Source organism: Pelodiscus sinensis, chromosome 19 (genome assembly GCF_049634645.1).
Source record: "Pelodiscus sinensis isolate JC-2024 chromosome 19, ASM4963464v1, whole genome shotgun sequence".
NCBI lineage: Eukaryota > Metazoa > Chordata > Testudines > Trionychidae > Pelodiscus > Pelodiscus sinensis.
Window position 1 is genome coordinate 25,005,306 of NC_134729.1, and position 60,948 is coordinate 25,066,253.

The following is a 60,948-nucleotide window of genomic DNA, read 5'->3' on the forward strand; positions in this document are numbered from 1 at the left end:
TACAGTCTGCTGAACTAATCTGCAGATGAGGGCTCATGCAGAGCTTTTGAAAGCTTTCCGTTGCGGGAAAAAGAAAGCTTTCATTTCTCCCCATGTATGACAGTCCCACCCAAGAGATGTAGTTTAGCAGAGCTGTTGCTTGCTCTAGACCGCGCGGAAGGCTTTTCACACATTTCAGAGGCAATACCAAAAACATCGAGAGAAAGCTTCTGGTAAGCAGCACTGATCTAGCGGACTGGTGTATCCAGCTGGTCACAGTGTTCGAATGGCCAGAGTGCAAACATCTCAGCTACAGCTAGAAATCAATTCAAATCAACTTCTTAGAAGTGCTATAGGGGAATGTTGAATGAAGTGTTTCTAACTAGCCACAGTTTCTTAAGTCACATATAGGCAAACTCCGTACAATTTTCTAAACTTATCTCTGAACGAGGGCTTATGCAGCGTATTTACAAGCTTTCCGTTGCGAGAAAACGAAAGCTTTCATTTTTCCCAATGTATGAGAGTCCTACCAAGAAGCTGTTGTTGAACAGAGTTGATGCTATTTCTAGAACGTGCGAAAGGCTTTTCACACATTTCAGAGGCAATACCAGAATCCTCGAGCTAAGGTGTCTGGAAAGCAGAACTTATCCAGCTGCATGTAGTATCCAGCTGGTCACAGTGTTCGAATGGCGCAGGGTGCAAACATCTCAGCTACAACTAAAAATCAATTCAAACCAACTTCTTAGAAGTGCTATAGGGGAATGTTGAATGAAATGTTTCTAGCTAACCCTAGTTTGTTAAGACCCATATAGGCAAACTCCCTACAGTTTTCTGAACTTATCTATGGATGAGGGCTCAAGCAGAGCTTTTGAAAGTTTTCCGTTGCGGGAAAATGAAAGCTTTCATTTCTCCCCATGTATGACAGCCCCACTCAAGAGTTGTAGTTGAGAAGAGTTGTTGGTTTCTCTAGACCGTGCAGAAAGCTTTTCACAAATTTCTGGGACAATCACAGAAACCTCTATATAAACGTCTGTTAAGCAGAACTTATCTAGCGGAATGTAGTATGCAGATCATCACAGTGTTCGAATGGCCCAGGTGTCAAACATCTCAGCTACAACTATAAATCAATTGAAACCAACTTCTTAGAAGTGCTATAGAGGAATGTTGGATGAAGTGTTTCTAGCTAGCCACAGTTTCTTAAGTCCCATATAGGCAAACTCCGTACAGTCTGTTGAACTTGTCTCCAGATGAGGGCTCAGGTAGAGCTTTTGAAAGCTTTCCGTTGCGGGAAAATGAAATCTTTCATTTCTCCCCATGTATGACAGTCCCAGCCAAGAGATGTAGTTGAACAGAGTAGGTGGTTTCTCTAGACCGTGTGAAAGGCTTTTCACACATTTCAGAGGCAATACCAGAATCCTCGAGCTAAGGGGTCTGGAAAGCAGAATATATCCAGCTGAATGTAGTATCCAGCTGGTCACAGTGTTCGAATGGCGCAGTGTGCAAACATCTCAGCTACAACTAAAAATCAGTTCAAACCAACTTCTTAGAAGTGCTACAGGGGAATTTTGAATGAAATGTTTCTAGCTAACCCTAGTTTGTTAAGTCCCATATAGGTGAACTCCCTACAGTTTGCTGAACTAATCTCCAGATGAGGGCTCATGCAGAGCTCTTGAAACCGTTCAGTTGCGGGAAAATGAAAGCTTTCATTTCTCCCCATGTATGACAGTTCCACCCAAAAGATGTAGTTGAACAGAGTTGTTGGTTGCTCTAGACCGCGCGGAAGGCTTTTCACACATTTCAGAGGCAATACCAAAAACATCGAGAGAAAGCGTCTGGTAAGCAGCACTAATCTAGCGCAATGTTGTATCCAGCTGGTCAGAGTGTTCGAATGGCCACAGTGCAAACATCTCAGCTACAACTAAAAATCCATTCAAACCACATTCTTAGAAGTGCTATAGGGGAATGTTGAATGAAGTGTTTCTACCTAACCCTAGTTTGTTAAGTCCCATATAGGCGAACTCCCTACAGTTTTCTGAACTAATCTCCAGATGAGGGCTCATGCAGAGCTCTTGAAACCTTTCCGTTGCGGGAAAATGAAAGCTTTCATTTCTCCCCATGTATGACAGTCCTACCCAAAAGATGTAGTTAAGCAGAGCTGTTGGTTTCGCTAGACCGTGCAGAAAGCTTTTCACAAATTTCTGGGACAATCACAGAAACCTCTATATAAACGTCTGTTAAGCAGAACTTATCTAGCGGAATGTAGTATGCAGATCATCACAGTGTTCGAATGGCCAGAGTGCAAACATCTCAGCTACAACTAAAAATCCATTCAAACCACATTCTTAGAAGTGCTATAGGGGAATGTTGAATGAAGTGTTTCTAGCTAGCCACAGTTTCTTAAGTCCCATATAGGTGAACTCCCTACAGTTTGCTCAACTAATGAGGGCCATATAAGCAAACTCCGTACAGTCTGTTGAACTTGTCTCCAGATGAGGGCTCTTGCAGAGCTTTTGAAAGCTTTCCGTTGCGGGAAAAAGAAAGCTTTCATTTCTCCCCATGTATGACAGTCCCACCCAAGACATGTAGTTGACCAGAGTTGTTGGTTTCTCTAGAGCGCGCGGAAGGCTTTTCACACATTTCGGAGGCAATACCAGAAACATCGAGAGAAAGCGTCTGGTAAGCAGCACTGATCTAGCGCAATGTTGTATCCAACTGGTCACAGTGTTCGAAAGGCCAGGGTGGAAACATCGCAGCTACAACTAAAAATCAATTCAAATCAACTTCTTAGAAGTGCTATAGGGGAATGTTGAATGAAGTGTTTCTAGCTAACCCTAGTTTGTTAAGTCCCATATAGGCGAACTACCTACAGTTTGCTGAACTAATCTGCAGATGAGGGCTCATGCAGAGCTTTTGAAAGCTTTCCGTTGCGGGAAAAAGAAAGCTTTCATTTCTCCCCATGTATGACAGTCCCACCCAAGACGTAGTTGACCAGAGTTGTTGGTTTCTCTAGAGCGCGCGGAAGGCTTTTCACACATTTCGGAGGCAATACCAGAAACATCGAGAGAAAGCGTCTGGTAAGCAGCACTGATCTAGCGCAATGTTGTATCCAGCTGGTCACAGTGTTCTAAAGGCCCAGGGTGCAAACATCTCAGCTACAGTTAAAAATCAATTCAAATCAACTTTTTAGAAGTCCTATAGGGGAATGTTGAATGAAGTGTTTCTAGCTAACCCTAGTTTGTTAAGTCCCATATAGGCGAACTACCTACAGTCTGCTGAACTAATCTGCAGATGAGGGCTCATGCAGAGCTTTTGAAAGCTTTCCGTTGCGGGAAAATGAAAGCTTTCATTTCTCCCCATGTATGACAGTCCCACCCAAGAGATGTAGTTGAACAGAGTTGTTGCTTGCTCTAGACCGCGCGGAAGGCTTTTCACACATTTCAGAGGCAATACCAAAAACATCGAGAGAAAGCTTCTGGTAAGCAGCACTGATCTAGCGGACTGGTGTATCCAGCTGGTCACAGTGTTCGAATGGCCAGAGTGCAAACATCTCAGCTACAGCTAGAAATCAATTCAAATCAACTTCTTAGAAGTGCTATAGGGGAATGTTGAATGAAGTGTTTCTAACTAGCCACAGTTTCTTAAGTCACATATAGGCAAACTCCGTATAATTTTCTAAACTTATCTCCGAACGAGGGCTTATGCAGAGCATTTACAAGCTTTCCGTTGCGAGAAAACGAAAGCTTTCATTTTTCCCAATGTATGAGAGTCCTACCAAGAAGCTGTTGTTGAACAGAGTTGATGCTTTTTCTAGAACGTGCGAAAGGCTTTTCACACATTTCAGAGGCAATACCAGAATCCTCGAGCTAAGGTGTCTGGAAAGCAGAACTTATCCAGCTGCATGTAGTATCCAGCTGGTCAGAGTGTTCGAATGGCCACAGTGCAAACATCTCAGCTACAACTAAAAATCCATTCAAAGCACATTCTTAGAAGTGCTATAGGGGAATGTTGAATGAAGTGTTTCTACCTAACCCTAGTTTGTTAAGTCCCATATAGGCGAACTCCCTACAGTTTTCTGAACTAATCTCCAGATGAGGGCTCATGCAGAGCTCTTGAAACCTTTCCGTTGCGGGAAAATGAAAGCTTTCATTTCTCCCCATGTATGACAGTCCTACCCAAAAGATGTAGTTAAGCAGAGCTGTTGGTTTTGCTAGACCGTGCAGAAAGCTTTTCACAAATTTCTGGGACAATCACAGAAACCTCTATATAAACGTCTGTTAAGCAGAACTTATCTAGCGGAATGTAGTATGCAGATCATCACAGTGTTCGAATGGCCAGAGTGCAAACATCTCAGCTACAACTAAAAATCCATTCAAACCACATTCTTAGAAGTGCTATAGGGGAATGTTGAATGAAGTGTTTCTAGCTAGCCACAGTTTCTTAAGTCCCATATAGGTGAACTCCCTACAGTTTGCTGAACTAATGAGGGCCATATAAGCAAACTCCGTACAGTCTGTTGAACTTGTCTCCAGATGAGGGCTCATGGAGAGCTCTTGAAACCTTTCCGTTGCGGGAAAATGAAAGCTTTCATTTCTCCCCATGTATGACAGTTCCACCCAAAAGATGTAGTTGAACAGAGTTGTTGGTTGCTCTAGACCGCGCGGAAGGCTTTTCACACATTTCAGAGGCAATACCCGAAGCATCGAGAGAAAGCGTCTGGTAAGCAGCACTGACCTATCGGAATGTTGTATCCAGCTGGTCAGAGTGTTCGAATGGCCAGGGTGCAAACATCTCAGCTACAGTTAAAACTCAATTCAAATCAACTTCTTAGAAGTGCTATAGGGGAATGTTGACTAGTGTTTCTATCTAACCCTAGTTTGTTAAGTCCCATATAGGCGAACTCCTTACAGTTTGCTGAACTAATCTCCAGATGAGGGCTCATGCATAGCCTTTGAAAGTTTTCGGTTGCGGGAAAATGAAAGCTTTCATTTCTCCCCATGTATGACAGTCCCAGCCAAGAGTTGTAGTTGAACAGAGTAGTTGTTTTCTCTAGTCCGCGCGGAAGGCTTTTCACACATTTCAGAGGCAATACCAGAATCCTCGAGCTAAGGGGTCTGGAAAGCAGAACTTATCCAGCTGAATGTAGTATCCAGCTGGTCACAGTGTTCGAATGGCGCAGGGTGCAAACATCTCAGCTACAACCAGAAAGCGTCCGGTAAGCACTGATCTAGCGCAATGTTGTATCCAGCTGGTCACAGTGTTCGAATGGCCAGGGTGGAAACATCTCAGCTACAGCTAAAAATCAATTCAAATCAACTTCTTAGAAGTCCTATAGGGGAATGTTGAATAAAGTGTTTCTAGCTAACCCTAGTTTGTTAAGTCCCATATAGGCGAACTACCTACAGTTTCCTGAATTAATCTGCAGATGAGGGCTCATGCAGAGCTTTTGAAAGCTTTCCGTTGCGGGAAAAAGAAAGCTTTCATTTCTCCCCATGTATGACAGTCCCACCCAAGACATGTAGTTGACCAGAGTTGTTGGTTTCTCTAGAGCGCGCGGAAGGCTTTTCACACATTTCAGAGGCAATACCAAAAACATCGAGAGAAAGCTTCTGGTAAGCAGCACTGATCTAGCGGAATGGTGTATCCAGCTGGTCACAGTGTTCGAATGGCCAGGTTGCAAACATCTCAGCTACAGCAAGAAATCAATTCAAATCAACTTCTTAGAAGTGCTATAGGGGAATGTTGAATGAAGTGTTTCTAACTAGCCACAGTTTCTTAAGTCACATATAGGCAAACTCCGTACAGTCTGTTGAACTTTTCTCCAGATGAGGGCTCTTGCAGAGCTTTTGAAAGCTTTCCATTGCGGGAAAAAGAAAGCTTTCATTTCTCCCCATGTATGACAGTCCCACCCAAGACATGTAGTTGACCAGAGTTGTTGGTTTCTCTAGAGCGCGCGGAAGGCTTTTCACACATTTCGGAGGCAATACCAGAAACATCGAGAGAAAGCGTCTGGTAAGCAGCACTGATCTAGCGCAATGTTGTATCCAGCTGGTCACAGTGTTCGAAAGGCCAGGGTGGAAACATTGCAGCTACAACTAAAAATCAATTCAAATCAACTTCTTAGAAGTGCTATAGGGGAATGTTGAATGAAGTGTTTCTAGCTAACCCTAGTTTGTTAAGTCCCATATAGGCGAACTACCTACAGTTTGCTGAACTAATCTGCAGATGAGGGCTCATGCAGAGCTTTTGAAAGCTTTCCGTTGCGGGAAAAAGAAAGCTTTCATTTCTCCCCATGTATGACAGTCCCACCCAAGACATGTAGTTGACCAGAGTTGTTGGTTTCTCTAGACTGCGCGGAAGGCTTTTCACACATTTCAGAGGCAATACCAAAAACATCGAGAGAAAGCTTCTGGTAAGCAGCACTGATCTAGCGGAATGGTGTATCCAGCTGGTCACAGTGTTCGAATGGCCAGGTTGCAAACATCTCAGCTACAGCAAGAAATCAATTCAAATCAACTTCTTAGAAGTGCTATAGGGGAATGTTGAATGAAGTGTTTCTAACTAGCCACAGTTTCTTAAGTCACATATAGGCAAACTTCGTACAATTTTCTAAACTTATCTCCGAACGAGGGCTTATGCAGAGCATTTAAAAGCTATCCGTTGCGAGAAAATAAAAGCTGTCATTTTTTTTCCCCATGTCTGCCCGTCCTACCAAGAAGCTGTTGTTGAACAGAGTTGTTGCTTTCTCTAGAACGTGCGAAAGGCTTTTCACACATTTCAGAGGCAATACCAGAAACCACGAGATAAGGTGTCTGGAAAGCAGAACTTATCTAGCGGAATGTAGTATCCAGCTGGTCACAGTGTTCTAAAGGCCCAGGGTGCAAACATCTGAGCTACAGTTAAAAATCAATTCAAATCAACTTCTTAGAAGTGCAATAGGGAAATGTTGAATGAAGTGTTTCCAGCTAGCCACAGTTTCTTAAGTCCCATATAGGCGAACTCCCTACAGTTTTCTGAACTAATCTCCAGATGAGGGCTCATGCAGAGCTCTTGAAACCTTTCCGTTGCGGGAAAATGAAAGCTTTCATTTCTCCCCATGTATGACAGTCCTACCCAAAAGATGTAGTTGAGCAGAGCTGTTGGTTTCGCTAGACCGTGCAGAAAGCTTTTCACAAATTACTGGGACAATCACAGAAACCTCTATATAAACGTCTGTTAAGCAGAACTTATCTAGCGGAATGTAGTATGCAGATCATCACAGTGTTCGAATGGCCAGAGTGCAAACATCTCAGCTACAACTAAAAATCCATTCAAACCAACTTCTTAGAACTGCTATAGGGGAATGTTGAATGAAGTGTTTCTAGCTAGCCACAGTGTCTTAAGTCCCATATAAGCAAACTCCGTACAGTCTGTTGAACTTGTCTCCAGATGAGGGATCAGGCAGAGCTTTTGAAAGCTTTCTCTTGCGGGACAATGAAAATTTTCATTTCTCCCCAAGTATGACGGTCCCACCCAAGAGATGTAGTTGAACAGAGTTGTTGGTTTCTCTAGAGCGCGCGGAAGGCTTTTCACACATTACAGAGGCAATACCAGAAACATCGAGAGAAAGCGTCTGGTAAGCAGCAATATTCTAGCGCAATGTTGTATCCAGCTGGTCACAGTGTTCGAATGGCCAGGGTGGAAACATCTCAGCTACAGCTAAAAATCAATTCAAATCAACTTCTTAGAAGTGCTATAGGGGAATGTTGAACGAAGTGTTTCTATCTAACCCTAGTTTGTTAAGTCCCATATAGGTGAACTCCCTACAGTTTGCTGAACTAATGAGGGCCATATAAGCAAACTCCGTACAGTCTGTTCAACTTGTCTCCAGCTGAGAGCTCATGCAGAGCTCTTGAAACCTTTCCGTTGCGGGAAAATGAAAGCTTACATTTCTCCCCATATATGACAGTTCCACCCAAAAGATGTAGTTGAACAGAGTTGTTGGTTGCTCTAGACCGCGCAAAAGGCTTTTCACACATTTCAGAGGCAATACCCGGAGCATCGAGAGAAAGCGTCTGGTAAGCAGCACTGATCTAGCGGAATGTTGTATCCAGCTGGTTAGAGTGTTCGAATGGCCAGGGTGCAAACATCTCAGCTACAGTTAAAAATCAATTCAAATCAACTTCTTAGAAGTGCTATAGGGGAATGTTGACTAGTGTTTCTATCTAACCCTAGTTTGTTAAGTCCCATATAGGCGAACTCCTTACAGTTTGCTGAACTAATCTCCAGATGAGGACTCATGCATAGCTTTTGAAAGTTTTCCGTTGCGGGAAAATGAAAGCTTTCATTTCTCCCCATGTATGACAGTCCCAGCCAAGAGTTGTAGTTGAACAGAGTAGTTGTTTTCTCTAGTCCGCGCGGAAGGCTTTTCACACATTTCAGAGGCAATACCAGAATCCTCGAGCTAAGGGGTCTGGAAAGCAGAACTTATCCAGCTGAATGTAGTATCCAGCTGGTCACAGTGTTCGAATGGCGCAGGGTGCAAACATCTCAGCTACAACCAGAAAGCGTCTGGTAAGCACTGATCTAGCGCAATGTTGTATCCAGCTGGTCACAGTGTTCGAATGTCCAGGGTAGAAACAGCTCAGCTACAGCTAAAAATCAATTCAAATCAACTTCTTAGAAGTCCTATAGGGGAATGTTGAATAAAGTGTTTCTAGCTAACCCTAGTTTGTTAAGTCCCATATAGGCGAACTACCTACAGTTTCCTGAATTAATCTGCAGATGAGGGCTCATGCAGAGCTTTTGAAAGCTTTCCGTTGCGGGAAAAAGAAAGCTTTCATTTCTCCCCATGTATGACAGTCCCACCCAAGACATGTAGTTGACCAGAGTTGTTGGTTTCTCTAGAGCGCGCGGAAGGCTTTTCACACATTTCGGAGGCAATACCAGAAATATCGAGAGAAAGCGTCTGGTAAGCAGCACTGATCTAGCGCAATGTTGTATCCAGCTGGTCACAGTGTTCGAATGGCCAGGTTGCAAACATCTCAGCTACAGCAAGAAATCAATTCAAATCAACTTCTTAGACGTGCTATAGGGGAATGTTGAATGACGTGTTGTTTCTAACTAGCCACAGTTTCTTAAGTCACATATAGGCAAACTCCGTACAATTTTCTAAACTTATCTCTGAACGAGGGCTCATGCAGAGCATTTAAAAGCTATCCGTTGCGAGAAAATAAAAGCTTTCATTTTTTTCCCCATGTTTGACCGTCCTACCAAGAAGCTGTTGTTGAACAGAGTTGTTGCTTTCTCTAGAACGTGCGAAAGGCTTTTCACACATTTCAGAGGCAATACCAGAAACCACGAGATAAGGTGTCTGGAAAGCAGAACTTATCTAGCGGAATGTAGTATCCAGCTGGTCACAGTGTTCTAAAGGCCCAGGGTGCAAACATCTCAGCTACAGTTAAAAATCAATTCAAATCAACTACTTAGAAGTGCTATAGGGGAATGTTGACTAGTGTTTCTATCTAACGCTAGTTTGTTAAGTCCCATATAGGCGAACTCCGTACAGTTTGCTGAACTAATCTCCAGATGAGGGCTCATGCAGAGCTTTTGAAAGTTTTCCGTTGCGGGAAAACGAAAGCTTTCATTTCTCCCCATGTATGATATTCCCACCCACAAGATGTAGTTGAACAGAGTTGCTGGTGTCTCTAGACCGCGTGGAAGGTTTTTCACACATTTCAGAGGCAATACCAGAAACCACTAGATAAGGTGTCTGGAAAGCAGAACTTATATAGCGGAATGTAGTATCCAGCTGGTCACAGTGTTCTAAAGGCCCAGGGTGCAAACATCATAGCTACAACTAAAAATCCATTCAAACCAACTTCTTAGAACTGCTATAGGGGAATGTTGAATGAAGTGTTTCTAGCTAGCCACAATTTCTTAAGTCCCATATAGGCAAACTCCGTACAGTCTGTTGAACTTGTCTCCGGATGAGGGGTCAGGCAGAGCTTTTGAAAGCTTTCTGTTGCGGGAAAATGAAAATTTTCATTTCTCCCCATGTATGACAGTCCCACCCAAGAGATGTAGTTGAACAGAGTTGTTGGTTTCTCTAGAGCGCGCGGAAGGCTTTTCACACATTTCAGAGGCAATACCAGAAACATCGAGAGAAAGCGTCTGGTAAGCAGCACTGATCTAGCGCAATGTTGTATCCAGCTGGTCACTGTGTTCGAAAGGCCAGGGTGGAAACATCGCAGCTACAACTAAAAATCAATTCAAATCAACTTCTTAGAAGTGCTATAGGGGAATGTTGAATGAAGTGTTTCTAGCTAACCCTAGTTTGTTAAGTTCCATATAGGCGAACTACCTACAGTTTGCTGAACTATTCTGCAAATGAGGGCTCATGCAGAGCGTTTGAAAGCTTTCCGTTGCGGGAAAAAGAAAGCTTTCATTTCTCCCCATGTATGACAGTCCCACCCAAGACATGTAGTTGAACAGAGTTGTTGGTTTCTCTAGACTGCGCGGAAGGCTTTTCACACATTTCAGAGGCAATACCAAAAACATCGAGAGAAAGCTTCTGGTATGCAGCACTGATCTAGCGGAATGGTGTATCCAGCTGGTCACAGTGTTCGAATGGCCAGGTTGCAAACATCTCAGCTACAGCAAGAAATCAATTCAAATCAACTTCTTAGAAGTGCTATAGGGGAATGTTGAAGTGCTTCTTAGAATGTTGAATGAAGTGTTTCTAACTAGCCACAGTTTCTTAAGTCACATATAGGCAAACTCCGTACAATTTTCTAAACTTATCTCCGAACGAGGGTTTATGCAGAGCATTTAAAAGCTATCCGTTGCGAGAAAATAAAAGCTTTCATTTTTCCCCATGTCTGACCGTCCTACCAAGAAGCTGTTGTTGAACAGAGTTGTTGCTTTCTCTAGAACGTGCGAAAGGCTTTTCACACATTTCAGAGGCAATACCAGAAACCACGAGATAAGGTGTCTGGAAAGCAGAACTTATCTAGCGGAATGTAGTATCCAGCTGGTCACAGTGTTCTAAAGGCCCAGGGTGCAAACATCTCAGCTACAGTTAAAAAATCAATTCAAATCAACTTCTTAGAAGTGCTATAGGGGAATGTTGACTAGTGTTTCTATCTAACCCTAGTTTGTTAAGTCCCATATAGGCAAACTCCGTACAGTTTGCTGAACTAATCTCCAGATGAGGGCTCATGCAGAGCTTTTGAAAGTTTTCCGTTGCGGGAAAATGAAAGCTTTCATTTCTCCCCATGTATGATATTCCCACCCACGAGATGTAGTTGAACAGAGTAGCTGGTGTCTCTAGTCCGCGCGGAAGGCTTTTCACAAATTTCAGAGGCAATACCATAAACATAGAGAGAAAGTGTCTGGTAAGCAGCACTGATCTAGCGCAATGTTTTATCCAGCTGGTCACAGTGTTCGAATGGCCAGGTTGCAAACATCTCAGCTACAGCTAAAAATCAATTCAAATCAACTTCTTAGGAGTGCTATAGGGGAATGTTGAATGAAGTGTTTCTAGCTAACAATAGTTTCTTAAGTCCCATATAGGCAAACTCCGTACAGTCTGTTGAACTTGTCTCCAGATGAGGGCTCAGGCAGAGCTTTTGAAAGCTTTCCGTTGCGGGAAAATGAACCCTTTCATTTCTCCCCATGTATGACAATCCCACCCAAGAGATGTAGTTGAACAGAGTAGTTGGTTTCTCTAGACCGTGCGGAAGGCTTTTCACACATTTCAGCAGCAATACCAGAAACATCGAGAGAAAGCGTCTGGTAAGCAGCACTGATCTAGCGCAATGTTGTATCCAGCTGGTCTCAGTGTTCGATTGATTTTCCGATCCGCATATTGCAGTCTAGACGCTCTTTTTTGAAAGACGCTTTTTCGAAAGCTTCTTTTGAAAAAGCATCTTTCGAAAGAGCCGCGCAGTCTAGCTGTATCCCAGGAGAAATTGTCCTCCTTGGCCTCTAAAGATAGGACAAGAAACAATGGGCTTAAACTTCAGTAAAGGAAGTTTAGATTGGACATTACGAAAAACTTCCTGTTGGGGTGGTTAAATACTGAAATAAGTTGCCTAGGGAGGTTGTGGAATCTCCATCTCTGGAGATATTTAAGAGCAGATTAGATAGTTATCTATCAGAGATAGTCAGGGCTACTCAACTTTGGAAGCCCAGAGGGCCACAATGATACTAACAGCACATGTGGAGGGCCGCAACTTAAGTGTGATTGCATATACAGGCAGTCCCGGGTTTACATGGATCTGACTTACATCAGATCCCTACTTACAAACGGGGTGAGGCAACCCCGCACTAGCTGCTTCCCCCCAGCAGACCAGGGAGACGCGGAGCAGCTTTTCTCAGCAGACACCTCAGCTTGAGAATAAAGGACTGAGGGAAGTGAGGTGTGGGAGAATAAAACTGAGCTCTGGAGAAATGTTTGGCTAGAGTTTCCCCTACAATATGTACCAGTTCCGACTTACATACAAATTCAACTTAAGAATAAACCTACAGTCCCTATCTTGTACGTAACCCGGGGACTGCTTGTACAAGCAAATATATATGCCAATATATGCAAATAGCTTCTTTCACACTGAAGGGCATGTATACAAAGATTAAGGCAAGACTATAAAACACACAGGCCTGATTTAAGTCAGTTCTGCTGATATGACTAAAATGCAATATTTACTCGATTTCCACCCATATGATAGTACTTTTAATGACCAACGACAGTCCAGGAATTTAACTACTAAGACGCATTTCAACAGGAGACCATTATATATTGACTACTTTTTGTTTTGGCTCCCCACCGCGGGTCATGTGTTCAGCTCCATGTAAACCCAAACCGCAACGCGGGCCACAAACAAACGGGCTGCAGGCTGCTTGCGGCCCGTGGGCCACGTGTTGAGTAGCCCTGGTCTAGATGGTACTGGGTACGGCCCTGAGGGTAGGGGATTGGACTCAATAACCTCTCGAGGTCCCTTCCAGTTCTAGTGTTCTATGATTCTATGACCTCAGGATTTGGCCTCATTTCAATATTTTACTGTGGCCAACTTAACATTATTGGAAAACCACCTATACCAGCTTCTGACTACTGAATTTAGCAGAGAAAGAGGTACACGGTGGGGGGGAGGGAGGTACTATAAACCTGTACAAATAAAAAGGTTTGCTTACAAGTGGCATAATATGGTTCCAAATTAGGACCAACATGGTTCAATTCTTTCAGAGCAATATACTTACTACATTCCAGCAGCAGGCATCTTCCTATATTTGTATATGAAAGCATCTGCTTTTCCAAGGCTCACCTCGTAGATTATATTGCTGCCAAGACCCAAAGCATGTAATTTTACTTTTGCAGTCTTTGGTCTCTACCCCTTTTATTGAAGAGGAAATATTTCTTGGAATCCCATTTTTCTCTTTGGAATTGTAGGAAATAATCTCCGGACACACTGGGTGTTGGTGGAAACAAGCAGAGGATTTATTGGTTCACACAGCGCTGGTGGAGTGCAGACCAGGTGTTAGCCCAGAGCACACTAACTTAACCAAAACATACATTAGATTATATAGGTTGCAGATGGACGGAGGAGAAGTGATTTGATAGGTCTAGCAGCGGAAGTGAGCTATGCACATAAGCCAATGGTCTGAGACAGTTACACAGCATCTCCGCCCATTGTGAATTAAACATATTATCACTAATACAGGTAATTATTCCTAACAAGCTAAATGTGCCAACATAAACAGGATGGCAGACCCCAGAATGAATATATTGGTGTAAGCTTGTTAGCAGAACTTGTGATGTCTAGGAGGGACAGACGACTCCATCCCCATTCTGACACAGTCCTTGAGATTCAAGCTCATTAATCTGAAAGCACAAGAGACAATGAAACCAGTGCCACTGATACCAGCCAGGCCTTATCAGAGTGAGAGAGGCCCCTTTGGAATGCAGTTGCCATGGGAATCAGGGTCACAGCAACTATTGAACTGTTTTACTTCCCAAGCTTGGCCTGATACTTTCAGGTTTGAGTTTGCAAGATACAATTAAAATTGTACCCTTTGGTATATATGGTTGTGCCAATTTTCTTCCACTACTTGATCTGAGGAAGTGGGTCTGGCCCACGAAAGCTCATCATCTAATAAACCATCTTGTTAGTCTTTAAAGTGCTGCACAGGCCTGTCTTTTGCTTCCGCTGCACCAGACTAACACGGCTGCATTTCTATCACTGTCTTTCAAAACTGTGATCGTGAATGGATGGGGGGGGGGTTTCAAACGCTGCCCCGCCCTCAGTACAATCCCATTCGCCGGTGGGGGACCCCTGGGCCCAGTCTTGTGGGGGAGGGGGCGGAGCAGAGGCTCGCGGGTGAGGGGCTGTGCGGTTTGGAGGACAGGACACACGAACGCGCGCGCACTAGTCACTGGAGTGTGACGTGATTGGCGGCGGGCGCGCATGCGCGCTGGGCTCCGGGATGGCGGCGGAGGGCGGAGTGGGCGTCGCGCCGCTCGCGGAGGAAGCGGGCTCGGGGTCTCTGTGCGCGGCCCCTTTGCGTTTGGCGCGGCTGCCCTTGGCCCGGGTGAAGGCGCTAGTCAAGGCCGACCCCGACGTGAGCCTGGCCAGCCAGGAGGCTGTGTTCGTCCTGGCCCGCGCCGCGGTGAGGGGCGTCGGGTGCGGGGAACCTGGGGGGGCGTCTGGCTGTGCGTCTGCCGGGGGGGGCTGTGTGTCTGCCGGGGGGGGCTGTGTGTCTGCCGGGGGGGGCTGTGTGTCTGCCGGGGGGGGGGGCGTCTGGCTGTGTGTCTGCCGGGGGGGGCTGTGTCTGCCGGGGGGGGGGCGTCTGGCTGTGTGTCTGCCGGGGGGGGGGCTGTGTGTCTGCCGGGGGGGGCTGTGTCTGCCGGGGGGGGGCGTCTGGCTGTGCGTCTGCCGGGGGGGGCTGTGTGTCTGCCGGGGGGGGCTGTGTCTGCCGGGGGGGGGGGCGTCTGGCTGTGTGTCTGCCGGGGGGGGGGCGTCTGGCTGTGTGTCTGCCGGGGGGGGGGCTGTGTGTCTGCCGGGGGGGGGGCTGTGTGTCTGCCGGGGGGGGGGCTGTGTGTCTGCCGGGGGGGGGGCTGTGTGTCTGCCGGGGGGGGGGCTGTGTGTCTGCCGGGGGGGGGGGCGTCTGGCTGTGTGTCTGCCGGGGGGGGGCTGTGTGTCTGCCGGGGGGGGAGGCGTCTGGCTGTGTGTGTGCCGGGGGGGGCTGTGTGTCTGTCGGGGGGGGCGTCTGGCTGTGTGTCTGCCGGGGGGGGCTGTGTGTCTGCCGGGGGGGGCTGTGTGTCTGCCGGGGGGGAGGCGTCTGGCTGTGTGTCTGCCGGGGGGGGCTGTGTGTCTGCCGGGGGGGCGTCTGGCTGTGTGTCTCCCGGGGGGGCTGTGTGTCTGCCGGGGGGGGGCTGTGTGTCTGCTGGGGGGGGTTGTCTGGCTGTCCGCGAGGACTGAGCGTCGGAACTTTGCTTTTCCTCCTGCATCCCGCTCTATCTGCCCCTTTTCTTCTGCGCCACTTCGCTCCCCTTTCCCAGCTGCCTGGCCCAGCAGCTTTTCCTTCTCAATGCGGCTCTGCCTCCCGGGTTAGTTGCAGCAGGCACAGGCCACTCCTCATGTAGGAAGCACCTGTGATGACCGATGAACTTTGTGCTTCAAACAGAATTCAGAATCACAGAAAGCTGGAGATCAAGTTCAGTCTAGTGGGCTGAGACAGGATCGAGTAACCCTAGACGGTCCCTGACAAGTGTCCACCCTGTTAAAAATCTCCAGTGAAGGGGGATTCCACAGTTTCTCTTCAAAGCCCATTCCACTTAACTCTCCTTATAGTAAGAAAGTTTTTCATAATGGCTGCCTAAAATCTTCCTTGCTGCAGATTAAGCCCATTACTACTTCTATCTTCTGTGGCCATGGATAGCAATGATCACAGGTCTTCTTTATAACAGCCCACGCCTGTATGCGGAGGGGTGTGTGTGAAGGGTGCAAAAGCACCCCCGCATGATCTTCCATGGTCCCCCATGGAGCTGATTCTGGCCAGATGGTGGAAGGCAGGAGGGTGCATTGCTTCAGCCTCCCTCCCTTGTGCTCCAGCTGGCCGGGGGAAGTCTCGGGGTGATTTCCTTTCTCCCCCTCCCCCCATGGACCGAGGCTAGGGGTGGGGCTGGGCCTCGCTCCTGAGGAAGGAGGGTCTGTCTACATTACCCCGCTAGTTCGAACTAGCGGGGTAATGTAGGCATACCGCACTTGCAAATGAAGCCCGGGATTTGAATTTCCCGGGCTTCATTTGCATAAGCCGGCCGGCGCCATTTTTAAATGCCGGCTTGTTCGAACCCCGTGCCGCGCGGCTACACGCGGCACGGGCTAGATAGTGCGGAATGGCTTGCTAGTTCGAACTATCTGTACGCCTCGTTTGGCTTGCTAGTTCGAACTATCTAGCCCGTGCCGCGTGTAGCCACGCGGCACGGGGTTCGAACAAGCCGGCATTTAAAAATGGCGCCGGCCGGCTTATGCAAATGAAGCCCGGGAAATTCAAATCCCGGGCTTCATTTGCAAGTGCGGTATGTCTACATTACCCTCCTAGTTCGAACTAGGGTGGTAGTGTAGACATACCCGGAGGTAGAAAATCAGCCATAGCTTTCACTCCACCCACCAGAGCACAGGGGAGGGAGGCTGGGGCAATGTGCTGCCCCTGCCTTCCCCTAGCTAGCCAGAGCACACTTACTTACACCCTTGCAGTCCATATTTACAAAAAAAGCACAGAAATTCCTGCGCACGGGGCTGCAGCCATTGTATTTGTAGACTATTTATCAAGTCCCACCTTAGCCCATTACTAATCTTTCCTCATAGGAAAAGTTTGCTAAACTTCTTATCACTTTTGTAGCTCTCCTCTGGATTCTCTCCAATTTGTTCACGTCTTCCCTAATGTGTGGTGCCCAAAATTGGATGAGGTACTCTGGCTGAGGCCTCACCAGTACAATTACCTCCTGTGTCTTCCATATGACACTTCTGTTAGGGAACTCCAGAGTGGTGTTTGCCTTTTTCACAACTACATCCGGACATTGGCTCAAAAAGTGTGATCCCCTATAAACCTCTGACCCTTGTCTATTTCAGATTGTTTCTTTGCATAGACAAACTACAAAGAGCCAGACTATTATCTCCTTAAGGGGATAGGCATGTTTTGTTACAATTTGCTGTGATGTAGTATTGCTGAGACTTGGGAGCCAAGACTGGAGTTTACAGAAGTTAAGTACATCACCAGTGAGGCCCCTGGATGATTGAGATGCTAACGGAGCAAATTGATAAACTTAACAGTAACAGGTCACCGGGACCAGATGGCATTCACCCGAGAGTTCTGAAAGAACTCAGATGTGAAACTGTTGAACTATTAACTGCGGTTTGTAACCTAAATCATCTTTTGTACCTAATGACTGGAAGATAGCTAATGTGATGTCAATATTTAAAAAGGGCTCTAGAGGTGATCCCTGGCACTTATGGATTGGTAACACTAGTGTCAACATTAGGCAAATTAGTTAAAACTATAGTAAAGAATAGAATTATCAGACTCATAGATTAACATAATTTGTTGGGGAAAAGTCAACATGGTTTCTGTAAATGGAAATCTTGCCTTAAGATCTTTTTGAGGTGGTCAACAAGCATGTGGACAAGGGGGATCCAGTGGATTTCCAGAAAGCCTTTTACAAGGTCCCTCACCAAAAGCTCTTAAGTAAAGTAAGTTGTCATGGGATAAGAGGAAAGGTCCTTTCATGTATTGATAACTGTATAAAAGACTGGAAACAAGGGTAGGAATAAATTGTCAGTTTTCAGAAAGGTGAGAGGTAATTAGTGGTGTCCCCCAAGGCTCCGTACTGGGACCAGTCCTATCCAATATATTTATAATGATCTGAAGACTGGAATAAACAGAGGTGGCAAAAGTTACAGATGGATACTAAATTGTTCAAGATAGTTAAGAACAAAGCAGATTGTGAAGAGCTACGAAAGGATCTCACAAAACTATATGATTGGGCGACAAAATGGCAATTTAATTTTAATGTTGATAAATGCAAAGTAATGCACATTGGAAAAAATAACCCCAACTATACATTCAAAATGGTGGAGACTAACTTAGCTATAACCACTCAGGAGAGAGATCTTGGAGTCATGGATAGATCTCTGAAAACATCCACTCAATGTGCAGCAGCAGTCAAAAAAGAAATCAGAATGTTAGGAATAATTTTAAAAAGGACAGAGAATAAGACAAAGAATATCTTATTGCTGCTCTATAAATCAATGGTACAGCCACATCTTGAATACTGCATACAGATGTGGTCACCCCATCTAAAAAAATATAGATTGGCATTGGCAAAGGTTTAGAAAAGGGCAACAAAAATGTTTAGGGGTTTGGAACGGGTCCCATATGAAGAAAGATTAAAAAGACTTGGACTTTTCATCTTAGAAAAGAGGAGACTAAGGAGGGATATGATAGAGGTCTATAAAATCATGACTGGTGTGGAAAAAGTGAATTAGGAAAAGTTATTTACTTATTCCCACAATATAAGAACTAGGGGGTCACCAAATGAAATTAATAGGCTACAGGTTTAAAACAAACAAAAGGAAGTTTTTCTTCACTCAGCGCACAGTCAGCCTGTGGAATTCCTTGACAGAGGATGTTCTGAAGTCGAGGATTTTAACAGGGTTAAAAAAAGAACTACAGTAAACTTCCGATAATCTGGCACCTTTAGGACCCAGGGGGTGCCGGATTATCAGATATCCCGGACTATCGGAAGGGGGGGCTATGAGGGGTCTGACCCCAGATCCCTCATAGCCTCCCCCCCCCTTCCGATAGTCCAGCTCTGCCCCAGGCATCCCTGATTCAGCCGATGCTGGTCAGTTTCAACAGAGGCTGAATCGGGGACGCCTGCAGCAGAGAAGCTGGAGTGCTGCCAGGTTTGTCCAGTAGTGCCGACCCTTGGCACGGCGAGACAAACCTGGCAGCACCCCAGCTGCTCTTGGGGACGCCTGGGGCAGAGCAACTGGGGTGCTGCCGGGTTGGTCCGGCAGTGCCGCTCCTCGGTGCTACTGGACCAACCCGGCAGCAACCCAGCTTCTCTGCCCCAGGTGTCCCCAAGTCAGCTGCTGCTGAAACTGATCAGCGGCTGACTCCAGGAAGCCCGAGGCAGAGCTGCTCTGCCCCGGGCTTCCTGGAGTCAGCTGCTGGTCAGTTTTAGCAGCGGCTGAATCGGGGAAGCTGGGGGCAGAGCAGCTGGGGCGCTGTGGGACCAACCCGGCAGCACCCCAGCTGCTCTGTCCCAAGTGTACCCAAGCCAGCTGCTGCTGAAACTGACCAGCAGCTCTACCTCGGGCTTCCTTGAGTCAGCTGCTGATCAGTTTCAGCAGCGGCTGAATCTGGAACACCTAGGGTGCTGCCGGGTTGGTCTCTCAGTGCCGAGGGGCAGCGCTACGGGACTTAGCAGCAGCACTCCAGCTGCTCTGCCCCCAGCTTCCCCGATTCAGCCGCTGGTCAGTTTTAGCAGCGGCTGAATCGGGGAAGCTGGGGGCAGAGCAGCTCCAATGGTACGGCTACTCGGAGCACTTCCGGGTTCCTGATGGTGCCGGATCATCAGATGCCGGACCATCGGAGTTTTACTATAGATACATTCATGGAGGTTGTGTCCACCAGTGGCTGTTAGCCATTTATGGGTAGGAATGGTGTCCCTGGCCTCTGTCAAAGGCTGGAAATGGATGACATGAGAGGGATCACTTGATGATTACCTGCTCCCTCTGGGGCATCTGGTATTGGCCATTGTTGGAAGATGGGATACTGGCTAGATGGACCTTTGGTCTCACCCAGTATGACCCTTCTTATGTTCTAAAGACATTTCTTTGCAAGTTGCAGTTCTTGGGGTAGAACTCTTAACCATAGGCCTCAGTAGCCCATGAGAGTGGATAACTGGTTCAGAGAATCAGAAAAGTATGTTTCATGTCTGATATATTCATAGAGAAGAAAAACAGAACTCATGCTCCCTTCCCTCACCTCCAGACATACGCAGCAGTTACACATGGGCAGCAGTTGGCTCCTGGGAACTGGTGCATGCAAAAGGCCAGTTTTTAAGCCATCTCCCTGCACGTACCAGGAGCCTGTGTGTATCTGTGAACATTGACTGATGAGGCCAGGCTCATCTGTTAATCGTGTATATCGTTATGCTTTCACATCCCTGGTGGTCATTGCTTGTTTTAAAGATTTAATTAAAATCCTTTTTACAGCTGATCAGAGGAACTAGAGCATCTAGACTCTAGGGAGGGAGGGTGTAATTTCTTCCTTAAATCCTTCAGCGCTCGGCATTCCTGTTGTAACAACAGATTGCAGTTACGCCTTTCCCTTTTTGTAACACTCTGTGTCTTTCATCCTGTAGGAGTTGTTTGTTGAAACCATAGCCAAAGATGCTTATGTGTATGCTCAGCAAGGAAAACGGAAAACTCTGCAAAGGAAGGACTTGGGTAGGGAAGCTGTTTTTGTTACGCTAATCTTTAACTATAATGCTAGTAGATTAAAAGATATTTCCAGCTGATTCCATGTAGCTTGTGATTTTTGAATGTGTAGATGTGAAACAGTACCATCTTGTTCCCAGGGATGAAAAGAAAAAAATTACCTTCTGTGAAATATTTCACTGTAAAACATTTCTGCTACAGACTCCAAAATGAATAAGCCTCTTTTTAAAAAAGGTTATTGTTGAAGTTAAATGTTGATGTGTTTAAAATATTTCTGCATTTGTATTTGCTTATATATTCCAATTATTTTCAATTCACTTTGTTTTACAGATAATGCCATTGAAGCTATTGATGAGTTTGCTTTTCTGGAAGGTGAGTTTCTGGTTGGTTTAACTTGCTTACTTTTTGCGTACAGTATCTCCATATTGGCAAAGGGAGATCATTAACACCGATCATTTACAGATTTTTCTCTTTTGACTAAATGGGCTAATGGCTCAACTAAAAATGTTTCATTTGTCTTAGTAGCATTTGAAATTCAGCATTCAAATCACTGAAAAGTGAAGTGGAACATCAGTAATGAAATTCCTTTGAGGGAGATTTGTTCCTAGTATTTTGTGATCTGGTTAAGCTTTGATAAGTTACAGCATCTTCCCATGGCTGCTTGCAAACTAACTTCCACTGTTTGTTCACGTGCACCTATGGTGTCTGCCTTTGCCCCTTAGTGATTTTCCTTTTGAATTTCTAGGTACTTTGGACTGATCTGACCAGGAAGGGCGTTACCTGAAGAAAGGGTCTGCAGAGTAGGGTGTCCCTTGGAAGACATATGGCATGAGATTTTCACATTAATCTACATGAATTTTAGTGGATGGTGTCTCTGTTCCCTAGACTGCTTTGGGAATCTCAGCCAAAATGTATTGTAAAAAGTTCAAGTTGTGATAGTTCTTTATTTAAAATACATATATTTCATACATTTTGTATGTAATATGACCTCCACCTCACATTTCAGAGCCAATCCCAGACTTCCACTGTGTGACACAGCAATAGCTTGGAATAGCAATGCTGTACTAGCATCTCTCTTAGAATTCTGTGGTAATAAAAAAGCATTGAGGTTGGGGTAATCCTGCTTCAGAAGCCTGGTGGTAGGGTTTTTTTTTTAATGGAGATGTATTTCTTCATGTATATGTCACTCTCTTGCCAAATAGAATTAAATGGTTCTTGACTACTGGGTATAATAGTTTTGCTTCTCTGTGTATGTATTAAGAAGGGGGAGGGTGGGGTGCATGCACACATTCATGCATACGTTATAGGAAATATTGGCCTCATAATGGGATGCATAATGTAACTTGGCATCTCATTGAACTAGGCAGTGTTGTGGAGGGGACCAGTTGCAGATTCATGGTTGAGGTTGAGTTGAATTTTGCACCTTTAAGGGCTTTAGCCTCTTTGTATAGAAAATAGAGCATTAACCTTCCTAAAATTACAGCAGTCTTTAAGCAAAGCAGTAAATCCATTGATTAATTTGGGAATTAAAATTAATTTAAAAATGGGTCTTTTAGTTAAAGCTCACTAATCTTGTCTGTAGGTAGTGTATGAAGAATTTTCACATAGAATTAATAGTAATTTTTCTCTGTCACTCCTCAAAATCAAAGGTTTCCTCTGCAGCTGAGGCTGAAGAATACTTACGACAGAGAATTTGGAGTAGAACTGCAATTTCAAAATGGCTGCCGCCACTTGTTAGGGAGACAGAGGCCACAAAAACCCTTGAGCAAACATGGCGGCTCCTAAGAGATTTTCCCTTAGCCTGCTGAAGCATATGTGGCCAACGTCTTTCCTGAAGGCATCTTGGCTTCTTCACGCTTTCTGGGAACAACTGGAAGCACTGCACATTTTGAAAAGGATTCTGAGGGTAGCCCATGACCTCAGTCCCACTGAGAACAATAGGAGACCATTACCATTTGGAAAAAAGGATAAATCTTTGGGAGTTGCCATTAAGGAGAAGATTTTAGGTACTGGCCTCATCTGACAGATAAAGTACAGATTATGAAAAATGATGGCAAAATAACACAATTATTTAAAAAATAGTTACTTTTCAAAGCAACTGATTATCTGCTAAACAGGGAGAAGATGGAGGGGGAATTTGCATGACAAGAGTGGACATGGCAGGGCCGCAACAGAGCACTGCCAAGGCTTGATGCTGCTCCAGCACTGTAGTAGGGGTGACTGGTGCTGCTCCAGTCCCATGCACCTGACCTTCTGGCAGCTGGGGACTACTGCTTCAGTGGCCCTGGGACTGTAAATTCTGTGACTGATCCATAGCCTTACATATCAGTAACTTAGGGTAAAATACATCACTAAGATGTTGTAAATATTCCCATTCTAAACCTGTTAAACCCAGGACATTTACAATTAACATATTTGGACTTGTTTTATCCTTAATCTTACAAGACAGAAATGCAGAGTTAGGGTACCCAAACTACTTTAACTCTGTTTTGTAGTCACACCATTGCAGTGTTTAAATATCAGTTTAATCTAATCTGGGACCACAACCTCTAACACATTAGCAACATGCAATAGCCACATCACTAGAATAATTCCCTTCAGTGCAATTACAGATAGTAATTTTGGCTTCTTGTGTCCCAACCTCTCACTGAATTTCCTTCTACCTAAAGCTAAAATAAGCGAAGAGAAGTATAGTAGCTTGCTGCACTCCCTTCGCACCCTTAGACTTAGACTGAGCTAAAGTCCATATTGAATAAATGGTGAGAGTTGTCTAGGGACTACAAATTGGCCATAAAGCAAATGAAAGTAACAGAGTTGTGTAACTTGCAATGATTTACCATTCAAGGGGTGTTCAAAATGTGTGTAACTTACATGTGTTTGGTATTGTGTGGGGACCAATTCAGACCTATCATAACCAAGTACAAAGAAGCCATTCAATGCCGAGGGTGGTCTGAGTGTAAGATGAAGTCTGGTATGTGTGCTGCTTTAAAATGCATCTTAAATCTTCCTGTCAGTTACTTTTCCTGCTTCATCTTCCCCCGAGGGCCTGACCTCTATGCCATTGAAACCCATTTCTGCCCTCAGGAACATGGGTGTGAACAGGGCCGGCTTTAGGAAGTGCGGGGCCCAATTAGAACAATTTCGACAGGGCCCCACAGCAATTTTGGTTGAGCATGAAAAAAAAAACCCAGCAGAAAAAATGCCCCACCAACACCCCCCCCCGTGGCACCCTCCTGCACTAAACTCACACCTCCTGTGGCACAGGCAGCTGACGCACTCCTCGGGCTGGCAGGGGCGGCAGATTTGTATAATTTTTTTGTGATGCCCCATGAGCCACACCCCCTGAACTCCATTAACTATGCCCCAACTCCCATTAGCCACACCCCCTGACCCGAGTTAATCAGGCCTCTGGAGGTAACACGCTCAGGGCAAGATGGACACATGACCAGAAGTAAAAGGTGTCATGTCACCCCTCTCGAAGAACTTTTCCCACCATCCTCCTACCAACAGGGATTAGTTTGGCCCCCACCAGCTCCCCCTTATGCAACTATCCTGCACTTGGATTAACCCAATGCGTGTGACATTAACTCGGGGGCAGGGAGGCTGGGGAAGTGTTCCCTCTAAGGCTATGTCTACACTCGCGGCTTCTTGAGCAAGTACAGCCGTTCTTGCGCAAGAACCCACAGAGGAGCCACACTGCCTGCTTGCTCTTGCGCAAAGAAATTTACAGTATGGCGTGGTAAGAGCGGGTACGCTCTTTTCTAACAGGTGTAAGCTCTCTTGTGCAAGAGGGCAGTGTGGATACTCAGCAGCGTTTTCTTGTGCAAGAAACCCCTATGGCTAAAATGGCCAGTGGAGCGTTCCTGCTCAAGAGAGCGTCCACACTGCCACGGATGCTCTTGCGCAAAAGCACAGCTCGCACATGGCAGTATGGACGTGTTCGTGGGCAAGACTTCCTTCCACCAGCCCTTCTCTCCCCCTTGTGCCCACTCCTCCAGTAGTCCCACTCTGATCATGTGAGCTACCCCCCTCCTCATCCCTTCTTCTAACACCTCCCTCTACACATCTGCCCTGCCTCTCTCCTCTGGTGCTGGTTCCTCCTCTCCAGGTGTCTGCCCTTCTGCTTCACCCCCAGAATCCCCTGGCACCAGCACCTTCCCTTACCCCTGCACCCTCCTGGTGCCTCCCCTTTCCCTCACTGCCCCTACCACCTTTGCCCTCTTTTTCCCTGATGCCCACTCATAGACTCATAGACTTTAAGGCCAGAAGGGACCATTATGATCATCTAGTCTGACCCCCTGCACAGTGCAGGCCACAGAATCTCGCCCACCCCTCTTAGAATAATCCCCTCACCTATGTCTCAGATATTGAAGCCTTCAAATACTTTGAAGGCCCCAACATGCAGAGAGTCCTTCAGCTGTGATCTGTGCCCCATGCTACAGAGGAAGGCGAAAAACCTCCAGGGCCTCTGCCAATCTACCCTGGAAGAAAATTCCTTCCTGACCCCAAATATGGCGATCAGCTAAACCCTGAGCATGTGGGCAAGGCTCACCAGCCAGACACCCAGAAAGTTCCCTATAGCAACTCCTATCATCACCCCCACACCACCTTCTGCCCCCGTTTCCTCTCATGCTCCTGTGCCCTCACATATGCTAGCCTTCCTCATCCTCACCCCTTCTTTCACGCTTTCTCCTAGCACCTCCTCCTCCAGCCCCCAATGCCCTTCCCCTCTCCTCTCCCAGCGTCCCCCTCCCACTGACACCTCCCCTCCTGCCCTTTTCCTCATTGTCTGCACTTGGCCCCCTGGCATTTTTCTCTCCTGTACCCTGTCCCTTTGGAGCCTTACCCTTTCTTCCCCCTCTCCCCTCCTCCTCTGTACAAGCCCCTTCCTCTCCCAGCCCTTCCCCTAGTTTTCTTCCTCCCCCTCTACCTCCGCACAAACCCCTTCCTCTTTCACTCCTTCCCCTTTCTTCCCCCTCCGCATAAGCCCCTTCCTCTCCCAGCCCTTTCCCTTCCCCTACCTTCTGCCTTCCACTTTGAGGGGTAGGAGTCTGCGCTCTGTCCCTGGACTTCGAACCCACAACTCAGCACCCAGCAGTTTTAAAATCCCAGGCCGTGATGTTACGTCATGCCCGGGCATCTCCGTGCCCACCTGTTTGAGCACACCACGCATGGCAGTAGCAGCCTGCAAGGGGGAGCTCAGTGCCAGTTGCACATGGCAGGAACAGGATGGGGTCTGGGCCGGGGGAGAGATGCTCTGGGGCCGGGGTGGGAGGACGCTCGGGAGGAACCGGGGGACCGCTCCTAGCAGGGCCTGAGAGACCCAGCTCCAAATATTGGTGGAGCATGGGCACTATGAGCCCATACAACTCGCCACCCATGCTCGCTGCCCATGGCGCCCAGCACACTTCCGGGTTCAGGGTGTGGGGCCCGATTCGGCTGAGGAGTAACAGTTAACATCTTTACCTCAATTTCCTTCATCTCTCCAACCGGGGTTGAGGTCTCCTCTGGGGGCTGCTCTGGGGAGAGATCCAATTGCGCCTCCTCTTTCTGGGAGGGTCTAGGGTTACCCATCACCACTAGACATGTCTTCCATCTGTCAGTCTCCACAGGGTTAGGTTCTAGTTCCCCACACTTTTAGCTCGACAGCTATTCTTTTGTCTCCCTTGGGGTAACCTCTCACCTTTCCCTGAGGCTCCTGTCTCTCTCTCTCTGGTGTTCCAGTCCCAGTCCCGACCTATCACCACCAGATATGGTAGCTGGTCCACTACCCCCATCTGCTTCCACTAGAATCTGCCTCGCACTTCCAGCAACACCTGGGATCCTGGGTAGGACTTCTAGTCCCCATGGATGCATTCTAGCGTTACCTGAGCTCCAAGGACCATCCAGTGCAGCCTCACCAGCCCCTTCCGCACTAGTGAGTGGGCTGACGCAGAGTCCATTAAGCCTCACCGGGCCTTTCTCCTCACCTTCATCGGGACAGTGAGCATACTCTGCCTCTTACCAGGTCCTCCCACCTGAGTCCACCCACAGAACCCCGCATACCCACCGTCCATACTATCTGGGCAGTCCCGCTTCCTATGCCCTGCCCTCCTGCATGGCCATTGTGCCGGCCCCACCAGGTGCTCCTTGCGTGCCTCCTCCCTATACCGGCCTTTCCCAGAAAAGGCTCCTTCATCTTCCTTTCCAGGTCCTTGTGCCTGTAGGGTCAGCCTTCTCTCCAAGGAACCTCCACCTCAGACTGCTGACTGCTGGCGGACTGTTTCAGGCTGGTGGTGATTGACTCCCACACAGATATTCTCCAGCAGGGCTTGCAGCAACTTCCCAGCTACAAGTGTGTCCATTATTTCCCACACCATTCTTGTCTCCGGCCTCAGCCAGTGGGTTGCCTAATCTGCTCATTTCTGGACAAACACCCGGGGCCTCACTGCTGCTGTCCATCAGGCTGACTGAAACTTCTGGTGATATATTTCTGTGGATAGACTACCTGGTCCAGAATGGCCAACCTCACTGCCTCATTGTTTCAGGCTTGTTCATCACTCAAGACCATGTAGCCTCTTCTGCCAGGTAAGGAGCCAGAAGTAGGGCCCAGGTAGCCCTCTCCCATCTGGCGCCCATGGCTAGCTGCTCAAAGGTCCCCAAAAAAGCATCTAGGTCATCTGCTGGCCCCATTTTACAGAGTTCCAGGCCTGATGGTTGGGTGCCATCCCCTCCCCTGGGACTCACCATTTGCTGCAGGAACTGCTGCTGCACCTTGCTCTGCTCCTTAATAAAGTCCTGCAGGCTTTGCTGCTTCTCTGCCTGCCAGGTTAGCAAGGCCTGTCTCTCTGCCTGGTGGGACTGCTGTAAACTCTGCAAGGCCTGCTGCACCTGTTCTTGCTGCTTGATGAGCCACTGCAAGATCTCCTCCATCTCTGGGCCACCAACTACATTTGCTGGCACTGGATCCCACTCCTAGCACTAGGGATGTGAAAGGGTAACCGGTTACCCAGTAAGCATCACCCTTAATGGATGCTGCTTACCAGGTAACAACCATTACCTGAGAGCAGTCTCATGGGCAGAGAGTCGGCAGTCTTGTGAGGGGAGGTTAGAAGGGGAGGGCTGCCAGCTCCCAATCAACGCAGGCTTGCATGCTGGGAATCGGCATCCTTGTGCAGGACTGGACTGCGGCAGCCTTCAAAAGCTGCCAATTCCCAGCATGCAAGCCCGAGTGGGCTAGGAGCCAGCAGCCCAGCACAATATTGGAAACAGCTGGGCTTAAGCAGACTCTGCCTGCAATGGGGGCACCAGTCTAGGGTTGTCAGATGGTTTCAACAAAAATACCGGACACACTTGACATTATCTCACAATCTACATTATGTCTTATTTAGAAAATATCCGACATTTATATTTTCTCATTTATATTTTGTCAATTTGTTTCCCGAAGAGAAAGTTCAAATACTGGACTGTCCGGTTCAAAACCGGGCACCTGGCAACCCTAGGTGCCAGTCCCACCCAGTTGTGGTGGAGAAGGGGTGGGGGCAAATCCAGTCCGGCAGGCTGGAATGCCCACCCTCCCACACAGGCGGCTTAGCCCCATGGGATACCGGGAATTTCCCAGTGGGCCATCGTTCGGTGGGCCGTTGTGTCCACACGCTGTTGCCCCTCACTCTGAGCAGCTCTGCATCTGTGCTGTATGTGGCATGCAGAGCCCAACCCACCCCGCCGCCTGCGCCACATGCCGGACATGATGCAGGGGGCAGGGCTTGAGGGACACACAGGGATGATGTCATGGGGAGGGCCATTCTCAACCCATTTCCTGGGCCTATTTTGATTGCCATTACGCTCCTGCCTGGCCACCACTATTTAATCAGTTACTGTTAAACTTAAAGTTGAACCAGTTAACTAATTAAACGGGATTTTATTGCCTACTGCACACTTTTTTTTATTTGTTTGTATTCATCCTTTGTAACTTGACTTCTTTTCTGCTTTTTGTAGGACTCCTTTTTCATTTTTAGATCATTCAAGATCTCCTGGGTAAGCTATGGTGGTCTCTTGCAATACTTCCTGTCTTTCCTGCGCAGTGAAACAGTTTGTTCTCGTGGCCTTAATAATGTCTCTTTGAAAAACTGCCAACTGTCTTCAATTATTTTTCCTCTTAGTCTTGCTTTCCATGGGAACTTACCTACCAATTCCCTGAGTTTACTAGAGTCTGCCTTCCTGAAATCCATTGTCCCTTTGTGGGTGAATTGATTTTACTTTGATGCCCAACTATGAAATCAGCTCCAGGATTTTCAACCTTCAAAGGCTGGGAATTTTCAGTTTCAAAGGCGAACATTTCAACAGAAATTGGGTTACAGTAACAGAGGTGCTCAGCACATGTCATAGGGAGCATCCTATTGTAACTGAGTATGGTAAAATGGCATATAAGCCAAAGAAAAAAATGCACTCTGTGCCATGTTGGTTGACTTTAGACTTCTGCCCGGTATGGCATTCCACTAGGGGGCTCTGTATTTCAAGGATCCCATCTGTGTGCCTCTGCATATGACAGATAGATGGAGTACACCCATAACTAGGGATGTAAAATCCCATTTAATTAGTTAACTGGACGGCGGGCAGAGGCTGCTCCAGCACTGGGGTCACTAGCTCCCCACCTGCATGGGCTGGGAGTCAGCAGCCTTGCACAGTGGCGGGAACACTGCCAGCTCCCAGAATGTGCAGGCTCGTGTTGGGTGGAAGTGGCAGGTGGGGGGACGGACTGTTTCTAGGTAACTGGTGATGCTTACTGCATAACCAGTTACCTGTTCACATCCCTACCCATAATGACTTTTTTCTATCATTCTTGCCCCTGTGGGTACAGAAAGGAGATTGCAATCAACGCATACATCCTGAGGAGATTTCTGGGAGTCCAGTTGCAAGTGACTGTGACCAGGGGGAACAGACATCAAGGTACCATCTAATCAATCACCTGTTTAACAAAGGAGACTCCAGTCTATCTCCATCCCTGCCCCCAAGTGTAAGGCATTTGCAAATCCTATGGCCCATTGCAGCATTCTTTCTCCTCTGTCACAGAAGCAAAGGTCAGCAGGATCACGTAGGATGGCCATTTCATTTTCCAAGCTTGTAGAAGATAGCAAGTGAAAAAAGAACAGTCTTTGTGCACACCACAATCTGTGCCCTCCCTCCCCACTTCCTGCCCCAACTTGTGCCACTTGACCCTGATTTGTACTATATGCCCTTTGCTATGAGCTTTCATCCGTGCAACTTCTTTCTTCTCTGTCTTCTCAGCTCAGGGCTCTCTGCTCTGCAATCTCTCCCTCACTGCAGTTCTTGCTGGCTTGCGTTTCTCAGGCTAGGGACCTCTGTGAGATACAGAACCTCACAACCCAATTGACTTTGCTCAGCTACATAACAAAGTGGGACCCTGCCTGCTGGGTTTGTGGCCTCTTCTAGACCAGGCAAACAAGTGCTTTGTGGGGGTGAGGAACTGTCCTGCTTGTTTTTACTGATCATGAAAGAAAGGACAGAAAGAAAGGCCCAACTACCTGCCTTGAACTGCACTCCAAAGGGAATTCTCTCCAGATATTTGTTTACTAAAGAGCTAGAGTTTGTCTGAAGTCTGGTGTGGAAAAGAAACAAAAGCAGGTTATCTCCAGATAAAAAACCATTGAATGCAATGAGTGAAGCTGAAGAGCTTGTGTCCCTTTTAATCAGACAACTTAAAAAATGACTCCAAGCTACTGAGAGCTTAATTAGCTGGAACTGGTGGTGAGAACAAAGGCCCCCTGCAGGAGAAATCCCCCCCATCCTGCGGTGGAAAACCTGCCATTTCCAAGTAAAGCTTTGAAGTGTGACTGGCACTGTCTCTCCCAGACAAGTTGGTGATGAGATTCCATTACTTCTCAGGCCCCTTTAGTGTTTATTCAGATCACAATCTTGACAACATATGTCAGCAGTATGCAGACCCATTTGTGTCTGTGGCAAGTGCCTTCTCCCCTGCTAAGGGAGCTCTAGGTATAAATATCTGAAATAGGAGTCCCGGAGACAATTCAGTGTTTTCAAGGTTGCAGCTATGATGCATCTTTTACTGGCTACTGTGCTTCTGAGTGGCTTCTGTATTCACAGCTTTGTCAGTAAGTCTCATTTCTCTTTTCCTCCTATGGTTTTTCGTGCACTGTGTGGTCATTTTAAGGAGTAAAGGACTTGTGAATGAACAGGGGAGGTGCTAAGGTCAAGTGTACAATTATTTTGCTAGCTGATGTATTCTTTACTAGGGAACTAGATCATCTCTGCTTGACTGCTTCTGTATAGTGGTGAGGTGATTGTCAGACATTAGCAAATAAGCTGGGGCTTCATTCTGTCACCCTAAGTAAAGTGAGAATGAGAATTGCCAAATCAAGGACTTAATTAGTGGTAATTAATGAGTGCCTATATGAAGTCTGGCTGAAACAAAAGACAGGACTATGCAGCACTTTGAAGTCTATCCTTGCTGTGGAGTAACAGTGGAGATCTAATGGGTCATCTCAGTTTTTTTTATCCTGCTTATTCCTTAAACCAGAATCATACAGTTAAAGAAATGAGATCTGTATATCTTCTGCTTTAAGCTTAAACTCCCCTTCTAGCTAAAGAAGGGGGCAGCTCAAACTAGAACGTGGTGGTCTTAAGCTTTACATTTTGTAAGTGTAGGTGCAGGAGCCATGAGCAGGCAGAATGAAAGAAAGAACTTGTTTGCAGAGAGGGGCTGCTGTAGGAGGCACAGCCATTCGGTGTATATTGGACACGGTAAGTGAACTTCTCCTTTAGGCTCTGGGAAGCCACTTTTGAACTTTCCCATTCATATTCTATCATCAGTGTCCCTCTGGCCATTCTATGGATGCTTGTAGAGACTTCACTGTCACATCAGCTCCAAAGAGCTAAGGTCGGAAGTCAATAAATATAATGGTGACACCCCAGGACGTGCTGCCTAATAAACCTCTGGGATGTGGCACTCCTAGCAAGATCCTTAAAAGCCTAATGTTCACTTCCATAACCAGATAATAAAAGCACATTTCACAAAATGATAATTAGTGGGAAGATTGGCTAATTGGTTATCATTCTAATTAGCTTCATTTTCTGTGCCAAATGTATTGAACTTTATCTCGGGACATTTGTATCTTTTTGCATTTGAATCAGCTCAGAAGCCGTTTTGGTCCTATGCTATGCAAGAGGCATGTTTGGGGAAGGTCACAATTTTTATTGGACCATGATGCAGCTTTCTTGTACAGTGAATACAAATTAGGAAATATATCAATTTACTATATTAATTAGGAAAATGTAGCTATTGAAAGTTGAGTATAAATAGTAAAAACCCCTTTATTTTCAATTTAAACCAATTTTTACCAAAAAACCTTGAGTTTTACAAAATGTAGTTTTCTTTTTTTCTGATTTTTCACCCTACTTTTATATCATTCAAATATATAAAAAATATCTAGCTGTAGTAGGAAAACCCACGGAAGGCTGTGTTTCAATAATACATTTGTCTGTGTGTATATACAAAGGTGCCTGTTGAAATAAGGCTAGAAGATGCATACTATAAAGCAAACAGGCACATAGCAAGCTCTGAAGTGCATGTTACTGCTAAATCTCACACCCACCACATATGCAGATAATAGTTTAAAAATCTGACACACTAAAATGGGAAGAAAATTAAAATCTGTATCAGAATGCATTACAGAACACAAGGAAGTATTCTAAAGTTTAAAAAAGAGTAAAGGATGAGCTGCAAATGGTGTGACCCAATTATTAAATGTAATATGTATAGGTTAATAGTCTACAAAGTACAAACTGTTTATTCAAATGAAAAGTTTTATTTAAGGATTAGAGATACAATGTGTATTGTTTTTTTAAATGCAAAGGTAGCATTATGTTTTGAGTTCTCTTAGTTCTGCACATTGAATTCCATTAATCACTTCCCCCCCCCCCGCCCGTCCTTCCATCCAGCAAAATAAACACTGATATTTACCCAGAAAAATTAATCGTTTTTTCCACCAAGTTTCACCTATTTTTGTTATTGTAGTAATAAATACCAGTACATTCCAGGGAAAATTTAAATTGAAAATGAAGGGCCTTACATATAGTCTTGGTTCTATCTGCAGCTAGCAGAATACAGTGCAAGAGCCTTCCTAAGCCAGCTTCAGATGAGACATTTTGACCATAAATATTATCAAAGAACTGTTTCTAAAGAACAGGACTAGAAACCTGCAGAGTATTTCCAGCTTTGCCATAGTTCACAAATGTGACACTAAGCAAGTAATTTAGTACTCACGTGCCTGTATCCCAAGGCATAATACAAGAATGAGCATCTGTAACACAATGAGGGCTGTGAGAATTAATCCCTCAATACACGGCTACATTTCTATCACTATCCTCAGGTGAAAGCACTGTCAAAGTGCATAAGAGTATCACAACCAAGTTGAGACAAGCTTTCTTCTATGGCTTGAAATATGGTGCCATGGCAGACACTTTATCTGACATTCTTGTGGCATTTCCAATCTGCCTCCATCTTTTTACAGCACAGAGAAGTCTAGGACCAAAAAGCAGAGTGTGTACTGTTGTAGTTCTTCTGGACAGCTCTGGAGATACTCTTGCCTGCTCCCTTTTGCTCTACTGAGCAGACTGCTTTTATATAGACCCTCATAATTACAGCCACCTCCGAAAGCTTCAGTCATTTTTGTTTCTTAATATGCTTTCATGCTTGTTAAGAGCATATTCATGTTAGTGACTCATTTAGAGGTCCTACCAGGCTTTCTATAGTGCATCCTACTCTGTATTTAAACTTGAACCAATTTAACTAAAGGTGTGATTTTAGACAATGGCGTTAAAGTGATGGCAAACACGGTGTGGATGTTCTTAATTCAGATTAAAACTGGAGCATATCAATTTATGTTAAGTAGATGCTTTATAAAATTAAACTAAATTGATACAAACCTGGTTTAAACTGAACTAGCACTTTTGCTGGTAAAAATTTGTCAGTCAGGGGGGTGTGAAAAAATACTCCTGTTTCACTTACTAAAGTGCCAGTGTGGACAGTGTGCTATGTTGGCAGGAAACACCAACATAGATGCTAATTTGGGGTGGTTTAATTATGCCAGCAGAAAAGCTTTGTCCCACCAGCTCAAGTCTGTAGAGTAGACATAGCCTAAGAGTGTCCACACTATGGCCTGTTGTACAAGAGACAGTTACAACGATTTAGTTAAGGTCCTGTCTGGACTTACAAGCTTACAGTGGTATAGCTGTGCCAAACAAGTCTGCTGACTGGGAGGAAAGGGGTGAGACTGTAGCAAAGGGAGTAGTTGCCCCGGGATCTGGATCACTGCACCAAGCTCTTCCTGTGGCTCTGTGAGCAGGGGGCACTGTGGTCCATGTGGCATGCAGGGCTGGCTCCCCAAGCGCACCTCTTCCATGGGAGGCCCTACCCCTTCCAGGAGCCTAGAGCCAGACCCCCCCTCTCCCCCCCTCCCCCCGCCTTGCCCAGGGGTCCCCTCAGGCTGTTGGCTCCCGGGGTGTCTTCTTCACACTCCTAAGCAACAATATATAAATGCTATTGAAGACATGATTTGTGTGATTTTAAACTGCTGCAAACTCCTGTGTGGTACAGCAGGCTTATTGAGGTTCAGCCTAATCCTGTGGAACGGTTTTATTTTTACTGAAGTAAAAATGTCCACTCGTGGGGTTTGCACTGATTTGATTGGATTTTATTTTTAAACCAATATAAAGTGAAACAGAAGCAATTTTGAATACTGGCAAAGTTTCTGGAGAGAACTAGCCAATTTTCGGAAGTTTTTCTAGGGGAAACAATTATTAGCTGATAATCACTGGTGTTTCACAGACAAGAAATGCCCAACAAAAGTGTGAGACTTCCTCATGTGGTGTGAGGACCAGCTGGAATGCTCCATTTGCCCATGAATTAGAGAGTTTACTCAGACACCGCTACTATCTTGGTTAAATAATTCAACCACAATAGAACTTCTTGCATTCTCCCTTTACTAATATGCAGACTAAGGGATTCTCCCCAAAACACTGGTGGTCTTTGTCACTTCTCCTTAAAAACTAGGTGACAGAGACATTATCAGGTGATTTCCTGTTACTGCGACCTGACTGCTTTTATAAAATATGCTACAGCAAATTTACTAATTCTGCTATGAAGTACAGCATCATGGTCTGCAGTCAAATAAATGGCCACATTATATTTGTGTGTGTTTTGTTCTTTGCAGAATTAGGCAACCATGTGGACTGGGGTTTCCTTCACTTTGTCAGCACTTAGATTAGAGGCACGGATCATCTTTTCATTTCCTGTTTGTATAACACCTAGCACAATCCAGTCCTGGTCCATGACTGGAGCTCCCAGGCACAAGCACGATACAAATAATAAGTACAGTAGTAATAAGTTCTACATTCTTTAGGGATTCTGACTTTATCTTTCCTATGTTCACAGACATCTCTGGCAGTCCTGTAAGTCTGGATGTTGGGATGTGCAGGTCCCACTGTTTATCCCAAAAGATAAATTCATACCAGTCCGGATTTCCAGGGCTTTCCAAACATTCCTCTGTGCTGGACTTTCTTAGAACTAAAAAGGTGAGAAATGTGTATCCCTGTAATGGCAGCAGATTCATGTGTTATGTTTTTCTATATGCTCCTAAGCAGATCTCCTGTTCATTTAACATATTGTCCTGCTACTCAACAAACAATTGAGTTAACTGAAGCTTTATCTACAGTTCTAAAATTAAAGCAAAGTGGTGGTAGCGCCGCTATGACAGTCTCATGAGGGGAGCCCATTTACTCTGGCACTTTGCAGTGCTGTAACTTGCTGCACTCCAGGAAGTTTTTTTTCCAACCTGAGCCAGAAAGTTGCAGTGTAGGCTTAGCCTGAGTTACAAGAAAGTAAACTATTTGGGTGTCTCGTTGGGTGTCAGACACCTGCTGTGCGAGAGAGGGATCCAGAGCTCAGTTGTATATGGAGATACACTTGTCAGGGGTAGTCTAGCGAGTACTTCCTCTTGCCTCAGAGTGTAGGGGGCTGGACTAGAGATCCCTTTGCAGTGTTGCCAGCTCTCATGAGAATTATTTTTTTCCTTAAATCTCCAGTTGCAGGAGTCAAGTGAATGTGTGATGTTAATCTTAATTTTTAAAGACAAAAATTAAGTTTATAGCTGTGGAGAATGCTTCAAAATTTGACCCCAGTGCAGTGTAATGGCTCAGAAGCAGAAGGCAAATAAAGACTATCTAGTCTACTATATGTACACAATCTCATGATTTTAAAACCAGTCTCATACTTTTTGGTGAGCCTGATTCATGATTTTTGGACATTCGGAGTTGGCATTACTGCTTCCAGTCCTACATTTCTATGAACCTGCAATATTTCCTTCATTACAGACAATCATATAATACTAGAACTGGAAGGGATCTCCAGAGGTCATTGAGTCCAGTCCCCTGCCCTCATGGCAGGACCAAGCACCTCTATATCATCCCTGATAGATGTCTATCCAACCTGCTCTTAAATATCTACAGTGAGAAAGATTCCACAAACTCCCTAGGCAATTTAGTCCAGAGTTTAACCACCCTGACAGTTAGAAAGTTTTTCCTAATGTCCAACCTAAACCTTCCTTGCTACAATTTAAGCCCATTGCTTCTTGTCCAATCATCAGAGGCCAAGGAAAACAATTTTTCTTCCTCCTTGTAACACCCTTTTAGATACTTTTAGACCGGTAAGTCTAACTTCAGTACCGGGCAAATTAGTCGAAACAATAGTAAAGAATAAAATTGTGAATCATGTAGAAGAACATAATTTGTTGGACAAAAGTCAACATGGTTTCTGTAAAGGGAAATCCTGTCTTACTAATCTATTAGAGTTCTTTGAAGGGGTTAACAAACATGCGGACAAGGGGGATCCAGTAGATATAGTATACTTGGATTTTCAGAAAGCCTTTGACAAGGTCCCTCACCAAAGGCTCTTGTGTAAATTACATGGCCATGGGATAAGAGGGATGGTCCTTTCTTGGATTGAGAACTGGCTAAAAGACAGGAAACAAAGGGTAGGAATAAATGGTAAATTTTCAGATTGGAGAGGGGTAACTAGTGGTGTCCCCAAGGGTCAGTCCTGGGACCAATCCTTTTCAATTTATTCATAAATGATCTGGAGAAAGGGGTAAGCAGTGAGGTAGTAAAGTTTGCAGATGATACCAAACTGTTCAGGATAGCAGAAGCAGACTGTGAGGGACTCCAAGAAGATCTCACCAAACTGAGTGATTGGGCAACAAAATGGCAAATGAAATTTAATGTGGATAAGTGTAAAGTAATGCACATCGGGAAAAATAACCCCAACTATACGTACAGTATGATGGGGGCTAATTTGGCTATGACAAATCAGGAAAGAGATCTTGGAGTTATCGTGGACAGTTCTCTGAAAACTTCCACACAATGTGCAGCGGCGGTCAAAAAGGCAAATAGGATGCTAGGAATTATTAGAAAAGGGATAGAAAATAAGACCCAGAACATCTTACTGCCCCTGTATAAAACTATGGTACGGCCACATCTTGAATACTGTGTACAGATGTGGTCTCCGCACCTCAAAAAAGATATTTTGGCCTTGGAAAGGGTTCAGAAAAGGGCAACTAAAATGATTAGGAGTTTGGAACGGGTCCCATATGAGGAGAGGCTAAAGAGACTGGGACTTTTCAGTTTAGAAAAGAGGAGACTGAGGGGGGATATGATAGAGGTCTATAAAATCATGAGTGGTGTGGAGAGGGCTGATAAAGAAAAGTTATTTATTAGTTCCCATAATAGAAGAACTAGAGGACACCAGATGAAATTAATGGGTAGCAGGTTTAAAACTAATAAAAGGAAGTTCTTCTTCACACAGCGTGTTGTCAACCTGTGGAACTCCTTGCCAGAGGAGGCGGTGAAGGCTAGGACTATAATAGAGTTTAAAGAGAAGCTGGATAAATTCATGGAGGTTAGGTCCATAAAAGGCTATTAGCCAGGGGATAAAATGGTGTCCTTGGCCTCTGTTTGTCAGAGGCTGGAGAGGGATGGCAGGAGACAAATTGCTTGATCATTGTCTTCGGTCAACCCTCTCTGGGGTACCTGGTGCTGGCCACTGTCGGTAGACAGGATACTGGGCTAGATGGACCTTTGGTCTGACCCAGTACGGCCGTTCTTATGTTCTTATGTACTTAAAAAACAGTCTTGTCCCCTCTCAGTCTTCTCTTTTCTAAACTAAACAAGCCTTGTTCTTTAAGTCTTCCCTCACAGGTCATGTTCTCTGGATCTTCTCCAGTTTTCTTTCTTGAAATATGGTGCCCAGAACTGGACATCCAATTGAGGCCTAGTCAGCACAGAGAAGAATGGAAAAATGACTTCTCATGTCTTGCTCACAACATTCCTGATGTTTGATGGATTTGGGGATCACTTCACACCCCCTCTGCCCTTGCAACCTAGCACTGATGCCGGTGCTTTAGGACACTTTTGCTCTCCACTAGGTCCCAGTAATTAAAAACTTCTTTCCTGAGCTTGTCAGTTCTCACAGGTGGGAAGAGGCCAGGTTCATTGTATTGTCTGGGTCAATAAAACTGACAGTCACTGAAATGGGTTATTTGGTGTGGTATTAGCCTCTCTCTACTTGGCCACTGGGGCTCTCCTTCCATTTGTGTAAAACACTCTGTGACACTTCAACCAGGACAAAGAACCCCCATTAAGAAAATAGAAAGAGCCTTTGCTGTTAAGGACATGTCTACACACAACATTTGGAGAGTTTTAACTGTACAGCCGCTCCCCGACTTACGGCCACCTCCACTTACGACCATCCGCATTTACAACCAAAGCGGTCATAAATGCGGATCCGAGTTATGAACGGCGATCCACGCTTACGAACATCGCGGTCGCCATGTAACTCTATGGGATCCAGGTTACAAACAGTTCGAGTTACGGACCAAGTGTTGATCCGTACTTGGAGAGCAGCTGTATTGGTATCAGTAAAAAACATTACAAGCCCTTAGAGTGAACACTGTGATCATTAAATGTGCTCTACGCCAGGACAGTTATTCCTGTAGAGAAAGGGACAGTATTTATAAGCATATTCTCCACTCCGCTTTCCAAGTCATGAATTAAAATATTGAGTAGTATGACAACTTGGATAGAGTCCTACAGGACCTTACTAGATATGCACCCCCATTTTAACAGTATAGCATTGATAACTACTCTTTTGTAAGACTTTTCAATCAGTTTTGCCTCTGCCTTAGAAAAATGTATTTTTTGAGTATGTCATGGGGAAGTATGTCAAAAGTCTTACTAAAGTCAAACCATGTCATGTCTACAACTTCCACCTTGCTGCTAGACCAGTAACTCTGTCAATGAAGAAAATTAGCTTGGTTTAGCATGACCTGTTCTTAACATATCCATGCTTGACTATAGCTTATAATCAAGTTATCACTAGGTGCTTACAAATTGATTGTTTATTAATTTGTTCCAGTATCTTTCCAGGTAATGAAATTTAGGCTGACTGGTCTATAATTCCCTGAGTCCTCTATGTTCTCTCCCCACCCCTTTTTATTTTAAATATTCCTGTTACCTTGTGACTGTTCTGTGCAGCAGCAGGATAGGCAGGTGGAGCTGCCTCTGTCAACTGGAGCAGAACGTTCCTGCCCTTTGGATTCCCAGTGTGAACCCACCAGAGTTCACGTGGAGCGGGTACTGCTGTTTGAAGGAGTGCAGGAGGTGGAAGTGATTGAAACCTGCCAATGTAGCGCAAACCCAGAGGAGTGTCTCCGTCTGCCATCCCTGAAAACCTTCTTTCCAGACACCCCCTTGGAGTTCACTGTGGATGTAGGAAAGTGCTCCAATCCATCCCAAGCAAGAGGTATGGAAAAAGAGGGGACAGTTTTCCCTCCTTATCTCATGGGGCAGACAGGAGGGGGAGATGAGATGAGGAGGCGAACACAAGGAAGGAATAACTTGTCATATCTCAGGGCTGGAATCAGCATCTCAGATGCTACTATTGCAACCTAAGAATGCTAGATGCAATCTAAACTCTCCTATGCTACTTAAACATGTCTGACTCTTGGCTAACCCAGAGAGTGGTTCCTATTACCTGGAATTATAAGGCAAGAAGGGCGTATGGATAAGGTATGGAGCTTTATGCTGAGGACTTTTGGCTTCCAGTCGTATCTCTGCAGTTGACCTGTAGTGTGACCCCTTGACCACCCAGTGCCTGAATGCCCTCTTCTGTAAAATGGGTTCGATACTAATTCTCTCCTTTGTGGGTTGATGTTCCTTTTGTCTGAGGATAATTTACATGGAATGCCTGCAGCACTAGTGTGCTAAAGGAGGGGCCACACACCAGATGAGATATTATAATAAGTGAGTATGTTTCTAAGGTTTTGTCTGCCCTGCAACGGTGCAACTGCAGTGATACAGCTGTGTCACTGTAAGGGGTCTCATGCAGTGGTTCTGTGCAAACAAGAGAGAGCTCTCCTTCCAGCATAATTAAACCACCCCCAACCAGCAGCAGTACTATCTCTTGCTGAGTGACGCTGTCATTTCTGTGGATTTTTTCACACCTCTAACCAAAAAAAAAGTTTTGCCAACAAAGGCCCTCGTGTAGACAAAGTTCATGTTTGCAGATGATATTGAAGTGAAGGTTGAGCAAATGGTGACGGTTGCCAGATGGTTTCCACAAAAATACCGGACACACTTGACATTACATCACAATCTACATTACATCTTATTTAGAAAATACCGGACATTTATATTTTCTCATTTATATTTTCTCAATTTGGTTCCTGAACAGAAAGCTCAAATACTGGACTGTCTGGTTCAAAACCAGACACCTGGCAACCCTATCAACAGTGCACCCCTCTTGCAAAGGAGTGGGCAATAGATGGCTAGTACATTTCACTAGGGACAAAGGCCAAGTAATTGGGATAGTAGTAATGAACCTGTCTGGGAAATATACACTAAATGGAGTGCTCATAAGGCATAAGTGTATGGGAGAGAGGGTTGCTAGGGAAAAACCCTGGAAACTCTCACTTTAGAACATAGCTATAGAAAAAAAAGATTAAAAAACAATCACAGGGCTTGTCTAGTAGGGGAAATTGACCAGAATAAACTGTTTTGGAATAGACAGAATTTATTCTGGAATAATTAGCCTGCTCTGTGTGCACTAAGTGATGTTTGATGACACAGGAAGAATTCAGATTCAGAATGGATCTGCCTCTCCCAAACAAGTTGTGCAAAGAAGATACGTTATGACTGTGAGGGTTCACGGTAATTGAGAAGGTACTGAGACTGGTTTGGGATTATGGGATAAGTACAGCAGGTGGATGGCCCTGCTAGAATCAGTGAAACAATAGCTTAATGTTTCAAAGTCACATTGAAATAAAAGGAGTACTGTTTACAACAGACTCTTCCTGGAGATACATCAAAGTTTGAACTTGTAAGCTCAGTGCTGAAAGCTTTTAGCTTCTGCTGCAGGAAATAAAACAGTCCCAACCGGCTGCTGTGAGCAGTAGCAGATGCATGAACCGAGCTGTTCAGGAAACAGAATTTCCATTTTGCAAGAAATTCTAATATTTCACAATTTCCTTTCACCCTTGCTTGGAATGAAAAGCTGAATTTTCAAAATTTTCCATGAAACTAAAATGACAATATTTTATATCAGACACATCAAACCTATTTTATCAAAACATTTCATTTAAATGAGGTTGAAAAGTTTCAATTGAACTTTATCATTTATCAACTTTTCTGCCATTTTATAATTGATAACATAGGATATAAAGTGAAATTATAATGTCTAAACAGAGTTGTTACAATAGCATCTTATTGAAATGGATAGGATCCCATGAAACATTTCCATTTTTATCAGCTTTCCTAATAAATATCTTATATGGATCTGCCACTAGAGAGGGATGAATACCCACTCTCCATGTATGGGATGTGCAAATGGCAGCAGCACAAAAATGAATTCAGAGAGATTTAGAAAACAAACATACAGTTTTTAAAAAATATATCAGCATTCCTGTACTTAGCATTATAATGCCTAGCTAATTTAGGAGCCTAAATCTCATTTTGAAAAGTGATTTAGGCATATAGGAGCCTACATCCTATTGACCATCAATGCGATTTAGGTTCCTAAATGTCTTAAGTCCCTTGAGCTCCTAAATCAGCTAGGCATTGCAGTATTGAGTGCAGCAGGGCTTAAATACCTTAAAAAAATCTGGGCCAGAGTCAATGGCATAATAATAAGAAAAGGTGGGACATCTGGGTGTGAAATGTGCATGCTGTTCAAATGCTCTGAACTGAGGGGGCCTGTGTAGTGAGTCCAGTATGTATGTGATCTGGCCGGAGGACACAGCCAACCAAGAACCAAAGAATGCAGAACAAAAGCAGGTAGAAGTGTTGAATATGCAAATTGCACAGATATAAGAGGTGAAAGAATTAAGCCCTGTTGTCTCCAAGCTCAGTGGAGGCTTTTCTTTCCCTTGGGGTATTCCATGTGTGGCTGGAGGAATGGGTGCTGAAACAATTTTTATAGTAGGGGTGCTGAGTGCAGGACCACTTCAAGTCAGAGGGTGCTGCAGAATCCCCCAGCCCTTTGTTCCAGCACCTGTGGAGGCGGGGGGGGGGGGATGAGCATACAGGACACAGTGCGGTATGTGAGAGAGGCAGCTGACCTAGTGGTTAAAGCCCAGCAGTGGGACTTGGGAGATCTGGTTCTGTTTCTGGCTCTTGTGCCAGGTCAAATCGTTTCCCTTCTCTGTCCCCCATCTGTCAAGTGAAAATAATGGCTGGGCAGAGATTTTCGAAGCTGCACAAGGGGTAGGGACATCCAGATCCCATGGGATGAATTGGGCATCAGAATCCTAGTGGCAGATTTGAAAAACTCACCCACTAGTTCTCAATGTTCAGAAGTAACCAATGGTTGAGGATGCCCAAATTGAGACCCCTGGAGGGAGCCCAGTTTCCACACAGTGCTGAGCAGCCACCCTCTGGATGTCTGGCCCCCTCCAGGTATCTGCTACTGGGTCCATTTGGAAAAATTAAGCCAATGACACCTTTCCTGTGTTGTCAAGTGCCTGGAGGGGCACAGCTGGGAAAGCACAAAGTATCCTGTCACAGCTGGGGAACCAGTCACCCTGGCTGACTGATTGACGTGCTTGAAGAGGGAGGCCTGCAGCCTGCAAGCCAGAGTACCATGGTTTGACTCTTGGATCTGATGTATGATCTTGAGCTAGCCCCTTTCCTCCTCCAGTAACACAGGGATCTTCATCTTTATTGACCTGTTGCACAGGGGAGAGGGGCCTGAGAGGGTTAGAGAAAAACAGATCACATCTGTACCCTTCTGTCATTTTGTTACTGAAAAACATAATGATGTTGATAATGAAGTTTATTTCATATTACTGTCAGCACAGAGAGGAGGAGGAAACGAATTTTGGAGGCAAAGACCTGATACCCCAAGGTCCTGCTTCGAATCTCTTTTTATTTCCAGAGGGTTGCCTGCTCCTAGTGCTGATTCTCACCTTTTCTCACAGTCCTGTGCTGATCTCTTCACTTTGCAGCTTAGTTCTGCTGGCATCATCTGCAGGGGCGGTCCATGAGCCTAGGCGAACTAGGCAGTAGCCTAGAGCGCCGCTGGACCGGGCGCCCGATGATGACGTCACGGCCATTGATGGCCATGCAGATGGGGGGGGGTTCCAGCTGCTGCAGCTGGCCTCAGGCTGCTCCTGCTGCATACTGGACCATTGTTGAATTTACACCTCCCTCTAGGACACGGGTCCTTGTGCTGTTTTCCACAGATCACTGCCAAGTGCTTTGTAAAGTTGCTTGTCATAATCATGAAGCATCTGAGAGGGCGTTGTCATGCCCTTTCATAGGGTTCAGTGTGCATTTCCTCTGGACCCCTTCTTGCCTGCTGGCAACCCATCCCTTTGGGCAGCTATAGACTCATGGGCTATGTCTACACTGGCATGATTTTCTGGAAATGCTTTTAACGGAAAAGGTTTTCCGTTAAAAGTATTTCCGGAAAAGCGCGTCTAGATTGGCAGGACGCTTTTCCAGAAAAGCACTTTTTCTGGAAAAGCGTCTATGGCCAATCTAGATGCGCTTTTCCGCAAAAAAGCCCCTATCGTCATTTTCGCGATCCAGGCTTTTTTGTGGAAAACACTACTGTGCTGTCTACACTGGCCCTTTTCCGGAACAGTTTTCCGGAAAAATACTTTTGCCCAAACGGGAGCAGCATAGTTTTTCCAGAAAAGCACTGATGATTTTACATTAGATCGTCAGTGCTTTTGCGGAAATTCAAGCGGCCAGTGTAGACAGCTGGCAAGTTTTTCCGGAAAAGCGGCTGATTTTCCGGAATAACTTGCCAGTGTAGACACAGCCATGTAGTACCTTTGTGTTACTGGGAGTAGCCACTGTCTGCCCCTACACTTGCCTCAAAGAAGGAGCTGGGTCGGGATTGGGAAGATGGATGGCTAATGTTCATGAGAGAAGCGTTAGTGTAAGAAAGTGGTCCAGAGTATCTTTCAAGAACCACTGATCCAGAGTGCTGATGAAAGAGTTCAATAGAGTGGTGTATTTTGTAGCACGGAGCCCACTGATACTGAGCCCTCTTAAATGTGCTTAATGACCATGCCAGTAGGAGCTGTACTTTATCAGTTTCCAGCCATTTCTGTATTGACTTTCTTCATCACTTGCCTGAGACGCCAACCCCTTGGCTGTGACCAAAACCACAGCATGCAAATGTACAGTTCATAAACCATAATGCCCTGCACTGGAGGGACGTCAGCGACTGTTCATCACCTCAGTAAACTAGCGTCTGTCAGACTCAAGGGTAAATAACAGTGCAAAACTAGGGAAGGGCAGGAAGTGAAAGGGCGAAGCAGATGTCAGACCAAAGTGATGTTTGCCAGCTCAGGCCAGGGGGTCATGATGAGATGAGCTAATCAAATCCAGAAAATTGGACTGTGCTTCCCGACTCCTCCAAGGAGCAGTGATGACAATACTTTCTTTGCAGAAGCTTCCTACACTATGTAAAAACCATGTACACACATTATGTAACCCACAAACCCACTGACTGTGTCTACATTGGCAAGATTTTGCGCAAAAGCAATTGCTTTTGCGCAAAATCTTGCCGCCTATCTGCACTTGCCACGAGTATTTGCGCAAATACTCTGACGCTCCCGCTCAGGGATAAGTCCTCTTGCGCAAGTGTTCTTGCACAAGAGGCCAGTGTAGACTGGTAACATCAATTTCTTGCGCAAGAAAGCCCGATGGCTAAAATGGCCATCAGAGCTTTCTTGCTCAAGAGAGCGTCTACACTGGCACGGATGCTTTTGCGCAAAGGCAAATCTTTTGCTTAAAGGCACATGCCAGTATAGACGCTCTCTTGCGCAAATACTTTTAACGGAAAAACTTTTCCGTTAAAAGCATTTGCGCAAAATCATGCCAGTGTAGATGCAGCCATAGGGTGTAGTTCACTATCCCATGTAGTAGTACTTAGACCACTTACAGTGAGAGATAAGAATGAGTGAGCTCTGCAGCCTTAGCTGAGAGCCAGCTAGCTTTAGGGTTAGGGTTCTAGAGGCTCCTACACTAAGCTCCAGAGGGTCCGGGTTTGGTTCTGCCTGTAGGTGGTTACACTTAGACCACCTATTGGTAGCTCAGACATTTAGATATTATTTCCAAAAGCTTTTTAAAAATATTCACAGGAGTTAAATCTTGCAGCTCTGCTTCCCACATAACTCAGCACGATCACAAAGATTGGACTTGAGGATTGTGTCTACATCTGACATAACCTGTCTTTGCCGCATCCAGTGAAATCAAGTGAGTAACATAAAATCAAAACAGTGCCTCTGAGTTAACAAAAAGAAACATGTCCAGGGCTCGCTAGCTGAGGGACCAGTCCCGGATACTGAAAGTGAGGCATTTCAATATTGTGCACACAGTGCATAGAACTCAAGATGCCCAACAGGAATGCTGCATATGGACTTAGGCTTGAGACTGAAGTTAAATTATACTCTCAATCTTTTTCAGACAGACTCTTCTGCGTACCCACAAAGTTTGACTCTGTTCTTCTGAAAAGCCCAAATGGCGTGGAGGTGGTTCGAACTCTGGAAAACTGTGAGATGAAAGAAACATGCTATCGCGTTTCCTATGTGGAATACTATTATGAAATTGTACACAACTCTACCGGGGACAGAGAGGAGCGATTGAAGGTTAGTCGGTTGCATGCAGCTCTAAAAAGAGTCCTAAGCTTTGTCCAAACACAAAAGTTATTCCTCTTTAACTATACACTGTATAATCCCCACCCTTCTGTGGATGTAAGTTAAACTGGCCTACAGATGCTCTATGCCAGTGTGACTATTACAGTAAAGCCAGTACATTTTATTGGTATAAGCAACTTTATAGCAGCATAACAGTGCATACACTAGGGCTGTGTCTACATTGGCAAGATTTTGCGCAAAAGCTGTCTACCCTGGCGGGGAGTTCTTGCGCAAGAACACTGATGTTTTAATGTGTGAAATCAGTGCTTCTTTCGCAAGAAGTATGATGCTTCCACTCAGGAATAAGCCCTCTTGCGCAACTGTTCTTGCGCAAGAGGCCAGTGTAGACAGCCAACATGAATTTCTTGCGCAAGAAAGCCCGATAGCTAAAATGGCCATTGGAGCTTTCTTGCGCAAGACAGCGTCTACACTGGCACGGATGCTTTTGCGCAAAAGCACATCTCTCGCGCAAAAGCACATGCCAGTGTAGACGCTTTCTTGCACAAATACTTTAACGCAAAAACTCTTGCGTTAAAAGTATTTGCGCAAATCTTGCCAATGTAAATGTAGCCTAGGGGTTGTGCTGGTATAACTATTTCATTAAAAAGTCACACATCTAACTGGAAAAGTTAACGCCAGTACATTCACGGCCATGGATTAATCTACAATCCCAAACAAGGTTATAAATCAGTAAGTTTTATTTTAGAAGCAAAATTTAGTGAAATTTTATCTTTAAGTACCATCTACCTCTGGCACAATCTTTTAGCAGAGAGCCAATACACAGCACTACCCAAAAGCAGAACTTAACTGCCAAGAAGCCGGAATGCTGTATGGGTTTATCAGCAGGGCCTTGCAAGTGATTTTCATGTCTTTGTTTTGCAAATCTTTTCAGGAAATTGATGTGGGACATTGCTTGGGGAGCTGCACCTCAGGGAATCACTGCCTGCTTCGGTAAGCACAGCTGTTCACACACAGCCTCTCCCCTTGCAGTAGGGTTAGTTACAATCCTCTAAAAATGCAGATGCCCAATAGAATGAAAGGCAAATTTTGCCAAATGTATCACCATGTAGCTGTGCACAAGTGTGAAATCAGCGCTCTAAGGAGTCTTATCATTTTCATTCAGTTGCCAGCTCGCACAGTTTTATCTTTTATTGTGCTCCAGTGTCAGAGTATGGCTCCACCACTGTATTTTGCACTGAGTTTACTTGTCTTTCACAAATTCACACCCCATGTTGATAAGTCTAGTACTGTCATGGGATTCAAGCAAAAGGAATAAAGCATAGACTCTGAAGTGGTAATCCAAGTATGATCTTTATAACTTGGACACTGTTTCTACAGCAGTGCATGCCCTATAAAAACCTGGATGAAAAACTTGGAAACTTTCTTGTGTTTATAAGACACAAGTTCATAGATTCTAAAACCAGAATGCAGCACCGTGACCATCTAGTCTGACTCGTATAGCAAAAGCCTGGATCATGTCATTTAGAAAAATAGCCAATCTCAATTTAAAAATGGTCACTGATGGAGAATCCACCATGACTTTTAATAAATTCTTCCAATGGTTAATACTTTCTTTTCAGTGTGAATTTGCCTAACTTCAGTTTCCAGCCATTGAATCATGTAAACCTTTCTACTTGAGTCTAATAAGGCATGTTTTTTAATCCTTTAATCACTCTTGTGATTCTTCTCTGAACCCTTTCCAATCAACATCCTCCCACTCCCATTTGACACCAAAACTAGCCAGGATCTTATTGCAGACACAATGGCATTGATGGAAAGTCCCAACTACACATATAAAATGATGGGGACTAAATTAGCTGTTACCACTCAAGTGAGAAATCTTGGTGTCATTGTGGATAGTTCTCTGAAAACATTCACTTAATGTTCAGCAGCAGTCAAAATAGAAAACAGAATGTTGGGAATCATTTAAAATGGGATAGAGAATAATATTACTTCTATATAAATCCATGGTACATCCACATCTTGAAATCTGTGTCAGATGTAGTCACTTTATCTTTAAAAAAAACCAAAAAAAAAAAAAACCATAAATCTTGGCATTGGAAAAGATTCAGAAAAGGACAACAAAATGATTAGTGGCTTGGATCATTTGCCATATGAGGAGAGATTAATAAGACTGGAATGTCTCATCTTGGAAAAGAGACGACTGATCTTGATATGATGGAGGGATATAAAAGTGAATAAGGAAAAATTATTTACTTGTTCCCATAACACAAGAACTAGGGGTCACCAAATGAAATTAGGAAGTATTTCTTCACACAGTGCATGGTCAACCTTTGGAACTCCTTGCCAGAGGATGTTGTGAAGACCAGGACTCTAAAAAGAACTAGATAAATTCATGGAGGATAGGTCTGTGAGTAAGTATTAGCCAAGATGAGCAGGAATGATGTGCCTAGCTTCTGTCTGTCAGAAGTTGGGAATGGGCAACAGGGGATAGATCACTTGATGATTCCCTGTTCGGCTCATTCCCTCTGGGGCACACGGCATGTCCGCTTCAGAAGACAGAACGCTGGACGAGATGGATCTTTGGTCTGACCCAGTACAGCCATTCTTAGTTCTTATGGCCCTGCTCTCTGTGGCCCAGATTGTCTTCTGTGGCCATAGAAATCATGGCAAATCATGTACCATCCCTGTGGATCTTCCACTGTTCCCCATAGATGTCTCTCTGTAGGAATCCCAGGTGATTTTAATACGGGGGCTGATAATGTGATATTCTTGGTGACAGTCTTTGGTTTTCTGATTCGCATTGGTGTGCCAGAGCCTAGATTTGATCATCTTCTTGCCATGCTGCAAACTAACTTGTAGGTCTAAACTTTGTCTGGGTGGCAGGGGACGTTTGGGAAATGGACATTGTGCTTGTTTTGAGAGGTGAGATTTTCAGAACTAGTCTGGGGATGAGAACAAATGTCTTTCATTGTATCTTGACATGTATGTGGTTGCAATTTGTTTTAGTTCTGAGCCGTGTCTACAGAATTCTGACAGGCACACACAGAAACAAATATTCAACTATAAATAATCCCCATTTTACAGATAGAGAAACTGAGGCATAGGAGGATGAAATAGCACCAAATAGAATCTAAATTGTTAGCGGCTCCAAACCCATCTTTGTACTTCTGGGTTGAGAGCAGCCAAAACACTCTCTCCCTCTCTCTCTCCCCCCCCCCCCCCCCCCATTGGCTAGAGTTTTCCAGGCAGTTTGCTAATGCTTTCTGTGGGAGTTTAAAAACTGTTACTATTGCTCTGTCTTCTGTGTAGACTTGACAGACTGAAGACTGTGAGCTCTTTGGGGCTGGAAGATGGAGGAACCATATTTGTACAGCATCTAGTACAAATATGTGCTGGTCCTTGACTGGGGCTTCTAGGCAAAAAGACAGTTTATCTTAGTGGGTAGAACACTAGACTGGGGCTCAAAAGACCTGCTTCTATTCCTGACTCTGCTGCTAGTCTGCGGAGTGACCTTGGGCCAGTCAATATCCATCTGTAAAATGGGGAATTATACTTTCCTTGTAACTAGCTGTGAGAGCTGCTGATGAAATGCAATATGAGAGCTGGGCTTTTATTATTATTTATATATATTAGTTACTACCAGAATACAAATAATATGGTGTTTTACCTGCAGGGATTTGCAGAATGGAGAGAAATGCCTTGTGTGGGCGGAAGGTGCCTCCAGCCATTGTATCCCTCACCAGTACAACACACACACCTTCAAGAGCCGCAGTGACCATATCCGGACCGTTTTTGCCATCCAGAACTGTCAGTGTGGGAGCTATTAGAGAATTTGAGAAGGGAGGGATTGGAACATCCAGGATGGGGAGAATGCAAATAGCACCTGTCCTGCCAGGCCCACCCTGTGCCAGACTGTCTGTACTATATGTAAATGAGAGAAGGCTATTTTATAAATTAAAGGTATTTTAAACAGTGGCTCTGTGTGCAAATTAACTACCTCCAGAATGGTTTGCAGCTTTTTAATAAACACTGCAGGCCATGGTCTGTTTCTCAAAGCATTTGTGGCTCCTAAGGACTCCCGTGGGATCCCATGTGAATTCAAAACCAGAATGTGGCCTCTGGCCTGGTAAGAGCCAGAGCCTAAAAAGGCTTCATATGGGCTTTTCTGGGCCTCCTTGTTCTTCCCATGTAGAGTGTGAATAACTGCATGCCAAATGCAGGCCTGTGTGTCCTGTGAAAAAGCAGAGACAGTTCAGCTGTACAGTGAGGGGGCCTTCCCAGGACTGACCTCCACAGGATCCAGCATCTTTGTCGTCCTTTTGTTTTTAGAAACACACATGCACATAGAAAGTGTGCTTGAAATGAGATGACCTAAATAATGCCCCATAAAAACATACATGGGGAGAAGCAGCGGCAGAGGAAAGAATCGGGGAGGGGAGCAAGAGAGGGGGCAAAAGTAGCAGGATGAAGGAGACAGAAGGAATGGAGGAGGGGGAGGCAGCGGGCAGGTGTTGGACTAGCGGCCCATCTGGACATTTCCCTTCCCTGATGTGTAGGATCTGAGCTGTCCCAGACCTGCACTGCTTTGTGTGACAAACAGCCCTGACCCTGTCAGCAGGGAAGAGTGTACAGGAAGGAGAGAGCCTGAAATAGTTTCCTTCTGTCAATTAATTAAAAGCTGCTCAAATTGCTTGGATTAGCTCACAGTGTATTCTGGCTAATTAGGAGTCCTGTCACCCTCCTTACATCAGATTAGAATATATTATAGACACAGATTTTCCCCAAGGAGACTTAGGGTTAATCCCCTGTCCTGAGCAGTCCAGCAGGGTGCTCTGATGGGTCATGGTCAATCAGTCTAGTCCAGGGTTCTCAAATGAGAACAAATGTTTTTCATTGTATCTTGACATGTATGTGACAGGCACACACAGAAACAAATATTCAACTATAAATAATCCCCATTTTACAGATAGAGAAACTGAGGCATAGGAGGATGAAATAGCACCAAATAGAATCTAAATTGTTAGCGGCTCCAAACCCATCTTTGTACTTCTGGGTTGAGAGCAGCCAAAACACTCTCCCTCCTCCCTCCCCCACCCATTGGCTAGAGTTTTCCAGGCAGTTTGCTAATGCTTTCTGTGGGAGTTTAAAACCTGTTACTATTGCTCTGTCTTCTGTGTAGTGTCCCTTGACAGACTGAAGACTGTGAGTGGGTAGGCGGCCTGGCTGGGAGGGAGCAGGTTAGAGATCCAGGTGGAAGGGGGTGGGGAACATGACTGGTGTGAGGGGAAGCAGTGTGTCCCTGAAATCCTTGTGACAGTGTCAGGAAGAGCAGCTCACCCTGGGTCTATAAGCAGAGAAGGACACATGGTTGCCTTGCCTGCCACTGCCTAGTCACGTTCATTGGTGATGAGGACAGAACAGCTTGCAATGATGGCAGCAGAAGAAGAGCTCAGCAGGCAGAGGCTACCTGGACAAGTCACTGAACTTGTACCTTCCCCAGCCCCTTGGCTCTTGAGTTTTAAGGTGAAAAGGAACTGTTCTGGTAATTTAGGGTGGTAGCCTCTATAGCACAGGCCAGACACTCAGAGAACTCCCTAGAGTGTGACCGTCACTGTGAGGCCTAGTGGCTGGTGCTTGGATTAGACTACAGCAAGGTTGGGCAGTAAGCAGCTTGCAGGCCAGACATAGTTTGCTGCTGTTGGGCTACCAAATGCTTGATTTACCTGAGTGTTCACAGGTAGAGCTGAGCCCAGCTCACCAGTGGCTGCGGTTCACCATTCCCAGCCAATGGAAGCTGCAGCAAGCAGTGGCTCTCAGCTCCCACTACTCGGGGAACCAGTGAAATGCTGTTTTACACATACCATGACCATATAACCTTAACTTTCCCCACTGTCAGATGGCAGCTCCTGCTGGACTATTCTTCTGGGCTTGGGGAACATTTGCCTAAAAAACAAGAACCTAATAACAGGGACTCCTCTAAGCCGTCATCAGCCTCTTTAATTGAGATTGTGCACTGCAAACAAGAAGGGGGCTAGCTCATTAATCCCAGTGTGATTGATACATTCCCTATATTAACTATCCTTATATTGTTACTGCTCTCCAGGGTGCTGCATTGAGGGTCCTGTTGGCCTGGATGAATTATATAGATGTCCTAATATGGAACTGTGTTGTCTGCGAGAGCAAGGTAAGGTCTTGACATATTTCCACTTGCTACTGCGGAGCAGACTTATGTAGCACAACCAGATACATTTCCTGTGCTGTGTCAGTCTGTGCTTTGTTATTCCTTCTCCTACTAACATTTTTTGTTCTGAGCTATGGGATAAGAGAAAGAGGTTTCAGTGGAACTATGTGGCTAGATAAGCTTTGGATCTGGCCTTTGTCTCTAACCCTGAGCAGATTTACTCCTCTCCTTTACAGACAGCATTAGATATTGCTCTGAGGGCTCCGAGAGCTTGATCCATCCTTGATACTTGTGCTGCAGAAAGAGCCATTGCCAGCAAGTCCAGGCTTACACAACAGCTCTCCCCCTGCCCCTCCCCCCCCCCCACCCTCACCCCCACCCCACACCATCTTAAAGGAAAGAGCCTGATCACAACAACCAGAGCTGTCCCATCTTGGGGTGGCCACCCTAGGCCCTGTGCTTTAGGAGTTCCCATGATGGCTGTCACAACTGTCCTATGGACAGGACCCCCAGTGCCTAGAGAGGCCCAAGGGATTATCTGGGGGCCTGGTGCGGGGCAGTAGCGGGATCGCCCCCTCCTACTGCCTGTACTCACCACTCCAGTAGGAGCTGGAGCAACCCAGCAGCCCACAGCAAGCTGGGAGATGGGTGGTGGGTTGGAACAGAGCAGGCTGCTAGGTTGTTCCAGGTCCTTCCATCATGGTGAGTGTAGGGAGGCTGCCTGCTGCTGCCATACCCTTGCTAGGCTCTCCCCAGTAATCCCCTGGCTCATATCACTCAGGGGAGGAGATTTTGGGCAAGGAGTGCAGTGAGGGGAGGGATGGAGGAGGGGTGAGGCTTAGGAAAGGATGAAGTGGGAGTGGGATGGGGCGAAGCAGAAACAGGACAGAGACTCTGGGGGTGACCATGGAGAACAATGCATGCCTCAGAGACAGGAATGGACAGAACTGAGGTAACATTGTGGCTTCAGGAACACCTGGGCTGCGTCTACACTGGCTGCTTGATTTTGCGCAAAAGCACTGACGTTCTCCTGTCCGAAATCAGCGCTTCTTGCACAAATGCTTTGACGTTCCCGTTCGGGCAAAAGCCCTTTTCCGGAAATGTTTTTGCGCAAGAGGGCCAGTGCAGACAGCTAAAAACTTTTTTGCGCAAAAAAACCCCGATGGCGAAAATGGCGATCGGGGCTTTCTTGCGCAAAACCGCATCTAGATTGGCACGGATGCTTTTTCGCAAAAAGTGCTTTTGCGGAAAAGCGTCCTTGCCAATCTAGATGCTCTTTTCCGCAAATACTTTTAATGGAAAACGTCTCCCCTCTCCTCCACTGAGCTTTCTACAGCACCTAAGGTGGTGCTGGGGTCATGTCAGAAACTACGGAAGAGTGTCTCTGAAATTTCAAAATGGCGACCGGACGGGAACATGCAAATAAAGCCCAGGATATTTAAATCCTGGGCTTCATTTGCAACTCCGGTCGCCTCATTTGCCTACCTAGCTCGAATTAACGAGCTAGTGTAGACATACCCTCAGTCTTCTCTTTTTTAAACTGAACAAACCCAGTTCTTTCAGTCTTCCTTCATAGGTCATGTTTTCTAGACTTTTAATTATGTTTGTTGCTCTTCTCTGGACCCTCTCCAATTTCTCCACATCTTTCTTGAAATGTGGTGCCCAGAACTGGATACAATACTCCAACTGAGGCCTAATCAGTGCAGAGTAGAGCAGAAGAAGGACTTCTCGTGTCTTGCTCACGACACTCCTGTTAATGCAGCCCGGAGTCATGTTTGCTTCTTTTGCAACTGTGTCACATTGTTGACTCATATTTAGCTTGTGGTCCACTACGACCCCCTAGATCCCTTTCTGCAGTACTCCTTCCTAGACACTGCCCATTCTATATGTGTGTGCAACTAATCGTTCCTTTCTAAGTGGAGTACAGTACTTTGCATTTCTCTTTATTGAGCACCATGGTCCGCCTGTTTGCCCCATTAATGCTGTCATTAGGAATCAGTTAGTCTCCTATGGAGAGCAAACTCTGCTCAGTCAGTGCCTTACCACAATGGACATGGACGCCTCTTCCTGCTTGTTTCTGGCCCTCCAGACCCCTCATTCTGCTCTCATATGACAAGAGTACACAAGTGGGCTTCCTGTTTCATTCAGCTTGTGTACTGGGTTAATTGCTGAAAAGCTTTCACTAGCCCAGCTTCACACCTTGTTAGCACTGCAGTTAGCTCCCTTTGCCCTTCCTGATGGCTCATTTGCATATTTGACTTAATTTCATTCCTTCCCAGTGTTATAAACCTGGTACCTGGTAGTGGCTGGAGCTGTGCAGGGGGACTGGTTAAAGAACAGCCATGCTGAGACTCCTCTTGCTGCTGCTTCTTGCCAGGCTCCAAAGCTGCAATCCCAGCCCCCACAATATCCTTCCAGAGGAGGATGCAGAAGATGTGAGAACAGAGGCGCTGAAGAGACTTTTGGAAGTATTTGGCATAGAAGACCCTCCCCGTTCTCCCCACCATATCAAGCAGCCTCCGCAATACATGGTAGACCTATACAACACGGTAGCAGGCGCTGATGGCATCACCAAAGACCCTGACATCTTGGAGGGAAACACGGTCCGCAGCTTCTTGGATAAAAGTAAGAACTCTTGACAGCTTCGCTTATTCTGATCTGCTAGAGTTTGGGTGCAGTTTCCCAGGACCCGAGATGCTTATTTGGCTCCTAGAAGCCACGGGATGGCTGGGAGTAAGCTGTATACCAGGGCTACTCAACACGCAGCCCGTAGGTTGCATGCGGCCTGCAGCCCTTTTTTTTGCAGCCATGTGGCCCATGGGTGGGAGCCAAAACAAAAAAGTAGTCAGTATAATGGCCTTCTGTTGATATGCATTTTAGTAGTTAAATTCCTGGACTGTCATTGCTCATTAAAAGTGCTGTCATGGATGGAAATCGGGTAGATATTGCATTTTATTAATATCAGCAGAACTGACTTAAATGGAGCCTGTGTGTTGTGTAGTCTTGCCATAATCTTTGTATTCATGTCCGTCTGTGTGAAATAAACTATTTGCATATATTTTCACATATATTTGCATGTATATACAACCACACTTAAGTTGCAGCTGTGCTGGGAGGATCATTATGGCCCCCGAGGCTTCCCAAGTTGAGTAGCTCTGCTGTATACCATATGTGCTGATGAAACGCATCCTCCCAGAGCATGTGCAACATCAGAGTAAAGTGCTTAGAATATGTCCATGTGACAATTCCTTTCTAGTGTGACTGAAACACGGTCCCCACGGCTTCTAATCTGTCCCTTTGGTCCAGTTCACAGTGATCAGATGCATTTCCTGTTCGTCCTGTCAAGTGTGGCTAAGAATGAGAGGATCCTGACAGCAGAACTGCATCTCTTCCGACTGCGGACTAAGGTGCCCGAGGGGCCTTTGTACATGAGGCATCACTTCTGCCAGGTAAGGAGAATTGGGAAGCATGCTTGACTCTGTGTAAACGGGCTCTCAGGGACATTCCTAGGAATCTGGAGTGACCCTTGTACATTTACTGAGCATGAGATTTGGCTCCTGAGCTCAGCAAAGCTGGATCTTTACTGAAGTAAGCTTCATCAATATAAACCACTTTTAAATCAGTTTCAGTGTCCATGTGATCAGTTGCACTCGTTTAATCAGTTTCTAAATGTTTCTGGGTAGACTAGGCCTTCGGCTCCAGGTTTCTGACTAGACTAACTTTGTCTTTCCCCCACCTCTTCTACTTTAAAACATAGATGTCCAAGGAGATTTTCTCTTCCCATGGCACCTGGTACTAACTAACTTGTATTCACTGTCCTAGGTGAGCGTCTATCAAGTCCTGGACAAGAATAAACTGGATTCCTTTGAAGGGAAGAAGCTGCTGGCAGCCAGACTTATCGCTCTGCAGGGCTCTGGCTGGGAGGTGTTTGGCATCACACAAGCTGTAAGTGTCTTTCTTCAACTGTGTACAGGGAGGCAGAGTAAAACCTCCCCCTACTTTGTGGCTGCATTTGTCATTCCCGTTAAAAGTAAAGCAGGGGAGCTCCCCATGTCTTTCTTTGGCTTCCAGCTGCTACAGCCTCATGGGGCAAGTGCTGGGGAGGAAGCAGAGTCTGTCAAAGGTTTTTCTTTGCACACATTTGAAAAAGTGATCCCACTCCAGCCCCTTGGCTGCATCTGCAGGCCCAGCTACTCTGACACTGCAGCCCTGCTAGCTGGATCTCTTTCAATCACAGCCTGACACCTGTCCATTTCACAAAGCCGTGATTTTGAATCGGTAGAGGTAATTGGCAGGAGTTTCCACAGAGCCATGCTAACCAGGTCAGCCAGGGTTAAAGCTTATTTACAGAGCAGCTTTTGAACCATAGCGAAATGGCCCCTCTAGTGCCATTAACAGAACATAGTTCCAAAGCAGACTTCCAGTCCCGGACTTTACACTGTGATAAGTATAACAAGAAACCTGTGAGCCTTCAGTAGAACCCAAGTGGGAGGGACAAAGAGGAGACCACTATCTGATAGACCAGAGCCCTGCTTTCCTACATGGCAAAAGCACTTACATGCTGTGGTGAGTGCCACAGCAGACTAACTTTACATGGTAGATTGCTTTGGTCCCAGGCCTGTGACTTGCCTGTGAACATGCAGAGGTGCCCTGAGTGCTTTCAGCAGCAGAAGCAGGGCCATAGGGCTGTGAGATCTTGTAGCAAGGACTGTCCTTATCACATGTGTGTACAGCACCTTGCACAATGGAGCCCTGAACCTCCCACTGGGGCTGCTGCAGCTACCACACCTATGGCTGTTTGTGGCAAAGTGACACCCACAGGCTTTCTGACTAGAGGGTGAGCTGCCGATAAGTAGCACAGGGTGGCCTTACCACAGATCAGCCTTGCCGATAAGTAGCACAGGGTGGCCTTACCACAGATCGGCCTTGCCGATAAGTAGCACAGGGTGGCTTTACCACAGGCCAGGGGCTGTGGAGCGCTGACTCCAACCTGGGAGCAGCCCCCAGTGGAGCTGTGCTTAAGGCAGCTCAGTGCATCACTTCTCTCAACAGCACACGTGAATCCCAGCTCCTAGCAAAGCAGAGGAGTAGGGGGTGGTAAGCCCCACTTCCTTCCGACTGTTGGGCTGTGTGCTGGCTGTCACCAGGCAGGGCTGGCAGGGGCTTTTATTGCTCTGCTCCCTGGGAAGGCTGGGGTGATGAGGGGATTGGATTGAGACAGTCTCAGTGGTTTGAGGGGACACAGAGGTACCCAGTCTCCTGCCTGTGAGGGGTCGGCTTCTGTATCTTCCCAGGTCCTAATGACATTGTGTGTTTTTTTTCAGGTGCGTGACTGGATGGAAGAGGACAGCAGTAACCACGGCTTGCTGGTGACTATCCATGGCTTGAGGGGTGCACCGGTGGATCCCAGCATGGTGCAGTTTGCATCAGGGAGAGATCACCATGAGAGCAAGAAGCCCATGCTGGTTCTGTTCACTGATGATGGCAGGCGAGGAGCTGCTCTGCCTGTCAACAGCCTCCCAGGTCAGGTGCCATGGGGAAGTCACTGAAATAATGCAGGAATAAAGTGCAGCTCTGCAATGGGACTGCCACCATGTTCTCTCTCTCCCCATTTGGGGGCATGGCTGCTGGGGCCCAGCTCTGCAATGGCATTTCAGCGCTTAACTTACCTCTGAGGGAATTAGGTGCCTAAATACCCAGGAGGATCTGGGCCCTGCTGATTAAGGTCACTTTGGACTCCTCCTACCTATGCAGAGGCCAGGCCAGCTGGGAGAGGGGGAGTTGGATGCTTCCATGGCTCCAGGCCTCACCAGTTAAGTTCTAGCGCTCGTGATTCTTGTTCATCACAAGTGTGAGGCAGGAGCCAGACTGAGCCCAGTGGGACTGTGATCCAGGGTGAGCTGGCAGGGCCAGCACCTGAAATAATTTCACCTGTAATGTGAGGCTACTGAAAGTGGAGGCAGAGGCATACTCCCTTCCCTGAGGCATTTGGGTGAAGGCCTGTCTTAGAGCAGAGCTGGACTGTAATTCTCCATCCTGGTCAGCCTCCCCATCTGTGAAATAACACAGAAAAATCTCTCCCCAGCCTGCCCCTGACAAGCACCCGGGAGCAGCCTTCAGGCTAGCTACTTGCAAAGGTTAAAGTCGTAAAGACCCTTGTTCGTCTGCTGTCCAATGAAAGAGGAACAGGGGTGGCTGGCACTGTGGAATTGGTAGCTGCACATTTAAAACAAATGGGAAGAAAAGCTACTTCCCTCCAGCTTATGGCAGCGATCAAGCAGAGTAATTTCCTGCTGTAAGAGGATGACCATGAGATGAGCTAATTAAATGTCCTGGCTCATAACATCAGCTAGTCTCCAAAAGGATCAGATCCCTCCCCCTCCCAAAGAGCACTATGGAACTGGCCAGGGGCATAGAGGGAGGGCTGCCTGGAAGTATTGCCCACAATACCTGGAGGTATTGTGAGAGCCGGGATACAGGCTGGGATGGGCCAGTTCTCTGATGTGGTAAAGCAAATCTGATTCTCCTAGCCTCCTAACATCTCAGGGCTCACAATGGCACATGAAGGGTTTGAAGTTTCTTTCTATGGTGAGGGGGAGCTGCTGCAGAACAAACAGAGAACTAGGCTTGGATCTGGGTGCAGCCTTGTAGGCTTTTCTCTCAAGCTGTGTCTACTCCAGGGTGGATGCAATCCTTCTGGACTCACTTCTCTCCTCCATTGTAATTCTGTGGACTTGAGTGCTGTCCCTCCTGATTTAAAGCTATGGGAGTGAGAGAAGAAGCAGATCCAAGGTGCTCAATGCTTCAGACTGACACTGGGTGGGACTTTTGAGAAGGGGGTGCAGTTACTAGATGGACAGTCTGGTCAGGGAGGGGGCGGGTCTCCCTTGCTAGCTTGCTTTCAGTATCACATCAATAAGATGCAATTCTGATCTCGTTATTCCCCCGCAGATTTGAGCTCTCAGACTCTAGAGGTCCCAGCTGAACCACTGGCCCCAGAAGTGACCGGGGTAAGGAATGCCCGCTCGCTGGATCGGTTCCTGCCATGCCAGAGACAGCTCCTCTCTGTGGACTTCGAGGAAATTGGATGGTCAGGATGGATCATCTCCCCAAGAAGCTACAATGCGTATCACTGCAAAGGGTCCTGCCCCTTTCCTCTGGGTGAGAACATGAGGCCAACAAACCATGCCACAGTGCAGTCCATCATCAATGCCCTCAAACTGAGCCAAGGCGTGGGCAGCCCCTGCTGTGTCCCAGACAAGCTCTTCTCCATCAACCTCCTCTACTTCGATGATGATGAGAATGTTGTCCTTAAACAGTACGATGACATGGTGGCTGGGAGCTGTGGCTGCCATTGATACTATCCCGTAGGAAGATATCAATGGCAATGGCAAGGAAGAGCCAGGTAAACAAGGAATCTCCTTCCCTCAAATGCAAACATTTCATCGGCTCCCAGGAGCCAACCTGCCAAGAGCCAGCCTGAGCCTGGGCTGTGCTGCCCTGCTCAGGAACCTGCATTTTCATTCCACTTTCAAGATCATGTCCTGGGAGAAAGCCATGCCTCAAGCTGCCAACACTTGGCACAGTGGGGCAATTACGCTAAAACTGTGCCTAGCTTGTCTAAAACACTTGGGAAATGCTTAAAGATAAGAACTAAGCTGGGGATCCTTCTGTGTGCGCCTGCTCCCCTTGGGTGACCTTTGCCACAGGGCTAAAGCCCACTTTCAAAAGCTGTGGGCCTGGTGCATTTGAAATAAAATTCAGGGAATTGAATTTCCCAGGCCCCTTCCTGCCTGCAGTCCCACAGTGTGGGGTGGAGAGAACCTGCGGGAAGCATTGTTCACGGAAAGGCATCCGTGCAAGGCTGTATAATATGTATATAGCAAAAGCACTAATATATGATGGAAAACTCCTGTACAGTGTGCCTGTAAATGTCTGTTCATTGCTGCCATATATCACCTGTCAAATGAACTGAGAGTAGCTATTAAACATAGGAGAGACCTTCTCGGAGTTGGGTTTCCTTTCATCTGGTGGCTGTTCAAGGGGTCGCGGTCTACAGTGTCAGAAGGTCCAGGCCAATGGTTCCAATGTTCTGCGGCCCTATATGGAATGGGCGGGTGAGCTCAGCCCACTCCTGCTCTTACACCTTAGCTGAAATGTCCCACACTAACAGGGGGCCCAGGATCAGCAAGTTTCCTCTCCCAGCCATTTGAGGGGGAGGGTTGCTTTCTCTACCGTCCCCTCAGCTGGTTTCCCACCTGCCTGGGTCCCAGCACAGCACCAGGTAGGAATAGGAGAGCAAGTAGCCAGAACTTGTCCCTCTAAAGGTCCCAAGCTGTGGGGTTCCCAGAGGAGCAAGCAGCCCTAGAAGACAGGAAGCTGCAGCTGTCTCACTCTGCCTCTAGACAGTTCTCTTCTCAGCAACTGCGGCCTTTAAGGGCACTTTCATGTGTGATGAGGGTCCTGGGTTGAAGCTTGCAGTGGGTGGGGGATTGCAACTGATCTGATCTGCAGGTTAAGGCCTCACAATCAGTCTCTGAAACCTGTTTCCTGAGAGAGTTTCACAGCTTGGTGCCTTCTTTCCTTTAAGCCACACACGGAGCCTGAATAAATAGGTAGCTTTTGGCAAAGGGCGGGCAGCGTTGAGACCTACAGAGATGGAGGAGGGGAAGGCAAACACTATTGTTGTGGCTGAACCACCCCCTGCCCCAACACTGAGGAAAGAACAAACCAACATGCCCTCCCCACTGCACTGCACAATCACATGCAGTTTGGGCTCAATTAGATAATGGGACTTTTGTCACCAGCTCCAGTGGCAGCAGGTCTTGACCCCAAATTAAAGCTTTTAAATCACCAAGAGGAGCTCTCCACACACAACTTTCAAATGCAGAGATTTCTGGTTGCAAAAGTAGTCTTTAGTCAACACAATCTTTTTTCCTAGTGCTTAAACTTTCCTTGGAGATTTTCACACAATGGTGTTAGCAAACATGCTGGAAATGTAGGATAATAATAGAAATGTAGCCGTGTTAGTCTGGTCTAGCTGAAACAAAAAATAGGACTATGCAGCACT

General features: G+C 46.0%; 1 protein-coding gene across 6 annotated transcripts; it reads left to right on the forward strand.

Annotated features, from left to right (window-relative positions):
* The first annotated feature begins 14,353 nt into the window (after positions 1-14,353).
* Positions 14,354-59,888, forward strand: LOC102453510 (bone morphogenetic protein 2-like). Of its 6 annotated transcripts, none has more exons than XM_075903119.1 (15): positions 14,354-14,619; positions 20,384-20,468; positions 20,790-20,831; positions 31,125-31,220; positions 34,912-35,051; positions 39,066-39,330; positions 45,504-45,685; positions 46,626-46,684; positions 49,371-49,504; positions 51,801-51,881; positions 54,297-54,503; positions 55,185-55,327; positions 55,701-55,823; positions 57,203-57,401; positions 58,830-59,888. In XM_075903119.1, exons 1-15 carry the CDS (start codon positions 14,437-14,439, stop codon positions 59,234-59,236), a joined length of 2,346 nt encoding a protein of 781 aa, XP_075759234.1. In that variant the 5' UTR covers positions 14,354-14,436; the 3' UTR covers positions 59,237-59,888. The 6 variants fall into 6 exon arrangements, with proteins under 6 accessions (XP_075759234.1, XP_075759233.1, XP_075759237.1 ...); XM_075903118.1 differs by having other exon boundaries at positions 14,355-14,619; positions 39,063-39,330; XM_075903122.1 differs by lacking the exons at positions 14,354-14,619; positions 20,384-20,468; positions 20,790-20,831 and adding exons at positions 22,122-22,465; positions 28,437-28,475; positions 29,299-29,387 and having other exon boundaries at positions 39,063-39,330.
* Positions 59,889-60,948: the final 1,060 nt, after the last annotated feature.

Excerpts from the sequence above, each read along its gene's own strand:
- LOC102453510 (XM_075903118.1), top strand. The coding sequence starts at position 14,437 with ATGGCGGCGGAGGGCGGAGTGGGCGTCGCGCCGCTCGCGGAGGAAGCG. Across the intron at positions 35,052-39,062 it reads ACTTTCTTAGAACTAAAAAG|CAGCAGGATAGGCAGGTGGA; the intron begins GTGAGAAATGTG and ends TGTTCTGTGCAG. Across the intron at positions 55,824-57,202 it reads TGTTTGGCATCACACAAGCT|GTGCGTGACTGGATGGAAGA; the intron begins GTAAGTGTCTTT and ends GTTTTTTTTCAG.